Source organism: Vicia villosa, linkage group LG3 (genome assembly GCF_029867415.1).
Source record: "Vicia villosa cultivar HV-30 ecotype Madison, WI linkage group LG3, Vvil1.0, whole genome shotgun sequence".
Classification (NCBI taxonomy): domain Eukaryota; kingdom Viridiplantae; phylum Streptophyta; class Magnoliopsida; order Fabales; family Fabaceae; genus Vicia; species Vicia villosa.
In genome coordinates this window covers 48418021-48490109 of record NC_081182.1, presented here as the reverse complement: position 1 = coordinate 48490109, position 72089 = coordinate 48418021, and the positions used below count along the sequence as shown (strand labels likewise).

General features: G+C 32.5%; 6 protein-coding genes across 9 annotated transcripts; 3 read left to right on the top strand and 3 right to left on the bottom strand.

Moving 5' to 3' along the window:
• Positions 1 to 17: 17 nt before the first annotated feature.
• Positions 18 to 3801, bottom strand: LOC131661334 (uncharacterized). Its single transcript, XM_058930844.1, has 5 exons — positions 3504 to 3801; positions 3318 to 3370; positions 1889 to 2053; positions 1592 to 1693; positions 18 to 466 (listed from the first exon to the last, which is right to left on the bottom strand). Exons 1-5 carry the CDS (start codon positions 3664 to 3666, stop codon positions 332 to 334), a joined length of 618 nt encoding a protein of 205 aa, XP_058786827.1. The 5' UTR covers positions 3667 to 3801; the 3' UTR covers positions 18 to 331.
• An 11370-nt stretch (positions 3802 to 15171) lies between these two features.
• On the top strand, positions 15172 to 31560 carry LOC131661332 (uncharacterized). Of its 3 annotated transcripts, none has more exons than XM_058930840.1 (19): positions 15172 to 15501; positions 15625 to 15706; positions 17455 to 17530; positions 18712 to 18794; positions 18900 to 18976; positions 20361 to 20417; positions 20510 to 20622; positions 23666 to 23745; positions 23852 to 23938; positions 24510 to 24590; positions 25717 to 25884; positions 25970 to 26086; positions 26709 to 26781; positions 26868 to 26989; positions 28472 to 28552; positions 28677 to 28814; positions 29680 to 29769; positions 30607 to 30660; positions 30856 to 31560. In XM_058930840.1, the coding sequence occupies exons 1-19, from the start codon at positions 15440 to 15442 to the stop codon at positions 31078 to 31080; spliced, it is 1866 nt and encodes a 621-aa protein (XP_058786823.1). In that variant the 5' UTR covers positions 15172 to 15439; the 3' UTR covers positions 31081 to 31560. The 3 variants fall into 3 exon arrangements, with proteins under 3 accessions (XP_058786823.1, XP_058786824.1, XP_058786825.1); XM_058930841.1 differs by having other exon boundaries at positions 15173 to 15501; positions 26718 to 26781; XM_058930842.1 differs by lacking the exons at positions 15172 to 15501; positions 15625 to 15706 and having other exon boundaries at positions 17474 to 17530; positions 18895 to 18976.
• Positions 31561 to 39504: 7944 nt separating this feature from the next.
• On the bottom strand, positions 39505 to 42467 carry LOC131661331 (uncharacterized). The gene is made up of 4 exons (XM_058930838.1): positions 42248 to 42467; positions 41949 to 41992; positions 40169 to 41803; positions 39505 to 40057 (listed from the first exon to the last, which is right to left on the bottom strand). Coding segments are annotated over exons 2-4 (2043 nt in total). The 5' UTR covers positions 41950 to 41992; positions 42248 to 42467; the 3' UTR covers positions 39505 to 39650.
• Positions 42468 to 54896: 12429 nt separating this feature from the next.
• Positions 54897 to 58042, top strand: LOC131661327 (probable inactive receptor kinase At4g23740). 2 transcript variants are annotated; one of them, XM_058930835.1, is made up of 3 exons: positions 54897 to 55066; positions 55405 to 56734; positions 56828 to 58042. In XM_058930835.1, exons 2-3 carry the CDS (start codon positions 55510 to 55512, stop codon positions 57454 to 57456), a joined length of 1854 nt encoding a protein of 617 aa, XP_058786818.1. In that variant the 5' UTR covers positions 54897 to 55066; positions 55405 to 55509; the 3' UTR covers positions 57457 to 58042. The 2 variants fall into 2 exon arrangements, with proteins under 2 accessions (XP_058786818.1, XP_058786817.1); XM_058930834.1 differs by having other exon boundaries at positions 54897 to 55062; positions 56828 to 58041.
• A 6100-nt stretch (positions 58043 to 64142) lies between these two features.
• On the top strand, positions 64143 to 65704 carry LOC131661330 (probable inactive receptor kinase At4g23740). The gene is made up of 2 exons (XM_058930837.1): positions 64143 to 64584; positions 64935 to 65704. Exons 1-2 carry the CDS (start codon positions 64158 to 64160, stop codon positions 65540 to 65542), a joined length of 1035 nt encoding a protein of 344 aa, XP_058786820.1. The 5' UTR covers positions 64143 to 64157; the 3' UTR covers positions 65543 to 65704.
• A 532-nt stretch (positions 65705 to 66236) lies between these two features.
• Positions 66237 to 69390, bottom strand: LOC131661329 (uncharacterized). Its single transcript, XM_058930836.1, has 4 exons — positions 69131 to 69390; positions 68692 to 69010; positions 66706 to 66764; positions 66237 to 66559 (listed from the first exon to the last, which is right to left on the bottom strand). Exons 1-4 carry the CDS (start codon positions 69261 to 69263, stop codon positions 66528 to 66530), a joined length of 543 nt encoding a protein of 180 aa, XP_058786819.1. The 5' UTR covers positions 69264 to 69390; the 3' UTR covers positions 66237 to 66527.
• Between the last annotated feature and the right edge of the window lie 2699 nt (positions 69391 to 72089).

Sequence of the window (72089 nt, the reverse complement as noted above, 5' to 3'; positions counted from 1 at the left end):
AGCTTTCTGACAAAACGTAAATAAAAGGATAAATTACCATATACAATCCCAACCAAACATGCCCGAAGGACTTAAATCTTGGCCAAAAGCAAATACAATGAACTTTTTTTGACCAAAAAAGAACTGTCTTTCTTATGTAAAATAATATAGGCAATAATCACTTCTATTTGTTCCCTCTAAAAACACCGAAACCCTAAAACCAATATCCCACTGACAATAAGAGATTGCCAGTATGACTCTACCTATATTTGATCATTATTTATCATTATACAAAAGGATCACAAATTTCTTTATCCACAAATGATACCTACAACAGATTTGTGCCGAGGTTTCATGATGAGCCATTAAGGAAATGTGCCAATGCCTTGTCTGTATCATTGTCATGCATAACTAAGGCTTCTGCAACGCTGTTTGATGAAAATCCCATTTCACGCAGAAGGGTGTATCCGTTGACAAATTCTTGAACCTTCAAATGAATTATTACACTCAGTCAGAAAAACAAATTAATCAGTAAAGGAATCAACAAAACTGTGTGACACCGCTTTTGGGAAGTTAAGCAGTGGTCTTCATAACAAATTAGAGGTGATCAATATATCGGGGCACATCACCCAAACTACAGTGTATTCCAATTGCTGGTCTGGATATCCAGATCCAAATTGGGTTATCACTCTCGTCTTAGAATTAGTCTCTCTTGACACTAGCAATCAGATATTTGCAACTCATCCCATCAATCAGAAATATATTTAGAAAGTCTGTTAGGAGAGTTCCTCTCTACTGGGCTAAGGCCCAAATCCAGTATCCTATTAGTGTGTGCGCGCGCGTGTGCATGTCGGTGTCCTATATTTTGAAAATCAGCAGGGTATGTGTCTGTGTCTAGAGTCCGTGATTCCTATATGGAAATGTAGTTTGGTTTCAAAACATAAATCTAATAATGGTTAACAGCTGAGTAAGGTTAACTTTACAATTCATACTCCTAATAATAATGACAATGACAGTGAAAGAGTGGGAAATAAGAGCCAAGTAGGTTGGCAAGTAATTATATCTGAACTGGAAGCAGTTTCTCGACAAGAGGTAGAAAAGATTTAACACGATAAGCTCAATAAATTGTCTATTTGGATTGTGAAACTTAGTTGAAAAAATCTTCCATTTTGGCACGAAAACAAAATTATTGAAAATTGACTTTTGTCAACAAGGGGAGCCGGTAGACTCCATAGGTCACCAAAGTTACTCCTTGTTACCAACACAGAAGGAGGGATGGCCAGAAGCAGAAGACAATGAGCCATACACTGTTGTATGCATTGGTTAAATTACTATCAAACTGACCACTTTCTAACATGCTAGAAAAATTATCGTGACAACTAACAATAAGTTCACTGTAATAGTTTGGAGGAGAAACACCAGTATCAAGAGAAGAACCACTTGAATTTCATTGAATTATTCAATCTTTGCATGGTCACTGGTCACTGGTCAGTGCATGAAGAGATGTTGGGCATAAATTTATTATTTACGAAAATGAAAATCATTCTTCAAACAATGCTATTATCTGAACATCATGTCCATTATGAGTTACAGGGACAGAGAAAGAGCATACTTTGGTTGGATTATCACCATAATTTGTAACAGCAATTTGAACTGCCTCTCGGCTGAGTCCCATGGCTATATACTTGCTCACAACGGGGTCTGAAGAAGTAACCTGGAAATATAGTTTCATTTTACACCATGTGAGTTGGAAACAGTAAAATAATTTTATCTATAATCAGAAGGAAAAAATGAACTAAGCATTAAAAAGTGAATAGTAAGTCACAACCTCAGCATAATGAATCAGGAAAAAAAATCATAAACACAGATTACAATAAATTGGAACTTGCTCTAAATCAAGAAAAAACACCTTTGACGAGGATGTATCAGAAGCTTTAGTTGGAAGATTTTCTACCCCAAATTTGGTCCAATTTGGGTTATCCTTCTCAGCTTCGGCCAAAATTTTCCTCTCCAATCCAAAATCAAATTGGAAGTTGCTCCGTGGAATATCTCCCACATGTGGTAATAAATGAGGCTGAAAATTTGTAAAAAAAACAAACATAAGTCACATCATATTCAACTATAAAAACAGATAAAAAAAAACCAATTCACCTAGTAGCAAAAGCATCTTTGATTTCTTTAAGCCCAAAGTGTTCTCACATAAGAGGACATGCAAGACATGTAATATAGACGCCATTCATGTTGAGTCACTACGTAATGTCTTAACTTTTTGGGATAGTTGGTTCATGAAATATGCAAAGTATGAGCATTTTCACACACTTGGAGTGAGGAAGAACAACCTTAAAAGGGAATTAGATAGGTTTGAATGGAGAAACCCCACTGAATTGATGTGTAAAAATAAGAACATGCAGTAGGTCCTGCTATAACTACATCTTAAAAAAGCCTTATCATAAATCTATATTCTTAGATTTATGAAATACCTGAGATCAAAATAAATACAAAAGGGCAACCCACTTTCAACCAGAGTAGTAAATCTTGGATAGTGGCGCGGGCTGACCCCAAAAATGGGATAGCAGGAAGCGTATAGCTAGCGGGATGGGCGCTATTTGATTTTTTTTGGACAAATTACATGAATATGAATATGGGATAGCAGGAAGCGTATAGCTAGCGGGATGGGCGCTATTTGATTTTTTTTGGACAAATTACATGAATATGAATATTAATTATAAACATTTGAAGTGCAAAGGGAAGAACGAAATGTAACGAGAGGTGAGGAAGGAACTTGGGATTTTTCTTTGGAACTGCTCAAGTGCAAAAACGTCGTGAAGGAAGCTTAAGGTCGAGTAACTCAAAGTTGTTTGAAAAAATCCAAAATTACCCTTTAAACGTTTTAAATTTAAGGGGTAATTTCAGTTTTCAAAGGGGAAAAGGATAGCGGGACAAAAACCGCTCAGGACTAGAAACCGCTCAGCCCCCGCTACCGTTATAGTGTTCTGCACTGCTAAGGCTCTTTCCAATGCAAAAGGATTCCCCTCAGCTATAGCGGGATAGTGCTGCTATTGGCCGCTGTTGACTACTCTACTTTCAATAAGAGGTATACAATAGATGTCAATAGACAAATTTAAGATACTGTTGTGAGGTGTGACCTATGAAACACGGAAACCCCGAATACGATCCCGACATTGACACGACGACATCAGTAATAATTTGAAAAAATAAATAAATTAAACGCAATCACAAGTATATAGGAGTAAAATCATAGCTATCATCAAAATCAAATACTTGTACCAATTCACAATAATAATAAAAAAACAATTACCAAAGCTAGATAACCTTACCGGTTGTGTGATCCTAAATTCCGGCTTGATAGCAACCTTAATGCCCAATCCAACTGCAAATTCAATAAACAGAGTTAATTAGTTTTGATTCTATTTCATGTTTTCCACGAATTAGAAGAAAAACGGACAACGAATGAAAAAACCCTAATTCTAGTGATCAAGGGGAAACCGAAGAGAGAGAGTTACGAGAAGGTGAAGGAGTGGGATTGTGCTGATAAGGAAATGGACGAGGCGGGGGAGGGGCGGCGGTTTGAGGGTGAGGACCGATCTTGGGGTAGATGGAAGAGGGCGGAGCACGGTACATCGGAACTTGGGGGCCGGATCTGCTTCTGTTATATTCGTACTCCATCGAACCGAACCGAACCAACTTTGTGTTGTGTTGCTTGGGAAGGGAATATGAGAAGAATTGGAAGCCGCGGTTGCGCGTTAGTTTTTCGCTAAGTGAGTAAGCAATATCTGTCAAAGCTAACACATAAGCGATGAGGAAGATTATTAAGTAACACAAATGTAAATTTTGTTGTTTGGATTAAAAATTGAGTTTAATGGTAATCCACTTTGTAAAAAATTATTGCACTTTGATCAACTTAGGCTATGTTTGGATACATAAAAAATAATGGAGCGGGGATGGAACCGAGCGGAATGGAACAGAATGAAATAAAGATGTCATTTTATTGTTTGGATATGTCATGATGTAATAGAGTAATTTTATCATTCCGCCCAAATCGGAGGTACCAAAAATTATGGAAAGTGATGGAATGGGATGAAATTTATGTTGTCCGTTATTGCTTCATTCCATTAGTTTTTAATTAATCTAAACGATGAAACATAACTTTATTTAATTTCGTTTCGCTCCATTCCATCGTATCTCAAAGTCTCAAATCATATAAATGTTTCAAAATTTAGCGTCTGATAGTGTAATATTGTCAGTGCACCATCCTTTTTCTCTTAAAAATTTGAAGAAATTTTAAAATTACTAAAATTTATGAAATATCTTTATTTAAGTTTAAGGAATTTTAAATAATATTTAAAATATAAAATATTTTTTTATTTTAAATAACGTGGATATTTTTTTTAAAAAAAATTATAAATTAAGTTTCACATTATTAAAAAAAATTACTTCTATTTTTTCAAAACATTTAAATTTTAAGGGTAAATAAGAGGTCAAGCATGTCGGGTCTCTATGTTTAGTCTGTCATTTTTAGTGGGATGAATCTTTTGAACTCACACTCTCTACTTTGACATTTCTGCACCGTTTTTTGACAAATTTTGTCGGGACGAGTCTAACCAAAAAGGGCATGCATGTTTGTCATCATTAAATTTTTAAGGTCACAAATTAGTTTGAATCCATTTATTTAGCTAAGCAAATTGAGTTAAAGTGTCCATCTTGCATAACCTACTTTCATTGTTCGACTTTATTTTTTCACACTTGTTATCCCTAATAAATTTATCTCTATTTTTAAATATTAAATTTGATCAAAACTCTTAAATTTTATATAAATGGTACAAAAAGATTAACAATAAAAAATTTAAATACTCAATGTTAATAAAATAATGTAGGAAGGAATGTGGAACCTTACAATATTATATCATCTCTGGCACATTCTTCTACTACCTCAATTTTAAGGGTGACAAAACGGGTCCAACCAATTAGACATATCTATTTAGCTTACACTTTAGTGCGGGCGGATCAAGAGTTTGGACTCGCACCTTCTATTGTGACTGCTCTGCCCCGCCCCGTTTTTTTTTCCCGAACATTTGCAGATGTGGCTTTACATAATTTTTTGCATTTTTAGACTTATAAGATGCAATGTCCCAGAGCCCGTCCCCGCCTTCACTTTTTATGGAGCATTCGTTGGTTTTAGGCCCGCACCCTTAACTATGTCCACCTTATCCTGCACCATTTTTTGCGGGCTTTTGCGGGGCGGGCCTAAATAGTACGAACTTGTCTATTTGCTACCCCTAATTGACTTGTATTACTAGCAACATCTATGACCAATATTTGAATTTGATAACCATTAGTTGAGTTTATTAATGATATCAGACCAAATATATGTCTTGCACTCTATTCTGTTTTAAAACCAGAAATATAGAAATTTGCGGAATTTTGTCCTCGGCTATCAACGACCCTTCTTCATGCTTATGTCATTTGAAACGCCAAACATTTATTCAGATGCGTAATTATGATCATTCTTGGGAACTGAAACACTTGAGTGTTACGTGCGAGAAACACGATTTATGATGACACCTTTCTTTCTATATTGTCAGTACATAAGTATATGAGGAACTAGAGTCACTTCCTTTTTAGTTCATTATTTCTTTTTTATTATTGAGTGGTTACCTCTTTTCATCTCCGAAACTTTGTCTACTAGAACTTGAACTTTATTAACGTGTCATGGCTAAAAAATTGCAGAATAATGTGATAGGGAACTTGGTGAACCCATCATCTTCGTGGGAAAGTTACATATATTCTTTAATTGTTTCTGTTTTATCAAAGAATGGAGTATGAATAAAGCTTTATCTAGTGAGGATGACAGAATATGCAACGACTATGATAATTGTATCATCCCTCTGTACGAGTATCTCTTCTAAACCTTGGGTGTTCGTCTATCATTCACCGTTTTTGAGATAGGTGTTTTCAACTACCTAATGGTGGCTCCATCCAAACTTCATTGAGTAAGTTGGGTATATATAAAGGTGTTGTGAAAATGATGCATTAATGAATAAAGGATAAATTGTTTCTTTGTGATCAAGAAACACACAAGGATATAAAAGATGATAAACAAGAAAGAACAACAATGATTGGTTATAACTGCTATTCTTTCCTTTCTTTTTAAAAAAAGATTATAAGTTATAAGAATAACAAATAACCCTCTCACCCCAAATTAGGATTTGCTGTCTACAATGATGAGAGACTAGTATGCTATTTATAATAAAACCTAACATACTAAACTAATGGGCTTTTTCACAAATACCCATTACAAGCCAACTTAGGGTACAAGTTAACTTAAACAATTGGACATAACAAACAGGCTCAATTCAAAATACTAACAACCCTAGCATTTCAACACCCACATACTAGAGCATACTTCGACTACAGTATGTAGGTCTTTGACACAATCTCTGTCGAACCAGAAGCTACCCTTCAACATACTAGAGTTCGATCCAATTCTCACAAAAGGCTTATTAGTACTGGATTAAATATTTGAAAAGGGAAAACCCTATGTCGTCTTGTTCTTTTATCTCTTTCGCTGCAACGGGGGTACTTTGGTCTGGCCAAGAGAATGAAAGTTGGTTATTCTGGTGCCAACGATACGAATTTTTGAAGACTTTCCTGATTTTTCGCCATGGTAAAAGGAGAACCACGTCTAGTTGTTGAAGAGCGTTATTATTTATGTTTGGTTTGCGCCTTCGCAAATAGGAGGAGTAATGTTCATTCAACTAGTGGTTGACGATGCCCCACCAGCAGCTGCCAAAGCGGTTTCACCCGTGGTAGCACAACGAGTGGTTCTTAATCCAGCCTTTCTAAGAATCGATAACGTTTAAAGTATTGAATAATGAAGATCTAAAGAATCGGTTTCTCTTTATCAACATTGAACTCAATTTTGTAGATTGCAACCGTATTTCCTTTAATCTATTGAATCCTCTGAATCGAACTCAAGGAGATTCTCATGTTTGAGGAGTGTACTTGGAAATATAGAATCATATGATACCCGAGAATCAAGTGTTGATTCCCACATACGGCGCAAGTGTTTTGTACCAAAACCATAAATATGTGAAGTCATGGAAGCTACAGTGGAGGAGAGCTTCTGATGCAACGAAATAGAGGGTGTACCTACAAGGTTAACACTCCAACGCTCAAGTCAGTATGTGAGTGATGAGATAGTATTTAAATTGTGTTTGAAACTTGTTACTTGAAATGACATAATTTGCATAGATATATGAGTTGAATAACTAACTTGTTAACTAACTGGCATAGAATACGGAGGACCATTTGATGCGTTGGAGGGATGTATCTCCCGCTTCTAGATTACTAGAGATTTAGTGCTCAGAAGAATGTTCCAGAAGCTTTTGTATGTATTTGAGCTAGATCTAGAATGTTACGCTTGAAGGTGACCAAATTTAGAAAAGGAACATACCGGGTGTAATGCCCCAAACTGCTTTCGAGATTATCGACAGACCCCACAAACCAACACAGATCTTTTTTAGCATGATTTGTCCTTACTCACATACTTTCCGAGAAACCAACACGCTTAACTGTGAAGTTCTTATGGAATGAGTGACCTTCTAGGAAGTTTCTTGGAAAGCGTGTGAGTGAGGACAAATCATGCTGAAAAGACCTGTGTTAGTTTGTGGGGTCAGTCGGTAATCCCGAAAGTAGTCCAAGGCGTTATAAATGGTATCAGAGCCAGACCTCTCCCAGTATGATGTGGTTTAAGAATGAACCATGCGGAAGCTGGTGGGCATGTAACACCCGAGGCCAAAGAAGGCGAGAGGTGGTTGCACCGAATGTAACACTTGAGGCCGAAGTGGGCAAGGGTGGTTGTCACATCAAAATGAGAGGGATCTTGAGGTTGTGCAGGGAAGGGACAACATGGTTGAAGGAATGCATATAAGTATTTATTGGTATTACCTATACAAACAAGATGCATCTTCTTTTCGGTAGTCTGTTTCATAAGAACTCCACAGTTAAGCGTGCTTGACTTTGATCAATTTTTGGATAGGTGACCTTCTGGAAAGTCTCCCGGAAACCTTGTGAGTGAGGACAAATCTTGCTGAAAAGACCTGTGTTGGTTTGTGGGGTCAGTTGATAATCCTGAAAGTAATTTGGGATGTTACACATGGACCAGATCAGTTCGGAGAGTTCTTTCCTTACGATGATCGGATCTCTGAAGATGGATTGACTCGCAGAGGATATGACTGGCCAAAAACAACAACGGAGACTAACAATCATACTCTTGAGAAAAAATTGACACTCAATAGTCGATATCATATTACCCAAAAGATTAAGTTGTCAAACTTATCCATCTAAGATCCCAAACCTTAACTTGTTATACCAATAAACCATATTCTCTTTATACCAGTACGTTGATGCGTAGTCGGGTAAATCTAAAAAAAACACATGGAAAAGAATATTGAATTTCTAGGGTCCTCCCAAAAATAAGTAAGAAGATCATCATTCACCTTCCTCAATAAACCATCAACATGCTAGTTGAAGCTTGCATGAAAATTATTCCCAAGAAAAAAACCCACTTCCACCATGCATAAGACGATCTAAACCCTTAAAGTCCCCCTCAACAAAAGATAAAACCACTAGAGACCCATATATAGCAAAAAGAGTTTATGGCCAAAGCCTATCGTTATGTAGAAATCTCCTACTCCATTTACTTAGGAGCTTTAGGTTGACCAAACACAAATCTCTAACACCCAAACCTCTCACTATTAGGCTTACAAAAGATTCTTCTCAAAGGAATCTTCTTTAAAGTCTCACCAAACTTTAACAATCATCTTTAGAATTTAAAGAAATAAAATTAGAATTGACTTATAGAATTAAGAATCAGGAGATTCTCTCCCAAGCTGATATAATTATTCCCCAAAAAATAAATTTAGAAATACTCGTAAAAAGATGTTTTCAAAGTAGATATTTTGTGGGGTTAACAGCAATTGGTAAACCAAGATACTTAAATGAAAGAACTTTGGTTTACAATGTATAAACTCTTCTCCCATTAACATAAATTTTGAAGCTACATTAACTTCAATCATACTATTTCTAACCAAATTTACCTAAAGGCCGAAAGCAAACTTAAAGGCCTCGGTAATAGATTTAGTAAGATAAAGACTTTCTGTCGAATTGCCGTCAACATATTGAAGATGATAAACTACTAGATCATAGTTTTCCACATTAAAGCTAGAAAAAAAATTGGTCTAATATTCTTTTTGTTCCTTTATATTGACCTCATGGTTTATACTATGAAAATGGATCACCTCCTGCTCTTTATGTCTAACCTTTCCTCCTGTGCTTATCTAATGGCTGAGAGTTCATCAAAAACAAATAATTAAAAGATGCAGTTTTTGAAAAGAGAGACAACATAGAGATGAATGGTTGTGATGAGGGCAGTAGGGACGGCAGGAGAGTACTGACAGATGAGGATCCATATCCTTATACTATCCCCTTAACATGAAAAAGTAGCATATTTGTCTCTCAATTTTTTAAAACATACCATGTTATTTATTTTTGTCTAATTAGGAAAAAAAAATTAATAGTTAAATTCGTCAATAATAAATAAAAAGGTCTAATGTGATTCGGTTTGAATGATTACGAAATAACTAAGATATTATTTTATAATTAAATGATCAAATAAACAAATTTAACCTATAGTATCAAAAACATATCAAACCAAAAAAAAAAAATCAAGAATAGCCCTTTGAAACTAAAAAAATATAATTTATATTTGCATCGATAATATATATAAATCAAATGTAAATTATTAGAGCAAACGATCACTATAGTTTTTCCACATGTGAGACATGCTGTTATAATAGTTAAGGTTGTAAACACATATCAAGAATTCAGATGAATTAAATCTAAATTATTAGAGTAAACAACAATTTAGTTAACAATTTTATGGACAATTAACAATTTAGAAATACAATCAAAAACTAAATCAATTTACTTAAAAGTATATTTGAGTATGAAAATAACTAATAAGAAAAATACTGCTTAACAAATTTGCAAATTGGATATATTCTAAAATTGTAATGACAAGACATCACATGTAAAAAAGAAAATCAACATCCAAACAAATATTTTAAAAACGGAATCGGGTGAGATTGCTGAGTTGTTAGTCAAATTATATGATTAAATTGAATTAAATCGATACCTATAATAAAATTATATAATTATTAAATCGGTCAAATCAGATAATTTGATCACTAAAAAAAAATGAAACCTATACAAATTTAAAAATTTAAAATATTATAATTTCACAAATTCATTTTTTAAATTCAAATTCTAAACATAACCATCACATCCAACAAGTATACAAAATACAAATTAAAATAAATTTTAAACACAAACTAAATAACTAAATAACCGCATTATTCATTAATTTAATTTTATGGAGAGAGAGTTGTTTTGAATAAATTGTAAACTATTTATATTTTAATTTTCTTAAAAAAATATTATCAAAACAATGTCATTTTTTAAGAGAAAAAACAAACATTTAACCTCTCAATTTTTTCAAAATCCTCGACTCATCGATTTTTAATAATTTTGGAAGGTTTGGCCGATTCTTGTTGGTTCAATAGCTTATTAGATACAACAATCAGACCATATTGATAATCCCTATGATTTCGAATTCGATCAACTGATCCGATCTGATTTTTAAGACATTTATACAAACTATTGGACACATGTCCTACTACAATACACAATAAAATTAATTAATAATTTTTATAACCCTAAAAATTGGTCTAGCCGTGGAGACTTCAATCTTTGTGTTGGATCGGTCCATACATAACTTTCAACTTTAAATTCAGTCTAAATAATTTTTGGTATCCTACCCATTTCATATCCGCACCTAAATTTATTTATGTAAATTAAAATAGTTTATTGTCACAAAATTATCGGAACTTAAAAAACATTAGAAATTATAAAATAAAATAATATTAAAATCTTTTAACTTTTACATACTATCAAATAATAAAATATAAATAAAATATTAATATATCTATAATATAAGAAGGGAAATGGTTCTGGAAAACACCACTATGTCCCTGCTTCTATATCTGCCATGTGTCTAAAATAGGGGTATTTGTTGTCCAAAATTTACTTTTTCCAACCGATGATGTCACTTTGTTCCATTACAACTACATAATTACTAAATTTTGCCTTTGGTTGTCAGGAATAAACAAAACGCTGATGTCACGTAGCTCTTTTTGTTTCCAAATCAACCAAAGCAAACCTATTTTGATGCTTTTTCACATTTACTTCATCATATCACTTTTAATTTTCAAAACCCTTTCTCTTTCTTCATCCACAAACTTTTTTCTTCTTTCTCTCTCTTCCTCCGTTCTTCTTCTTTGTACCACCTTCTTCTTCTTCTTCTTACAAATTTGAAAGAAAATATCTTCTGACACACACTCTCTCTCTCTCTCTCTCTCTCTCTCTCTCTCTCTCTCTCTCTCTCTCTCTCTCTCTCTCTCTCTCTCTCTCTCTCTCTCTCTCTCTCTCGTCCTTTCCTTCACTTTCTCTCTTCTTCGTCCTTCTCCCTCTTCTTCTTCCTTCTTCCTACATATGCAATTTGTATTCTTCTCCATGCTACCGGTGCCTTTTCGTACGATGTTTTATTGATTGAGGTTTATTTAAAACGAGATCTTAATATTTTTTGTTATGTTTTATTGATTGGGGTTTTCTTATATGTTTTGTTGATTTAGGGTTTATATGTTTTAAAGTTTGGAGTTTTCTTACATGTTTTGTTGATTTAGGTTTTATATGTTTTATTGATTGGGGTTTTCTTATATGTTTTTTTGATTTAGGGTTTATATATTTTATTGATTGGGGTTTTCTTATATGTTTTGTTATGGTTATGGGTGATGTAGCCGATGAAATCCGTGTGTATGAACTTCCCACCATCAAAGATACAACACATATGTTGATGTTGAGGTTATTGGGATTTTTTTCCTATTTTTCTGAATACTTTTTTGAACTTTATTTTCTTTAGCTCATGGAAGCCTTGGTGACTGGTTTTGTGGTTTTGAATCAGGTAATGGTTGCTTCTGTGTTTGCTTTAGCGGATGAAACCCTTGGTATTTTATCTCTAATCCTTTATTTCTTCTGCTCTTTTGTTTTCTTTATTTTTTTCTTCCACATTTAATTCTATAGATATGTTTGAAAATATATTTATTTGTGAAATGAACAAAGGATTCTATTTTGTGTCTTTCTTTTTTTTTTTTGGATTTATGTTTAGGTGATCTCATTGATGAGTTTTGAAAATAAACAAAGTTTATGTTGGATTCAGGCGAGTAACTGAGTTTATTATTTTTTAATTCAAGATTAATGTTGTATAATAAAACATGTGTTCTTTTGTTCTTTACTATTTTGTTCATATGAATCCAATGAATAGGCTTGAGGCTGTTGCAGTTAAAAGCCCTGGTGAGATAGCTAAAAATGTTCTAATTGTATTACCTTTGACTGGTGCTTTGGTGATGGTTTTGTATAAAGGAAATACCATACAAAGCTTTAAGAGTGCTCCATTTTATATTGGAAGCAAAATGGCTCCTAATAACTGGATTAAAAAATCAACTTTAAGAGCATGTATTTGTATTTGTATCATAGGCTATTAAGAGCATGTAACCACAAATGAAAATTTCAAGCTTTTTTATCCATGTGCTTTCACTATTGATAATTAATTTCATAAGTGATTATGTTTCTTTTAATTCATCATTTGAAAGATATAAATTTTGAATGTACATTTGAAAGGACCCTCTAAGTTACATATTAAGCTAAATGTTAAGAACGGAATTGAAATATTTTATGAAGTAACACCGATATAACCGGTTAGATTCAAATAAAAAAGCATGCATAGATATTTCTCTCAATGTACATTTATATCATTACTATCCTATTGTTAGTTTATAAGTAAGTATAAACAAAATACCTTATATGAAATTGCTTGCTTCGACAAACTGCTGAGTCGTACCCGCCTGTAGCACATATAAAACAATGTCTCCAATTTCTTATATGCATTTCATAGTGATTGATTAATAAATTTGTGTGCAGCTCCTAAATTACATCACATAAATTAGCTTGCTTCCTACACATACTGTTGCACCACCTCCATCCGTACGAGGAGTGAAGCTATTGTCTCCATCAACAACCTTTTTCTGGATACCCGTGTAATAGTATCTTTTTTATGCATAGCACTGCGCTAGCTTTATTACTATCAAGAGTAATGTTGGTGTAGCTAGCTATAAAATATGCTGCTAAAGTATAGATGTTGTCAATCAACATTAAATGAATCTCAAAGAATTAGTTCCATCTCAAATTTGTTTACATTTTGTTCAAGTTTCTTTGTAATTTGTTATCCTACTCTTTGTAACATTAAATATTAAATGAACGTCAAACTTATTATTATTATTATTATTATTATTATTATTATTATTAAATCATATATCCAAACAACATATTTAAACTATTTTCTTTGACTTTTTTACTTTGAATAAATTGGAAATTATTATTATTATTATTATTATTATTATTATTATTATTATTATTAAATCATATATCCAAACAACATATTTAAACTATTTTCTTTGACTTTTTTACTTTGAATAAATTGGAAGGTATGGGAAATTGATCGGGACACTGTGTAGTACAATGTTTTAAGCAGGGAATGCTACAGATCACAACCTTATTGTTGGTGTATGCGTAATTTAATTCAATACACAGTTCAAGAATAAGAATATTTTAGATTTTGTTGTTGATTGATATTTTTTGAATTCATATTTTATTATTTATTGTTAATACATAGTATTAAAGCAAAGACACAAACATACGATTTTTTTTGGTATTATAAATTATAAATATTTTTATTGAATGATTTAAGATATGAAAGAATTTACCCGTTTACCCGTGCGGACCACAGTGTTGGGCCGATACACTTGGTTTATGTGGTCATTTCGACACGTTGTATAGAAAGGAAATGTTGTCATTTTCTGATTCAAATTCCATTATGTTTTTCTCTCTCCAACTTATTAATTTTTGGTAGAACAACATAAATAATTCTTTCAAGCATTATGATCTAAACACACATTGTAAACACACATTGTAAAGCATTATGATCAATATAATTATTGTCAATACAATTAAGAAATCAATGTAATACAATTTTTTTACTAAAAATAAGACACGTTCATTTTTCTTCCAGCCTGCCACTTCTATATGTTGTTCCCATTTGTCTGTTGTTGGGTTTCCTGTGTAAGGGAAAATTAAAAGGTCAAATTAGCAAAGTTATAATTTCATTTTTGTAACTGCTAATTTGGAGGCATCAATCCACATAATGCATTGGGTAAGAAAGAAACACTTATTACTCACATGTTACTATCATCATGCATCATGGCTTTTTCTTTCTGTTTGGGTTATACCAATTCATCAAATAACATACATGCGTATCATTTTAATACGTATTAGATTACTACTAACTATTGTTTGGGTTCTATTTTGATGAATTTTTTAATAGATTAAATTAATTATTTAAATTTAGTTATGAAATTATTCTCTAATGATTATTTCTATTTTTTACTTTTTTCAATTAATCAAAATATTTATTTGTTTCATTTATTAAATTTTATAAATCTTTTCAATTAATCAAAATATTTATTTGTTTCATTTATTATTGATCTAAATATTATTATATACGAAAATTTAATATTGATCCATATATTTTTGTAAACAATACATAAACATTAATAATATTTGTATACGGGAAAGAATCTATTATTGATCTAAATATTTTTATATACGAAAAATGGTATTTATGATTCAAAAATTTTATACGGAAATAAAATCTATCATTGCTTTAAATATTTTTATATACGAAAATTATTTACTATTGATCCATATATTTTGTAAATGATACCTAAACATAAATAATATTTGTATACGGGAAAAATATATTATTGATTTAAATATTTTTTCTTTTTTAATTTTTTATTTAAAATAAATATATTATGTTAGCAAATGCGCATACCAGACCAGAACCCGTGCGTACGCACGGGTTAGTTACTAGTTAACTAAATAATTAATTAACTCTAGGGTATATTGTTGCTAGTTATATCCAGATTCTTTTACTGCAAAATTTTGTGACCGTTATGATAAAAGCGACGATTTTTTTAGTTACAAATGGTGGGAGCGTTAACCGCAAGGTTTAATTAATAACTGACGCACACACGCTAACATGGAGTTTTAATTTTCCTACTTTCGCTACACCGCCGCACGTCTATATATATATAATCCAAAATCTGATTAAACCCTAAAACCCCTTTCTACTCAATCATCTTCTTCCTCACTCCATTACAATTTCGACCCGATTTAGCTGATTCAGCCGGTAACGCAGTGAAGCAAGATGGTGTACTGTGATCACTGTGTCAGAAACGTTCATGGACAGCGAATCGACGATAGTGTCTTGTGAGTAAACTTTAATACTTTTTATATTTTTATTTTGTCCCTGGTTTGAATTTTTTATTTTCTTTTGTATATTATTGTTGAATTGGATTATTGATAAGTTAATTGTTATTTGAATGTTGTTAGATGTTGTGAGGACTGTGGGAAGGTGTTGGAAGATTACTATTTTTCTCAGGAGGCAACTTTTGTGAAAACTGCTGGTGGAAAGGTAATGATAAATCAGGGCTTTTACACTATCAATAAGATCATTCGAAGTGTTTAAATTTTATCATAATCACTTATAAAATCATACATATGAATGATTGTGATGTTTTTGAAGCTATTAGTTGTTTACACTGCTCACACACGAAAATTAAATTCTTATAATTGGATTGTTAAATATAAGTTTTAGGACTTGTTTGGATTTAAGGTAAGCAATGTAGTGATATAGGTTACAATTGATTGGACAATTGTTATTTAGATTGGATGGAATTAATTGAATGAACTTCATTCCATTCCTTACCATACCTATATTTAATATTTTTTAGTTTACATTTAGGGCCTTGTTTTGATTTTTGGTAAGCCATGGAATGATGAGGGTACCATTATTTTGGAGATTATAAGTTCAACGAATTTAGGGCCTGTTTGGATGAGCTTATTTGAGCTTATCTACTGCCATCAGTTTTGTGACACTGTTTGGGAAACTTAATCAAAACAGCTTATGACATTTTTCATAAATATTTTTGAACTTATTTTTATAAATTCTTCAAGATAACTAATGAAAAGAACTAAAAATATATATAAAAACAATTTAAATTTATTTTATTTTTTGTTATAAAAATAGCTTATGCAAGCTTATTCATAAGCTGCAAATAAGCTGTTTATCCAAACAGGACCTTATATAGAGTTCAATGACTTCATTCCACTTTGTACCTTAATGTTCCACCAATTTCCTTTACCAATTTTTTTTTCTTCGCGGGGGATTTTAAGGGATGTGATAGTATGTGAAGTAAGATTGTTCAAGTGGCGGGTCTTGCCCAAAATGTTAGGAGGAGTGGCAGGTGAATTAGACTGAGAAAAGGAGGAACAACATGATCCAATTTTTTGTTGTTGTTATTATCTATTTGAGGTTAGGACAGTGGGACAAAAGACCCTCCGTCAAACGGCGGAGGAACTGGCAAAGTAATAAAATAGAAAAGGAAATTGACTCATCCACTGACTTTCTTTCCTCAAATATATTAAAAAGAAAAGGTGAACACTCCAGCACCTAAAGTTTTGTTGGGTATGTATTCAACATCCAATTAATTAATGACATATTTTTTATATTTAAAGATTTTATAATAAATTTAAATTTTAAAGTAATTTAGTTTACTGGTACTAGAACCCAGCAAAACTCTTAGGTGCCAAAATATATGTATGTATTTGAGGGGTGCCACAATAATTTCATGTTCCAACGAAGATCCTCCTATAGGTTGTTGTCTTTAATGGCGAGGCTTAAGCTTGCTTCAGATCACGGGCTTAAAGCAAAAAAGTTGTATAATTCTTGGGCATTTCTGTTTGCTACGAAAGGGAATGGAAACTTTTCTATTTCATTGTTGATGGTGTGGAGGTCTTTATTCCATTTCATTCCATTATAGAAGTTATTTTTCTATGAAGTGTATTAATACTATTAGCAATTAATTAATGGTTGAAATCCATTTATTGGCAAGGGGCATGGGTACAAAATATCCAATAAAAAATGAACGTTTTGGAAATAGAAGTGTTGTTGCAAATTCTGTTCTCTCTAGAGATTTTTTTTAAAATATTTTAAAAGACAGTTTTGAATGATTAAATTGGAATGCTAGGGTTTTCTAGAGATAAATATGAGTTTAGTGTCTATAATGGTCAATTTTGTTTTCCCATGCCTATTTTTACAGACTATTGCTTTAGTTGATATCATTGCATCCCTTAATTTACTTATTTGTTTGTTTTGTATAGAGCCAATTATCAGGCAATTTTGTAAATGGGGTTCGTGTTGGAATTTCCGAATCACGTGCAAGGACTTTAGATAAAGGTATTACTTGTTATGCATCATTGGTAATTTACAACATGAGTGCAGTTAAATGTATTTGTCATAATACTTTTTACTGCATAATATAACATGTTGTTTTCATTCGACCTATGATTCCTTGTACATAACTATTGAATGGGTTATTGTGTTAGTCTTCATATTTTGAATTCTGTTATTTATGTACCTATTTGTTTATGATTCCCTGTACATAGCTATTGAATGAGTTATTGTGTTAGTCTTCATATTTTGAATTCTGTTATATATGTACCTATTTGTTTTATTCAGTTTGTTATAATAATGAATTGCGATGTTTGAAGTTTATACCGAGATACGGAAAGTAAAATATATTTTAAACATACGAATTACTGCAAATGTCATTGTTAGTATGAGCTGCTGATGAGAATTATGTGAAAACATATGTGAAGGTATAAAAATGAACTGTGAACAATTGTGTTACTAGTGCTTATACAAAATAAGAAATGATACTATAATATTTGTCTTTTGTTAGAAGATCTACGGATTCCATAATAATGAGAGAAGATCGTAATAATGAGAGAAGATTAGAAGGAGGGTAGTCCAACAACTAGAGGTAGAGAAAAACCTATAAAAACTATTAGCGAAACTATTAAGAAAGATCGCGAGATTAATGAGTTGGATAATAAAAACATGGTTTGATAAAACATTAAGGTGAAGTTTGATCCATGTAGATGACCCCACTGTGATAAGGCTTGGTTGTTGTTGCTGTGTCTTTTCTTAGAAGACGAGACAGAAAGACTGAACAGTCATAGAAACTAATTCTTAGAAGGTTTGGTTGTTCCTATTGTGTCTTTTCTTAGAGGACGAGAGACAGAAAAATTGAACATAATCATAGAAACTGATTCTGTTTTTATTAGGATTTTCAATTTATCATTACAATTTTTTTTTTTTTTTTGTTTCGAGAAGGTCTTACTTATAAATGCTGTCACAACCAGATCAGAGTGACTTGAGGTGATATAAATTACTTAACCTAGCAGGCTGTGATGTAAGCATTTCACAAGCATAGGGGACACAAATACAGCATTCATATTACATTTAGTTATACTATACTACGGCAATACCTTTACATTTAATAATGTAATATAAATACCTCTACATTTAATAATGTAATATTGTTTATAATGTGTCAATTTTCTCTGGAATTGCAGCTAGAGATTTTATGAAAAATCTAAGTGTCGGCCTTGGAGTGGAAGATAATAGTATAGTTGAGGAAGCTTTGGCCTTTTATACAGTATGTTATTTTTTGAACTTCATTGCTGTTAGAGTTGGCTTCTTTTAGTATACATTCATGCAAAGACCTTTATTTATTTATTGAATTCCCGTATGCCTAGTGAAGATAGCACTAGAGAAAAATTTTACAAAGGGACGTAGATCAGAACAAGTACAAGCTTCTTGCCTCTATCTTGCATACCGGTAAGATTTCTTTACTTTGCAGGTTGCACTAAGAAGTACTTCTAAAGTTTTACATTCATTTTTCATTTGGTAGTTAAATAAAAGTTTTTAAGTATGCACTAATGCGGATGGAATAGCAAATCTCTTGGCTTAGTAACATATCGATAACAAACTCTGTTAGCATCTTAAAATTTTAGCTTTAGGCCTAACTCGACCCCACAAAATCAGCCTGATGGGATAAGACTACCCATACCTTATAAAGGTTATCTAAAATATATTTCTAGTCATTGTGGGATTCTCAACCAAGGTAGTTAAATTCATATAAAATAGTACAAACAAAATAAAGAAAACCTTAGATCAGACTTCAAATACTTACACAAATTTAAATTCATAAATATAAGTAAATTATAAACATAAATAAGTTAATAAATAAAGTCATTTAAAGATGCTGTCAAAAGGTAGAAGCATAGAAAAGCCCGCACATAAGGTACAGAAGTATTGCTTGTATTTTTATATTTAGACTATGTAAAAAAATATGAATAGAGGAACATCTTTTAATTAACCCCTAAAACCGTATTTTTAAACATAAGTTAACAAATAAAGTCATTCAAAGATGGGCACATGTTTTATTTAACCCCTAAAATCTTATTTTTAAACATAAGTAAGTTATAAACATAGGTCAATAAATAAAGTCATTCAAAGATGCAGTCGAGAGGTCGACACAGAAAAAAGCCTGCGCATAAGGTACTGAAGTGTTGCTTATACTTTAATATAGAAGCTATGTATCAAAATATGGATAGAGGCAATGTTTTAATTAACCCCTAAAACCCTATTTTTAAAAATGAACCCGTGATCAAAACAGCTGTTTTTAACTCGTAAATAGAGAAAAAGTCGTCTTTCTCATTTGGCGTGAATGAAGCAGGTTGTTTCTGTTACCCTAGTGTGCCCCACTGTCGTCGTAGTGCCCAGACATGAATCATAGAAACTCAAACAGAAATTGCAAATTATACGATTCTGTGATTAACTTGTACGATTCCACCTGATTTCACCAAAATCTGATTGTTCCTACACTCTTCATCGTTGAGGGAAAGCATAAATGTTGAATTGTGTGTTTTTTGAATAAAGACACGTTTTTATTTACAATGGACTGCTTTGGGATGACGATTACAAACTGAAAAACATTGTTAGTTAGCAAATTTTTGCCAAGGATATTTATTAGTGAAATGATTAGTTAGTGAGTAGTAAATGATGGTCGGTAGTGTTTTGTGAATGTGGCTCTTAACTTCAAATGCAGCATTTGCTTAATGGGACTTTTTTTATTCAATGATGATATCATCAAATGACTAATCTTACCATCTCTAAATTATTGACATTCATTTTAATGCTAAAATTATATTTCTTGCAGGGATAAAAATAAGCCATACCTTCTTATTGATTTTTCAAATTCTTTAACGACAAATGTGTGAGTATGCATTAATACTATTTTTATCTTGGCTGATTTCAACTTTTGTGTTTTTAATGTTTTATTTGTTCTCTTCAATGTCTGTCATGCAGTTATGTGCTCGGCGCAGTTTTTTTGCAGCTTTGTAAAGTGTTAAGGCTTGAAAATCATCCGATTGTTCAAAAGCTTGTTGACCCCAGTCTTTTTATTTACAAATTTACAAATAGTAAGTACCTTTTTTAAGTTTTATTCGTTTAGTCATACCATTAAAATATGATTTGCATAATGTTGTCAATAGTGTGTATATAATTAGAGAGTAATTTTCTGAATATTATTTCAGAAGTGATTAGAATACAATCTCTAAACTGTTTAAGTAGACTATACTATACTTAATGAGCCAAATTAACAGACTGATTACAATCTATACAAATTGTTAGAATTAGTCTCATGTAAATTATAAATTGTTTTACCATCCCAAATTAGTTGCTAACGGGATTTGGAATTAGCAATTGCATTAATGTGTATTTATTATAGATACAATATAAATACATCCCTGTGCAGTCTAATTAGAGATAAAAATTAAGAAAATGGACTGGAATTAGCAATTGCATTAATGTGTATTTATTATAGATACAATATAAATACATCCCTGTGCAGTCTAATTAGAGATAAAAATTAAGAAAATTAAATGGTATAAGTAATGGTTCAATCCTTGCGACCTTTTCCCCCTCAATGCGCGAGTACAACGATGCCTTTCTCTCCATAACTCAAGCACCACACCGCACAAACTTCTCTGTGTGCGGGCCCATGCAATCTAGTGCCAATGCCTTTACATTTGGTTTGCGATCCATAAGCCAAAGTAACACTAGCAAGTGATACTCCTATGAATCTCAATATGAAGGTACTACTAGGTTGGGGAACCAAGCCTTAATGATACTCCTATGCTATTGATATACCTGACAAATTCAACATGCTTGATTAACGACCAAGTGATACTCCTATGGTGGGTGTCAATATCTTGCAATATTATCGATGGCGGTCCATGGCGGAGAGCCAAAATCCCGCCATACCAGCCACTTTGCGGCATCATTATTGCGGAAAAACCCGCAATAGCCGCCGGCATTTACCATTGTGGAAAGCCCAAAAACCTCCACGTATATCCGCCGTAGCGGCCATGACGGGGAAATTTGATAACACTGATGTCTTGTTGAAAAACTTAATTACCTTACAGTGACTTGACCTGATGTTATATCTACCGTAGCGTAGTAAGTCAATTTCTGAACGCTATTCCACATTCACCTCCTCCTCTAGGTCTCCATGCAAAAACACATTTTTGACCTCAAGCTGGCATTGTTCCCACTTGATTTGGCCAACAAGAGGTAGTAGCATTCAAATAGTATTCATTTTTTTCCACAGAAGCAAATGTCTCCTTCGTATGTCTGAGTCTGAGTGTATCCTCTTCACCATTAGTCCAGCCCTGTGTAAATCAAGAGTGCCATCTAAGTTATAATTGATTGTCATAGATTTACCCGCATCCAACGACTTTCTTGTCTTCTGCCTCTCAAAATCTTCCAAGTCTCATCTCTCTCAAGTGCTTTCATTTTCTCATCCATAGCTTGAAACCAATTTTTTAAATCTTTCAATGCTTCTTGAACAAATGATAAAAATATGATGCTGAAGGAAAATATGTTTTTAAAATTCTGTATATCCTATTGAATTCATACAGAATATAATAGGATATAAATGGCCTAGGGAGTACAAGTAATTAAGAAAACTAATTAACTCAAATTAACTTATATTTACAAGGAAATATAATATGGTTGTGTAAATAAGAATAAATGTATTCATATAATACAACTATAAAAGTTGTATTGCTGTCTCTTATTAAAAGCTGCAAAAATTTCCCTTAGTGGGTGCAGGTCAGACCCCCCCCCCCCCCCCCCCCCCCCCCCTAAGTTGGGTCATAGATGTCTTATTTACAACCAACACCCCCAACTTGAATCTTAAGTTTCAAATTTGCACATGATTATTTTTAATGAAAAGTAGACCTGACTTTTTATCTATTTTTGAGCAATTTTATCATGAAATTAAATCTCAATTGGGTGTGTGATAGGACCCCAATTACCTTTGGGCCAAATGATGAGATGTTACAGAGTGTATGCGAGGAAGAAAAAGAGGGGAGAGAAAGATACAGTTAAGGGTAATGCATAGCTGGTAGTTTGTTATGGATAGTGGGTTATAAGAAGTGAGCGAGGGAATAAGGGGGACATTCTAGAAGCTTTTTGTTAGAGAAAGGGAAGAGAATTATTCTCTAAAGGGTCATAAAGGTCAGTTGTAGAGAGTCATCTCTCACCTGAATATTCATATCAGTATATTCCCAATTTATTCACTGTTATTTTACTGTTATATCTACCAATGTCAAATTTCTACCTAATAAGAGGGAACCTCTATCAGATTCGGGAGTTATAGAAGATTAGTTGTGAAATTGAACTATCTCACAGTCATTTGTCTAGACATTTCCTTTGCAGTTAGTGTGGTAAGTCAGTTCTTAAATTCTCCTTGTCAAGAAAGAACACTTAGATGCTGTAACCTAGATTCTGAAATGCGTCAAAGGTGGTCTAATTTATGAAGATAGATGACATGATCAAATAGTTGGAGAAAATTTGGTGTCTTGGAAAAGTAAAAAACGAAATATAGTTTGCAAGATCCAACGCTGAGGCAGAATCCAGGACTATGACATTAGTAACATGTGAGTTCATTTGGTTGAAATAGTTACTTAACAAGCTACAATTTGAAAAGGCAATACCAATGACACTAGATAATCAAGCCGCATTACATATGACCTAAAATCCAGTTTTTCATTAGATGACCAAGCATATTGAGATAAACTGTCATTTTGTCGGAGAGAATATTGAGTCAGGTGACAATGTCCCAGGTTTTGTCAATTCCAATGATCAATTGGTGGATGTTTTCACAAAATCACCCCGAGGTCCTAGAATATGTGTATAGCAAATTTGATGCATTTGATTGATATGCTTCTGCTTGGGGGGAAATGTTGATATATAAGTATAGGAATATTCTGTAAATATATTCTAGCATATTCTCTAGTAATTGAAGCTGCTGATTGTATATTGATTTACTCCCGAGTCTATATGATAGAACTCTGGTGTAGTTGAGACACAAGGTTCCATCATATATATATCTTTCATTTTCTCTCATTCAAAATTTTCTCTCGAGTAAAAAACATAATTAGATTGATTTTCATGTAGATTTGTTAAAGCAAAGGAATGTGCCTGTCTCTGAAACTGCACTGAATATTATTGCCAGCATGAAACGTGACTGGATGCAGGTAACTTGATGTTGATCTAGCATTTTTCTTAGCTCTTATTGCTTTTGGGAAAGGATGATTGTTCGTTCTTTGTGTCATGATGATATTGCTAATGTTCGAAAAACAGACAGGGAGGAAGCCTAGCGGATTATGCGGTGCAGCATTATACATGTCTGCTCTTGCACATGGGTTTACATGCTCTAAGTCAGATATTGTAAGTTAAGGTTTCAGTTTCTGCCTTGTTCTTAATTTTATTACTACTCTTTGCTGATAGGGTCCCGTCAATGCAGACCCGTCAATGCTTGGGTTGTTGCACATCATTTAAGTTTCTTTTCTCCTTTGCTCTCATTTTCTACAAAGGCTTTATTTGAAAGTCATACAGTAAGGAAGTGAGGGAAAATGATAAAAAATGCAATAATTATGTTGTGAGAATTACATGATAAACGATAAATCTGATTTCACGTGATGAGGTATTTATATAGAGATCACATGGATCTGTAATTGCAAAGTGATTAATATAGAGATCACATGGATTGTAATTGGAAGGTGATTATGGATTTCACTAGGGTTCGATCCCTGGTGATGACGTCCAACCTATCAATCTCGGTTTCTGCCAGTTGGGCTAGGATTTACGGACACCATCTTAGTTTTTACTATTACGCTATTTCAGTTTTTGCTAGCAGACGTAGCAGAATAGTGAAAAAAAATAGAATTTTAGATTTTAAAAAAAAATACTCTACTTGTCTTGTATAATGCTTGAATGGATTTGCTAATTTGCAATGCAGCTAAGAATCGTCCATGTATGTGAAGCAACATTGACCAAGCGGCTGGTAGAGTTTGAGAATACAGAGTCCTCCAGTCTGACAGTATGTTTCTTATACCTGGTTTTTTTTTTTTAAATGCTAGTTTTATGATGGTATCGTGCCAGACAAATTATTAGCTTGAAATAAGTTCTACGAATTGATGTATGTTCTGTATATTGCTCTGTTGTACCTTATGTCCTGTTGTTGTGACTTATAAATATAATTGTTATTCAACATTTTATGCATCCTTTTTTCTTTCTCTGCTTCTAAAATGGTGCATGTAAATTTTACTCAACCCTTTTAAAAAAAATCAAAGTCAATAATGAATAAAGTGATTTGTTAGTTATTTAATAATGTTACAATGCTTTTCTTTTTCATAAGTAATGTGTTACACAGATGAGGTCATGGTTATCTGAGTAATCTGAATGAGCATAAGCATATCTTGTTTTTGTTCAGATGTTCCAAATCCATTCATGAAAGGGCATTAAGCTCTTAATATTTTTGTGCTACAGTTTTTTGGATTCAGTCTCTTCCAGTTTAACCAGAGGTCCTGGGTTTGGACCAGGCCCTGAGCTTGAACCCGACCCTGGGCATGCAACAATGTTAATCTCTTGAGGGAGAATTTTGCTGCCACCCTATTGTGGTTCTCTTCTGCTCGATAATCTCTGCAGTTGCACGCAGAGGATACTCGGTCTATACCAAAACACTATGATGAACTCTCATTGGATAAAAGACTATTTACCATTACACTCAATGTTTTATTCCTTTAAATAGCTTTCGAAAATATGTTGTACCTCACAATTGATGCTCTTGCCACAAACCTTAAATATCTGAAGTTTGAATGTTTGTAAACTTTGATGCATCTTCAGATTTTTAGTGCTCCAAGATTTGATTAATGAACATTTTAAGTTTACCGAGTGCGTGTTAGCTGCTAAGTGTAAAGCCCGTTGTACATATCTATCTTAAACCTTAAATCCTAAATGCTGCTAATTGTAAAGCTCATTGTACATATCTATCTTAGACCTCAAGTTCACCTTTTTTGAGCTGAAAATAGAAGACATTTATGTTCAATTCAGTTTTGATGTGTTGTAATTCAGTTTATGGCCTCTTTCTTTTTCTTTTTCTTTTTCACTTCTATTCGTTTTAAATGTTTTAAAAGATAAATTTCATCAAAATGTTATGGTTACAGATTGATGAGTTGAATGCAATGGCAAAAGAGCATGAAAAAACTCCAATTAAAATACCAAATGGTGAACTGAACAAATGTAATTCAGAGGATCAAGAACTACTGTGTGAACACAAGGGTAGTGGAATGCCCTATTTTGCACTTGGATTATGTGAAGCATGTTACAGGGATGTGAGTAATCTCTTCCGCATGCATTACTTATGTCTTTTTCTTAACTACTCACTCTTACCATTTATTGTTCTACTGATTATTACAGTTTGATACACTCTCTGGTGGACTTGATGGTGGTTTAGATCCTCCTGCATTCCAGCGTGCTGAGAGGGATAGAATGATAAAGTCACATTCTGAGGAAAATGCTAATAAATTGGATGATGTAAGTACAACTAGTGTTTATGGCAGTATGAATTTTCTTTTGTCTGCATCACAAAGGCACAAACTTCAGATATGCTCATACCTTTTCAAGTACTAATAAGATTTGTAGGTACTATAGTCTTAGATGAATGTTCCCTTGATAAAGTGAGTACCAAGTGCTATGAAGGCGTGAGTGTTTGACACGTGTCGGTGTCCGACACGCCTTGAAGGCGTGAGTGTTAGACACGTGTCTGTGTCCGACACCCAACACACATGGTTACATTCAATCATTTGTAGTTTCTTAAATTATTATCATTTTCTGTGTGTTAGTGTTGGTGTCATATCTTTGTTTCCGTATCTATGTCAGTGCTTTATAGGTCATATTACTGTAAGTGGACTTTAACATTGACTTGTTACTACCATGAACATATGTAAACCCGTTGTCTACTTATCTTCTGCTAGAATAAAATTTTAGCATGTTAGTTACATGAACATGTTAAGGTATCAAACCACATATGTGAGCAAATGAGCATCAAACCACATATGTGAGCAAATGAGCATCTAACACCAATCCCATCATCAAAGAACCATCAACTAACACAATTTAAATATCGGGTTTTTTGTTTGTTTGTACTATTGATTAATTGGCAAAGGATTCAAATGGTGCATACGAGAGCCAAATAGAGTTTCATGCTGCCTCTGAGCCTAAAAGTATTGGTGGGTGCTTTTATTTCTCTCAATGAAGGCTAGTATAATTTCTCAGCTTACAATTTTTAAATCTAGTTTGCTTGAAATTCTTTCAGGGGGTGATGAAGGATATATGGCCACTAAGGACGTTGAGCATGATAAGTCACAAATAGAAGGTGACATGAATGCAAAAACTCAAGATGAATCAGAAAGTCTCTCTGATATTGATGACCAGGAGGTGATTAACAAGTTCCATGCTTCCTGCATTGCCTTTCCTAAGCCATGTTGATATTGTTCATCATTGACTATTTTAAGATTTCTGTTAGCATTGATTTTCTATGTTTGTTCATTATAATTGATAGAAAAATCTACGTGAAATATGAATATTCTCAAACGGTCTAAATGGAACAAAGTAATGTAAGTCTATGTCGGAAGATAGATTATGCCTTGGGGGGTGTCTAAATATATATTTGTTAAGTGTGTGCGGGGTTAGCTTATTTTTGGGGGTAAAAAGGTCTTTTCCTGCCTTTTGGTATATATTCTTTGAAAGCTTTTCAGAAAAATCAATTTTTTTGTACACATTTAAGCTAAACCAAAATTTCCAAATTCCTTAGTCCCAAATCTCATCCTAATCCCAATTTTCTCTGTTTTTGGCTATCTGAACATATGAACATAGTGTTAATCTAAATACCCTTGCATTAAATTTGATTTCTTTTAGAAAACAAAAGATTGAGATTTTCTAATTGTTTTTTTTGTTCAATGTTATTGAAAAAATATTATGAGAGGTTTTTTGTTAGGTGGTGCTACTACTATGGCTATGAGATATGGCCACTTCATTAATGGGAATCTAAACCTCGAGTCCATCATACAAAATGACAGGGAGGTATAGGAAGATGTTAGCCATAGGATCGAATCCATGCGAATAAACGATCAAAAGAGAGTTAGATATGAATGCTCTATTTGTAGAGATGATTCATGAAAGAAAATTATGTTGTAGTTTGATCCATGCAGTAGTTGTAAAATGTTTTGATGACTTTCATGTTATTTATTGCGATACCTTCCACTCTTTTGGGAAAACCATTGGATACTAGATATTTAAATCTGCATTTTGATGTCGCTGCTGTCTTTCTAAATCCTCAATTTTTATGGTATTCAAAATTTTGCTTGATAGCAAAATTTTATTACTTGCTAGTCGATCGAGTTAGGGATCTAGAAGCAAATCCTGCTTTTATAACTGACTTTTAACAGCAATATTCCCATTTCTTGTTCTTGCATTCGTGCTCGTCTTCCCTAATATTTTTCATTATTTTTTATTCTCTAGAAGATTCGGGATGTTGAATCAATATTGAAATCTTATTCTTCTTGTAGCTTGATTTAAATCCCTAGTTGAACGAGTTAGGGGTCTAGAAACAAATCCTGATTTTACAGCCAACTTTTAACAGAAATAATCCCATTTATTGTTCTTGTATTTGTCTTCCTTAATATTTATTATTATTTTTTATTCTCTAGAAGATTCGGGATGTTGAGTCAATATTGAGATCTTATTCTTCTTGTAGCTTGATTTAAATCCCTAGGAAATTGTAATCTTCTATTTTTTATTAAGTTCTTGACAATTTTGCAATTTGTCAATTATTTTAAGTACTTGTGTCATTTTGTGACTTGCTATCTGTTAAGTTGTGTGACCTGCTATCGTGCTGACTATCCCTTGTATGCTGCATAGGTTGATGGCTACCTTCACAATGAGGAGGAAAAGCGTTACAAAAAAGAGATATGGGAATTTAATAATCGAGAGTATCTTGAGGTACTGAAGATTTTTTTTTCTACATGCTTGCATTGTGTCTTCCCCTGACTTGTTATTTCAGAGTCTGGCTTGTGTAGAAAGTTAATGTGGACTGGATCTCACTCTACCTTCCATTCTCTTACAGGAACAAGCTATCAAGGAAGCAGCTATAGCAGCTGAATTGAAAAAATTAGAGGAAGAATTAAAAAATTGTTCTCCTGAATCTCGTGCAGCAAGAGAGCTTGCTGCTGAAGCTGCTGAAGCTGTGGCAAAATCTAGAAAGGTAACTTTGGAATTAGTTTTCTGGTGTGTCTCCTGTGTGTGTAAAATGAAACTACTAGAGTCTTATTACTGAGCAATTTACAGTTACCTGTGCACTATTTGTTTATTGGTATTCTAGTCTGTTACATAAACAGTACTGGTAAGTTCCAAACATTTGGGGAGCTTTCTCTTAAAAGCTAGCTATCAAGGCAGAAGAAACACTACACTTAAATACTCCACCAGACATCTCATACTTCACTCGATGTGGGTCTTCGACACCCCATAATATCGAAGTCCCTATCATATCACTGCTCCTGATAGCTGATGTCCTGACAGCTACACTCTAGGACGTTTTACTCACTTTCTGGTCAGCCCCTCCGTAGATAGCCATTCCCGGTTACTGGCAACCAAATCTTATACTAAATAACCGGACAACCTGCCCAATAGAGTAAATACTGAATTATACAATTAACAGAGGGGAATACTCTAAAGTTACAATACAACAGCGACTTACAAGTCACAGTAAATGGAGATGTAACCTCCTTGTAGAAACGATACAACTAGTTTAGATAGAAGAACTAATATTCTCAATGATTGACAATTTTCCTTCTGAGATTTTTCTCATAACCAGCCCTTTCCCTATCTTTACCCATGTCCAACAAATATTCACCCTGTTAGGCTGGATTGTAATAATATCTTCTCTAGGACTGTCACAAATATACTGAATCGATGATGATCACATAATGATTGAGCATCTGAAAATGTGTCTCAATAGGTAAAGCGGTGCGTTTTCTAGTATATTATTTTTTCTTCTATGCTGCATAAACTGTGACCTGGCATAGAAGTCATAAAACTTTTAAAAATATTATTACTCTGCTTATTTGTAGGAAATGAGGCAGAAACGAGCTCTAGAGGCAAAAAGTTTGGGTCCTGCTAAATCTGCTGTAGAGGCAACGAGCCGAATGTTGAAAACAAAGGTATTTATTAGGAACACAGACAAATTGAAACAATTTGTTTATGTTTATTAAACTCAATAATCATTATGATGCCCACTCTTTTGTTTTGATACATTTTATTTTCTAGTGAAGTGTCTTTATCTCCTTCTATGTAGTTTTACTAATAGTAATCTTTTTTAATGTGTCTTTAATAGTTTCTGAAACATATGATCTTTATTTGAATAGGTCTTTTTTAATGTCTCCTAATAGTTTCTGAAACCTATGATCATTATTTGAATAGGTCTTGTTTGGCTAGTTCAATTTTCATAAGATTAGGCTCATGAAATATTCAGTCATATTCCATCTATGTCCCTAGTCTAAATTATGAAATTCAATGATGATTATATGAACGAATTTTGGTGCTAAATGTGTTTGGGTGTTTAAAACTGTCTAGAAAACTTTGACTCCATTGTCTTTTAAGTAGGACTTCTGTACCTCTATCACTTAACTCATAACTCAAATATCAACATGATTAAAAAAAATAGCACTTGTTTTGGTGCACCTATACTCTATCCATGCTTGACGACACCCACACCCCCGAGTTTTTTATTTTAAAGAAATGGAAGTGCAACAGTGAGAGGTATAGCCATTTTTGAGTTTGCACAAATATAAAGAAGATAACTCTTGGAAGTTAGGGTTAAGTGTTGCTTTTATCTTTCTTTTGTGTTGCATATGTGATGACGCCACATTCATACTTGTTATCTGTGTTACATATTTCATTTTGTACAATAAATATGATTTGTTGATTGCGCTACTATAATCTTCTGAAAATGTTGGTTATATTATTAATGATACCTTTTTGGCATCTATCATTTGCAGAAGCTCAGCTCCAAAGTCAATTATGATTCTTTGAAGAAATTATTTGATGAACCTGTAATTCTCTCCTTTACCTGTTTTTGCTATCTCAATATTTATTTACTCGATAGTTCGGTATGTATAGTTGTAAGTTGTATAGCAACTTCTAGTTGTGTTTATAGTACCATTTTGCAGTTATGAAAGTTGTCTTTTGAAGAGAAGAATAAACCATTAATACTCACTTTCTTCTATGGTACAAATTGTTATGAACAGGCATCTCCACAGAATCAAAAGAAAGTACGATTTGAGTTACCCTCAAAGGATGATGATGATAATTTGGAATTGAAGTCAGACCACAAAACAAAGAATGATGATTATGAATTGGCCGACGAATACGTGGAGGATGATATGAATGGAGAATACAATGATACTTTGTATCCAGTAAATGATTATGATGAGACATACTATGGGGAAGATGGATATGATGGTTTTATGTAAAAGAGTACCTGAAGCTATTCCTACTTCATTTATCTATCTATCAACTTACAGGAACGTGATCAACATGGTTGGCAGCACCAGGGGAACCAAAGATTGTCGAAAATTTTGGTGTGTTGAGTTCATTGAATAGGCGAGAATCATTGTTCTGTATTTAGTTCATTCCAAAATTTAGTTCATTTCATTATTGAGGGCATATGAGTTACAATCACCTCTCTTCATTTATGTATTGTTATTTAAACAAAACCTATTACTTATGGCATTAAAATCCAACCCGATCGTACATGCCGACACCGCCCTGAATTTAATCGGAAAACCGGTTTAATTGGGATGGGGCGGAGAAAACCCAACTTTGAAAATGGGGAAGTGGGAAGGAGCAAGGGTGTCGATACCCACCCCGCCCCGTGGGCTTGACCTTCTCAAAATCAATAAGTTACTATTGTATTTATTACTCTTATTACATATTGAAGTTAGTGTTCTATTTACTAGTCTCATTATATATCGAACTTCAAAAATATAATTTGTAAGATTAATTTATGTTGAACATTTTTATTTAATTTAATTATCGATTTTTGATGCTACGAAGAAATTAAATATAAAGATTTGAAAACACATGACCAGATTTATTTTGATGAAAAAAATACGGTTTCTGGTATAAAGAGACGGGTGTGGGGCTGGTAATGTTGAAAACCGTATCCATCCAACTTTGTTGTCATGCCTAATTCATCATTCTCCTTCTCCACATTTGTTTGGCATTTAAGGTTTTGATACAACAATTGATAAATATAATTAAAATTTTGAATTTCATAAACAGTATTATGAATTTCATAATCTACCATTTATTCTAGTTCTTTTTACTATAATAGTTTATATTCATATATAAGAACTATTATCACTTTATGTTAAGAGTATAATGGGAAACAATATTTGATGTTCAATTGATATTATTTTTATAAAAAAAAATTTAGAAGGGGTTTGCTCTTTCCACTTTTTGTGCTGAAGAGTCACTATGTAAAAACTCAACATAGCTTTAGTGTTGAAGAGCCACTATGTAAAAATTCAACATTGACTTTCACTATTTTGGAATTATAATTATGTACGCACCCAATATACATCATAACATTTTTTTTCCTTAAATTAGTTTGGAGATATATTTCTGTAAAATTTATAGAAGTATATTTTTCTAATCACCTTTTATATGGTAAAATTTGTTTTTTATTTTTTTTTTAAACTATGATGTAATAGACCGTTTATACCATAAGTTTGTTATCATTTATTGAATTTTCTATGATTGCACATCTCTAAATCAAATTTTAAAAAATTTGTTTTGTTTATTGAGTTTTCTTCATGATTGCACATCTCTAAATCAAGTTTAAATCAATTCGTTTTTAAGCATGCATAAATCAAGTGTTATGTTTGAGATTTGATCATGATGATTTAACTTAATTTTCCTAGTTAAGGAAACAAGAACCATAGGTGATATAAATTCAAGTCACGTGGGAAGTTGAATCTCAAACTATTTTGAAAAACTTGAAAAACTGAGATTTCTTGTGTGTGATTAGAACCAAGAAAGCAGTGGTGAAAAGGAAAATTCTAGTATATGTGATTCGAGTCACAGTTTATACCTGATTCGAATATGCAACTATGTGACTCGAATCACAGTTTGTGCAAGACTCGAATCATAGACTTTCTGGCAACCATTGAATTGTATGATTTGAATCAAGCTTAATACATGATTCGAATCATGAATCTATATGACTCGAATCACAACTATAACCTGACTCGAATCACGGGAAAATGAGTCAGGTTTTTCATGAGATATTGTTTCACACTAGCTTATTTGACTCAAATCATAAAATGACCTTGACTCGAATTTGACTAAATTTTTCATCCATTTTTGTGCATAATCTTAAGCACATAAAAATATTTTATTATCATTTTACATTCACAACCTTACACAATTTTACAATATTTTGCATTGTGATTTTGTGAAATCAATGCCCTCTCACTTTTGAAAGTTCAAAAACCCTTGAAACGAAATTATTTAATCTTCAACCTCTAGTTTGATTTCAAATCTTGATAATGATAGATTTGTAATTGATTTAGGGAGGCGTCATCTTGAAATTAATCGTTTAAAATTTGGTTGAGATTTTCAGGTAGTTTGCAAGATTGAGGTTGTTGTCATTGATGTTGATGAATTCTAGTGAAAAGAAGGACGCTCTTCTCTCTAGATTACCATAGTAGTGATTGTGTGAAAGGCTACAAATAAGGTGGAGTTCTTCTCGAATCTTCAGACAGTTCATCGCTCAAGAAAATCAATGAGATCAAAGGGTGATTGTCACACACAGAGACTGTAAGCAGATTGGTGAAGCTAGAAGATACAAGAAACGTGAATCGAGTAAAGATTACGCAGTAGAGTTTGACATTATGTTGTATACAACTCAAGATCCGGATATGAGATTTATTTATCAGCATTATTGTGGATTAATGATTGTAAGAACTCTTGCAATATTTGTCAAAATAAAAAGGAATAAAGCATGTTCCAATGAGAAACCATTGAATAACGCCGAACCACTATATATCCTGGTGTTCTCTCTCTCTCTCTCTCTCTCTCTCTCTCTCTCTCTCTCTCTCTCTCTCTCTCTCTCTCTCTCTCTCTCTCTCTCTCTCTCTCTCTCTCTCTCTCTCTCTCTCACACACACACACACACACACACACACACGCACACACACACACACACGCACACACACACTCTCTCTCGCATTTAATTTTTGTAGGATATTGCTTGTTTAGAGTTTCAATTTTTAGCGCAGTTTATCGTTTATTCAATTGGTAGCGATTCATTACGTAAAGTTAGGTTTTGTTAGAATTGGTGACTAATTGAGCTTTAGTGGTGATTAAATTATGGAAAACTAGTGTTGTTGGAATCCGATCATAATTGAAATATTGTATAGGACACATGTTGTGCAATATACAATCACTCAATTATTCATTATTGAATAATCTGTGAGTTTTATGAATTGTGTATTTGTCGACATGATCAAAATTCCAATAAAAGTATAATCTTCATATTCCTACGACATTTATTGTCTATGACAACACTTTTTTAGGCAACATATGTAAATTGTTGCCTAAAAAAAGACCAGACAACAATTTTTTTTGTGTTATCAAGATAATTCTCGCAATACCTCGCAATTGTTTCCTAAATTATTTCGGGGACGATTATCAAGGGTTGCTATAATTTATCTTTGACAATATCTATATCTAATAAATGTCCCAAGTTACATTATTCTTAACAAAAAGACTACTATTTTAAATAATGCATAAAATTTTAAAATAAAAAATAAACTAAGTGGCAACTTTCCTTCCTTCCATTATAATTTTTATTTAATTTAATAATAAAAAATATTTTATAAAATTAAAATGTTAAAAAAAATACAAAAAAGTAAAAGATTCAAGTTGGCAGTCCAGGATTCACACATTTCACAAGCTTATCCTCTTAGCCTACAGTGAAAAAAAATTAGAAACAAAAGAAAATTCAATGTGTGTGAAGGGTACCACAAACAAAACCTAAAAAAAAGAGTGGTCATTGGTTAAAAACAATGATACCTCTTAATTGAGAAGTTTTTGTAGGCTAGAAGTTAGCCATTTTGTTTTTACCTCTTAATTAAGTAATTTTAATCAAGCTCTTTTCACGGTGAAAGAGTGGTCTTTGGTTAAAAACAAAATAATACCTTTTGTTGCTTTCAAATTTTAAACGTATTGATCTTTTCCTTAACGTCAATTTTAATTAACAAAATGAATAACTTAATTAATCTTTTCATGGTGAGAGGCAACTTCCTCTTTTTATTTGTTGCTTTCATTTAACTTTTCCCCAACGTCTCTTCTAATATCTAAAATAATACCATGTCTAATTATCTATATAATAAATAATAGATTGGCATAAAATATTTAAATATACATGGTATAATTAGTAATGTAGAGAAGAGAAAGTTATGGTTCCACTAAGCAGAAACTCAACTTTTGTTTACTTTGTGTTCACATCCCTGTCTATTTGTGTATATGTATTTGTTTGTTGTTTTGTTGTCTTTTTTTTATTAGTCTTAGAATATCATAAATTACTTATTTCCCTTTAGGTTTATAGTAATAGTTTTTTTTTTTTTTTAAGTAAACTAACATGATAAAGAAAGATTGTGTGAAGTTGTCTCCACATTGTCAACGTTATAAGGATGGCGTAAATTACTTTTTGGATATTATATTCACCAAAGAAATGGTTGAAGAATAAGAGATTTTGTGCCCTTGTACTATATATTGCAATGATAGTTAAGAAAAAAGAGATGTAGTGTATGACCATTTATGTAGCAAAGGATTTGTAAAGGGATACACATAATGAATTTACCATGGTGACTATAAAATTCTTATGGATTTTGATGAGGATAGTGATGATGAAACATCACTTGATGATATTGATGGCCCACTGTTTGAGATGTTTAGAGATGTCGCTGGAGCAAGTGGTGTACATGAAGGAATAAATGAAGATGCAAAGAAATTTTAGAAACTAGTTGATGATGAAAATCAAGAGTTGTATCTTGGTTGTGAAAAATTCTCATTGTCATTCACTATTTGAATATATTTGTTGAAATGTCTTCATGGATGGAGCAATGCATCGTTCACTGCCCTCTTAGAGTTATTGAAAGAGGCTATGCCAGAATTGAACATCCCAGTCTCTTTCAGTAAAACAAAATCTATGATAAAAGACTTAGGTTTATACTATAAAAAGATTCACGCATGTCTCAACGATTGTATGTTGTTTTGGAAATAGCACGGGGAAGATGACTTGTGTTATCTTTGCGGAGTATCAAGGTGGATTGAATATCATGTAGTTGATCATAGTCTTGATGAGTCTAAAAAAGCTAACAAGGTTCCTGCCAAAATTATAGGACATTTTCCTTTGATTCCAAGATTTCAAAGACCCTTTATGTCTTCAAAGATAGCTGACACATTGAGGTGACATGCAGAGGAGCATTCAAAGAATGGTGGGTTAAGGAACCCAACTGATGACCAAGCAGGAAAAGACTTTGATGCAAAACATTGAGATTTTTCTCTTGAAACTCGTAACACCAAACTTGGGTTGACGAGTGATGGGTTTAATCCATTTAAGACTACGAGTCTTTCACATAGTACATGGCCTGTCATATTAACAATATATAATTATCCGCCAAATTTTTGCTGGATGGCAGAAAATTATTTGATGTCCTTACTTATTTCTAGACCACGGTCACCCGCAAATGCAATTGATGTGTATATGCAGCCACAGTCACCCCTAAGAGTGACGAACTTAGGATTTAGCGTAAACACCATAATATGTAACATAATAGTAAATGAAAATAAATTGTCAAAACATGTATCATGAAATTTATATAGACGTTAAAGCAACTATCGAGCATGGTCGACCCGGGTGAAAAAAATAGGGGGGTACACAAGGAGTACGCGTTTGGAAAATCTCAAAAGGAGGCCAACGCCCCATTCTTCATTATCTGATCAACACGAACTTTCTATCACGAGATAAGCACAGTGGGATAAAAATGTTCCTTACCTGCAAAGCACTTTCAAAATATTCTTGCACAATAGAAAAACTTTCCTCTCCCAATTTCGCGTACTCCTTACTCAAGAAAGATTCCCCTGACCCATATGTCGAAGTTCGTCCAAAGTATCTTTCAAAGTCACATCAAGCTATTCTACCCTCATACGGTAATGGCCAAATGCCTAGTTCTCTTTGCAAAGAGCGGAGTCTTTCACTGACCATGACTCCTAAGCACAGGACAAAGCTTCGTTCTTCCTCGTCACTTCTTGCCCGAGTGACTTCACTTTGTCAACTAAGGTGTTAGGGTAGCCAAAACGTCCATGATATCTTCCATCTCTAAGAACGAGGAATGTGCCCTTTAAAGCTCGTCCAGATACCGGTCTCCTTTTATGGTAAGGGCTTCAACACGTCATTGAAGCGCCTCCCTTTTCTTACGAAGATGATCTGGCATTAAAAAATTTCCTCAAGCGCGTGATGAGTTAAGTTGTGTTTGGGCCTTGATGATATGGAAGAAGATCCCCGAGGTCGGAACTCTTTTCTTATACTCACACCAATATTGGAATACCTTATGGTACACACAACTCACCGGGTGTAGTTGCGACAGGGAAATTACCAGGTGATTCAAGATGCCTACCTTAAAGTCGTTGAAAGGAAGGCGAAAGTCTATTGAAAAGAATAAGCGTTCATGAAAGAGAACAAAAATTTGTCATATTTATTGCATATCCTCTTATTTTCATCTGGAGGGAATATCCCTTAATCCAACGAATACCCCACCTCAGTAAAAGCATGGTTCAGATCATCCTAGCTAGCAAAGACAGAGTCGGTATCCAAAGTCTCTTAATCTACCCAATCTACTGAAATATCTCCTTTTGCCTTCCTTCTCTTGGTTGGTGCTACCTCCATGGTGACAAACTCTGTTAGAAGGACTAACAAGATCAAATAAGAAACTTAAAGAAGATTTAAGCCTAGATCCAACACTCCTGTCAAAGTGCGCCCATGGCGAGGAAGTTAATTTAAGACAAAATAAAGATGTATAAAACCCTAGCTAAGTGAAGCGACAAAGAAGGAAACAAGAATTTCAATTATTACCTTAGAAAAAACTGAAGGTGAAGATTCCAGTGCTAAAGAGGTGATGCAAACAAACCTGAAACAAAGACCTTCATAGAAAGTTTTACAACGAGGGAGAAAGCTCAAGAAAAGTAGAATAAGAGGAAGAGTTTCTTGAATCCCACAAGTGGAGAAATAAGAAAAGTATGAAGTTAGAAGGTTCTTATGTCTATCCCCACTGTGGAAGGCCACACGATCTCCTACGTGGGATAATGAAATATATGCCACCAACTTTCCAAATTCCCTATAAATTGGTCAAAAATACTTGAGTATCCTAAGGCAAAAGAAAATATTATTGAAAAGTTAAGAACCTATGTCAGGACCTTCTTTAGAAACATCGTCTAATATAAGGAAGACATTCATACATATACTCCCAATGCCAACAATGAAGTCCCATCCAGACTCTCCACTCACCTCAACCGATAACCAATCTTGGAGCATAGACGGTAAAACCTCTATCCTATATATAGAGTAGAGACAAAGGTTGGGGAAATTGTTTTGGGTCATCTATAAGGCCCATAAGCGAGAATGAAGGGAGCAAACACAAGAAAAAATATTCCCTCATTTTCATCTAAGGTAGAAAACTCCACCCTTTAATGCATCACCCACCGTCCAAATTAATAAGACGATTGTTCACATAGTGCGTTGTGTCCCTCGCGGTGGTTTTAGCCACACCCATTATATAAAGAGAAAAACATGTCATTCTCGGGTATTCAAATCCACTCCATTTTCACATCACTTTTATTTCCTCACCAACTTAGGTGTTGAAGTGTAAACCTTACAGGTCTATCCTGCACCGCCGTATTTGAAAGTCGGTGCACCTTTTTACAATCCATCTCAGTGTTTCAGCAACGATTCTGGTTTTGAATAGGAACAATATAATAAATGTATCATATTCTGTGTGAATCTCGTGTTTGGTGACACATCATATTATAATAAGGTAACTCAAACACTTATCCTATTATGTCTCACTAATTATGTCTCTTTCGTGTTAACTAATTTGAATGGATTAAAAACCAACAGAATTGCATAAGAAAATAAAGCACTTATTTATCTAAAACATAAAAAACTAAAATTAAAAATGAAATAATTAAACAAAAAAAATTTACATTAAATAAAAATAATAATTAGTAGCTAGTTTATTAAAATTAAAATATTTAAAATAAAATTATAATTAAAATGTCAAAAAAAAATTAATTTAATAAATTGAAATTATATATATAATGATAATTTTGTCATTTACATTTAGAGTATATTATTTCTTTTATATAACATCTATTTTATATAATATAATTACTTTTGGTAGTATCAATGCCCTTTTGTAAAATTTATCTAATGTTCTTAAAAGATTATTTAAAATTAATTTTATAATAATTCTTTTTTATAATTTATAATTTAAATTTAATATTTATATTATCATATCAGTATTAAGTGTGTATCAATCAAATACATGGAATTACAAAATAATGAAATCATATTTTTTAACAGATGTCAACCAAACATTATTGTTCATTTATAATATATTATTATATTTCATCCTTATCAAACTTCTCATCTTATTATTCTGTCTCTCACATTTCATATTTCATGCACTAAACAAACCTTTAAATTTCAAATCAGTAAAAGCTACTCTTCATTTAATGTTCAATCTAGATTAGATTAGATTAGCATGCTAGCATCTATTTAGATGCATCTTTCTTAAGTTGTTAAAAGTCAATTGTAGTTCACAAAGCAAGTATAAAGTGTTAAATTTCTGTATTCCAACAATCATATACCATATTAATTGGTCAAGGTCGACTAATCCCATGCTCCCGCTATCTAGAACTACTAAACAACACTTGCTATGATACATGAGTACAAATGAAGGGATACAAATACAATATTACAATCCAAATATTGGGTCATTTGCACCAAATATAGAACTACCAAACTGTCTCGTGTTCAAATCATTGCCATCCAAGGCTGTACCAAAACGATCTAGCCACTGAGTTGGACTTGCAGTTTCATTTTCCTCCACCCACTCAGAACTCATGTCAATATCATCAAATTGAAGCATATCAACTTCTAAAGACTTTGCATTCATTTGCCTATTCAACTTGAGATTGTAGTTTATATAAACAAGGTCGTTCAGTGTTTCTCGATCAATCTTATTCTTTTTCTCCGAGTGAATTTGCCGGAAGGTACTCCACTGCCTCTGAAGTGAGAAAGTGCTACAAACTTGACTTAATATTCTAATGGCAACTCGTTGCAGCCCCGGAGCAGAATCACCATACTGTTCCCACCAAAGCCCTACATGTCATAAGCAACGAATTTGAAGAATAAATAACAATCAACCCAAATGAAACATGAGCAGTTCATAAGACTGACATTAAAACAACAATTTCATTTTGCGTTTCTTACATGGTGCTACTGTGTTTCTTGCTTCCTTTGCTAGGCTACAACCGAACATTCCGTGTGCCTTTGTAAACGTATAGATTTGATTGGTCATGTCGCGCCTCATATCTGGTACAGGAAGCAACTTCTCAAGAACATTATAGAAGTCTTCTTTTATAGACGAGAGAAATTTGATTTCAGGATTGTACTGGATACTGGGGTTTAAAAAAGCTGCAGCTGCATGTAGAGGGGAATGAAGTTGTTCCCTCCATTTTTTATCAACTATATCTAAGAATGTCTTGCATTTATTCTCATCCATTATGTAGTATGTTCTGATAGATTCTTTGGCCCTAGTCATTAGTTCATATATCGAACCTACCGTTGGTTTCCCTTCGGATACTTCTCTTAACACCTTCAGAAATGGCTCGGAGATGGCCACACATTCTTCCACCGTCCTCCAGAAATCACCATCTTCAGCAATCGCAATACAGGAAAGACTCTGAGGTTTGTTTACATAGGAAGTGTTCGACGCATATTCGGGGCTGTGAAACATATGCTTCAACCGTGTTCTTAGCTTCAACATTGACTGCAAAGACAGGAAGGTGGATACAGATTTTGTCGCCCCAGTCCTGATAAGTTCCTGACCTCCGTTATACTTCTTCATAAGATCAAGCAATGAAGCATTATTGTAAATCAACTTCGATATGGTTTGTGCTTGTAAAATGCATCTACTAATCCAATCAACCTTGGTGAAATCCTCCAATATTAGATTCAAACATTGCGAGGCACAAGGAGATACAAATATTGTCCCGTAGTTCTGCACTATATGATTACCAATCCCAGTGTAGTTAAAGCTGCTATCCATAATAATTTGCACAACATTCTCCGGACCAAACTCCTGAATCACAGAATCAAAAAGATCAGCGAGCCATTTCGTGTTCTTGAAATACGGAGACGCGTCCACTGATTTGTGGAAAAATATCCTGGACGGTGACGAGACTAAGAAATTAATAATGGCCTTTGATTTATAATCAGTCCATGTGTCTGCAATAATGGTACAACCCGTAGTAGCCCACTCTTTCTCAACATCTTTCGACTGTAAACCGACTTCCATTTTTATCCTCTCCAACCACGTTGTTTTCAGAACCTCAGCTGACGGGCCTATAATTCCAGGACCACATTTTGCAACGGCGTCAATCATCAACTGATAGGACGAAGATCGCGCAACACTGAAATCTATCTTATTCTCGAAAAAGAATAAAGCAATACTTCTTTCTGCATTCTCTTGATTATTTGTTGAGGAAGGCGTCATAGGATTGCTCGAAGGAAACATCTTCCCAATAGGAGATAATGTTGTGTCCAAAGATATAAGAGCTTTGGTTGCAGAAAGAGTACCGGGAGATTTAACTTCCGGCGCTTTTAGCTTCTTGACACTAGAGGTTTCTTTAACCTCTTCCTTTGACGCAATTATGTTTCTTACTCGGTCAGTAACGTCATCGCGGACCTTACTGCAAGGATTCACTCCTTTGCTTGGAAATCTAGATAAATGATGCTTCAATCTACTAATGCCACCATTTAAAACTCTCTGGCAAAATTTACATTTCACTTTGTTCCCATCTAGTTTCTCTGCATATTCCCAACATACATCTTTCTCTCGGACCACTAACAGAAAAAGAAGAAAAAAAAAACTACTGTCAGCACATTGTTCTTTAATTTGTTGAATTATTACCGTTACAAAATATTACATTTCAAAAATTAAGAATAAATACTGCAGTTTTCAAAACTGCATATAACAGATTCAACTTACTTAGGATTTAGAAATGTATTTTCCGTGGAATAGTATTAAACAACCTACATCAAAAATACAGAATCATCAAATTCATATAATGTTACATTTTTACTGGTTTCTGATAGCATCACGAACCAGATTAATTAAATTGAATCTTTTGACCAATCACAAAGGGAATTGAATTATTGAACTATAATATTAAAACAGTTGCAAGTAGATTAGAGGTATATAGAAAAATAATCGAAATATAAAAATAAAAACAAACGAAAAAGGGAGAGATCCATGAGATATAAGATAGCGAGAAATTTGGAGCTTACAGAGCGAGAGATTTGGTCTTTCCCGGAGAGATAAACGGAGATCGCAGATTTCGATGATTTTTCCAATTTATCGCGATATTTTCGACCTAGGGTTTTTGAGCTGTTTTGTGTGTTTCGTTCCTATCTTTCGTTTTTTCTTTCTCTTCTTATCTTCTCTTGTATTTTTCTCCTTTTTTATTTATTTTATTTTATCATTTTGTCGTTGATTTGCGTATTTGTATCTGTATTGGGTTACCTTTTGGCGATATATCGCGTCTTCACAATTTAAAGCGATTAGATATGGCCTCGTTAGATTTCGTGAGGGTTTTCTAAAGAGACTAGCTACAAAAAGTAAACCCGGGTTGGGCGAACAAAATTGATTACAGTAAAATTGAGTCATAGAAATGATTTTAATAGTATTGAATTTGATATAATTAATTTATATTTGGATATATTTATGTAATAGTGAATTGAACTATAAATTTTAGTATAAAAATTATCCAGAATTAATTCTGGAGATAGAAGTTACAAATTCTATTTTGAGTAGAATCAATTCTCGAGGCAGAATCAACTATACTTTTGATAAAACAAACACCTCAAAATCACCTAAAATCAATTATACACTTCTATAATTGATTTTGGGACTTCAAAAGTCAATTCAAACATACTATTAGTCTTTAATAATAAAATCTGAATTTAATAATAACCATTATATTTATGTTTTATGGTTAAGATTAAAATATATTTTTAAAATTTTATTAATAATTTCTCTTTCTTCTTAATGCCACGTGATTTAGTGAAAACAACAATTTAATATCAACATTTCTTTTTTAAATCTGATGGTTTTTATACATTTTCACATTAGCATATATATATATATATATATATATATATATATATATATATATATATATATATATATATATATATATATATAGAGAGAGAGAGAGAGGAGGGATCAAATTACACCCGAAGAGTTACACCACAAGTTACACTCGTTCAATAACTACATCTCGAATTAATATTTTTTAAATTCAACCGTTGGATTGAAACATAATATCATATAGATCATACCTATAAAGTTTGAGCTTAATCTATAATGATTTACTATGTCATTGAATTACATCAAAATTAACATTATATGAAAGCTCATTTTGACGTTAATCTTTGGATATCTTGATGATATAGTAAATCATTATAGATTAAGCTCAAACTTTATAGGTATGATCTATATGATATTATGTTTCAATCCAACGGTTGAATTTAAAAAATATTAATTCGAGATGTAGTTATTGAACGAGTGTAACTCGTGGTGTAACTCTTCGGGTGTAATTTGATCCCTCCTCATATATATATATATATATATATATATATATATATATATATATATATATATATATATATATATATATATATATATATATATATATATGGCATATCATATGAGATGGTCTTTTTTATATGAGAATGTGAGAATGAATCTGAACCATTGGATTTTAAAATAAATGATGTAGGAGAAAAAAAATTCACACATAATCTCTACCATTTATTTTAAAATCCAATGGTTCAAATTCATTCTTACATTCTCATATGATATTCTATATATATATTAGAACACCAAAATTAAGGTGTTAAGTTATTTGATTCAAATCATGCATATTGTGAAAATTGGATTTTGCCTCTATTAGATTTGATTCAAATTACAAGATCAACTTGATTCGAATCATAACTCTTCATGGAAGCTAGAATTTACCTCTTCTTAATTTGATTCAAATCATAATTTGAACTTGACTCGAATCACAACACGTGACTCGAATAATGATTTGCATTTTACTCGAATCATGGCTTCAAAAATCCAAATTCCCACCTTAGATTTAAATAGTTATTTCTTTGATCCAAACATACATATGTGTGACAATGAGTCATGAAAGAGACTCCAAGTGGGATTATTTTCATGATGAAAGTCTTGGTGAAACCTTAAGACAAAAATGAATGTCAATTTGTCTTTTCTTCTCTAGTGTGTCTATTATTAGCACCTTGTTTTATTTCTCTTGTTTCAAAAAAACCTCTTGAGTGTTAATCCATGTCCGATTGCATCTCCTTTTATTACATCTTGTGTATGTAATTTGTTGTTTGAGGGAAACCAAAGAAAGAGAATTGATCAATCTTGTAATGATTCATGGTTGATCAAGCTCTTGATAACCATCAAGATCCAAGACCCGTTTTATCCAGAAATTTGAGAGAACCTTTGAGTGTTCTTCTTTCACCTCATTTAAATTCCTTGTAGTTATCTTGTGAATTGTAGAGTGTTTGTGCGAGATTCCTTTGTCATTTTTCATCATTGAACAAATCTTTCACTTGGTCGAATACAAATTGCGAGTTGTTGTCACCCAATATTACCAATTGATTCACCGTCTGACACTACTCCTTTGCAAGAACCACCTGTTCTTCAAAGCTCCTCACTCGATCGAATCCAATTGCATAACCTTGTCAAAGACCCCCAAATCAACACCTTGATCTTGGAGTAAAACCCTCATATTTTTCTGATGAAACCCCCTATGATTCTCAACCCAACTTTAGGTTACAACCAATCTAAATTGAACGTTATCAACCAAGTTTAGATGGCACACAAAAAATGAATGAATATGTATACTTTATTTGTTTGTATGCATAAAGGTTGAAGATGATGAGCAATCTTAGTATATATTTATAGTTTCATCAATCTGAAAGATGCATGTATTATGTATATATAGGTATGAGAGTTAAAGGCAAAATAAAGACTTAGAAACTCAATAGAAAAATTGATTTTTGGAATTTGCTTCAGTATGTGTCGACACTTGATGGTAGTTATTGATGCATGTGTCGACTTGTAGTATGTCATGAGTCGTTGACTCATGCAACTACACTAGTCGACCTATATAAGATTTGGGTCGACACAAAGAAACACAATATTTTCCTAAAAACAATAGCACGTGAGTCGACACGAAACACATATGTGTCGACTCATAGAGTCATTTATGCAGCATGTGTCGACACATGAAGAGAGATGAGCCGACACTGGAAAATAAAAACTTTTTGCCTTAAAACATGTAGTACATGCGCTGACATGAAACACATATGTGTCGACACATGCACATGATTTTTGTGCAAAATGTGATTTTTCATGCATTGTGCCAAGCAACAACCATTCCAAACTTGTTCTAGGTGATTTCTAAGATTCCTAATGACTTATAATGCAAGGGTGCACACATATACTCAGAAACACCATTCAAGGTACATGAAAGCTAATTTTATCATAATTTCGACATCATGCAAAATATCTAAAAGACAAATGCATTAACAGTTTATATAAATATTGTTCATTTTACAATTTAGTACTCATTTCAAGGCAAATGCATTCACGGTTATATAATTATTGTTCACTTTACAATTCAGTATATATATATATATATATATATATATATATATATATATATATATATATATATATATATGGCATATCTAGTGGGAATGAGTAATTTATATGAGAATGTGAGAATAAATATGAACCATTAGATTTTAAAATAAATGGTGGAGATTAAGTGTCAATCTTTTTTTCTCTCTCCTCCATTATTAAAATAAATGATGGAGGAGAGAGAAAAAAATATTGACACTTAATATCCACAATTTATTTTAAAATCTAATAGTTCAGATTCATTATATATATATATATATATATATATATATATATATATATATATATATATATATATATATATATATATATATATATATATATATATATATATATATATATATATCAAGTATGAGAGTTTTTAAAATAAGAGATAGAAAAATTAGATGTCAACAATTAATTTAAACATATGACCTTGATGAAGTCACATGCACTTAATTTTATGAAAGTTTATTTTAGCAACATTTTACCTTAGAGTGCATTTAATTAATTTTCTTTTTGGTTAAAGCTTCCTAAAACAAATCTTTATATATATATATATATATATATATATATATATATATATATATATATATATATATATATATATATATATATATATATATATATATATATAAAAGTGCGGAGACACGGATATTTTCCTAATTAAATTAAGAAACTACATGTATAATTGACTAAAATATTCATTTTGGTGGTTACGGGATACTTGCATTACGATAAGATCAATGATGTATAATTAACACCATGAATATATATTAATTAGATATAATACTAATAATGGTGTAGTATTGCAATAATGGTAATATGTATTATTTGGTATATTAATATAATAATGTAGTATATATAATGGAGTACTTATTAAGTTTTATAATTATCTATTAACACCATCTATAATTAATTGAGTCAAATATATATATTTTTGGTTTATCACTGCCGGTTTAGTCCGGTTCGGGGTCAGTTCTACAATCAAGTGGTTTCAGCCTCCTCCCGATCGCAGTTGCGAGAGATCGAACCGTGATTTTCCTACCAAGTTCAGCGTCAATCACCACTGAACCAACTAACTATTAGTGAGTCAAATATATATTATCAACTAGTAATAGTAGATTTCTACTCACCCGCTTAAATACATATATATATTTATATGGACAGGATCAAATAATACTAATGTCAAATTTAATAACATGACATCTCTGAAAACTCTTTATCACATATCTATATTACAATATCCACCGTTGGATTGAAAACTAACATCATATAGATCACGTCCATAAATTTTAACATCAATAAGAAATTATTTGATTTGGCAACGGGATGCATAAAAACCAACGTCGTACAAAACTTTAACAAAACCGCACACACACAGTGAGAATGTGCATTTATGCATACATACATATATTGGGGTGTCACACACACACATGAGCCATGTGCAACTATTTTTCACTCTATTTCTCTTTCTCTATCATAATAAACACACAAATTTTTTGTAGAGCATGTGAGTAACACATGACTCACTTTAAGTTATGTTTTAATTTTAGCCACATGATTTAATCTAATGGTTATTTTTATTCTCACCATTCTCATATAAAAAATATATTCTCATATGATATGTCTTCTCTCATATAAAAAAGAATTAGAAGGATCAGATACACCTATATAGACCACATAAGTTGTTAGTGTTTGTCGAGAGATGACTTTTGAAGACATCACCTTTCATATGTCCATTGGTGAGACGACATTCGAATTCACCGTCCTCTCATATGTCCATTGGTAAGAGGAGCCTCACCTTGGATGATGTTTCTTATTTACTCCATATACCTACCAGAGGTCAACTACTATGTCATTTTATTATTTAGATATTTGAAGCATTAGTCGTTATGATTAAACACTTCTGGGTTGGTCCTACGGAGGCTCAATTTGAGATAAATCAGACACGAGGATTCTATGCACGATTTATATGGCTAGATTTGATATACATCGACCATTTTAATGGTTCTATTTCTCATTGCATTGGTGATGCATTTATAGACTATCACATAATTTGTTCCATCAAGATATATTTTTTGTACTTGGTTGACATAGAAACTTTTACGGATAAGAGTGCAACATACATTGATATTGTACACCTAAAGTACTTCATAGACATAGAGAGTATTCATTAGTACAAATGAGGAATTGTATGTCTAGATTACTCATTTACTTGTACACTTAACTAGACGAAGGAAGTAATATCAAGACTAAACACTTGACATGAAACTCATGTCTCCTTCAGATGATATTTGTGTAACTTAAACGTTTTATATAATTCCTAATATTTTTCGTTTAACAGACATGGATATTACAACATTTTCTTGTTACCGCTTTGTGGAAAACTGTCGATGAATACAACAAAGAGTTTTCTCGTGCCTGTTACATTTTTCAAAATACGGGGAATACTATTAATGATATGTATATGCGTTATCTGAACCGTATTTTGGAAGATTAAATATGTTTTACTCCATGCCCCGTTCACCTTCAAACACGACCCTTAAAGGATATTTACTAGTACTCAGAGTGGCTAGAATATGGGACTCAACCATAATATACCTTTATTTACTAAAATGGGTTGGTAAGTGCCAAAATTATTTGTTTCACATAAGAACTTATTAACTTAAATCACAAGAAATCACATGAAAACCTGATCCGCTGTCGCGCACGGATCAAAAACGAGTATTTTGTAAAACAATAGTTTAGCGGTAACGACAACTCGAATATCGTTCTCACAAGGATTCTTGTATTATATTAACTAACAGTAACAATTAATGGGGGGTTTGGTTTAAGGTTCGATTTAACAAAAAAAGCAAATAAGTGATTCTGAAAAGTGATTATAAATTAAGTTGTTCTACTGTTCGGGTTCCCCACTTATCATTGGTAATTATAAATCTAACCCCCAAGCGAATTATATCCCCTATTCGATTACAGCAACAATAAACAAGCGAAATTGGTACTATACGGTTTATATTTCTATTATCCGAATAAAGCAAACGGATTCAGCACTCATGAATTAAGCAAACATGATTTGACATATGCAAGTTAACGATAAAGCAACGCTAAATCGCGAAACAGATCAAGGAACATAAACCAACCGAATTAAATCAATAATATTATATATGATTCGAATTAAGCATGCAACACATATAGAAGATTATTGAAAGGGAAAAGAATTGGGATTAAAATTATAAAACCTCAAAGATTCGGTGGAACATGAACAATAGATCAACCCTTGGACTTAGTTCTTCATGATCAACGTCTCAAGCTCTCAAAACAATAAAATCGTGAATAGTCTAATGTCATGAACAGTACGGCCAGACCTAGGTACTAGAGAGAATCAAAAGGTTTACAACCCAACTGGGTCAAAAACATAACCCAGGCCCAAAACTAACGACCCAAAACTAAAATAAAACTAATGCTGCAACTTCAAACGAAATTCTGGGAATAATTGACTCTGAATCTGACTTTGACTCCAACACAAAAGTTGTATCTCTTTCTCTTAGCTTTCCGGCGATTATTAGAACGCCTCAATCGGATTCTCGGAACTCCAGTTATGACCGTTTTAGTGCAGACTGCTAATGTTGAAAATAAAGTGCGAAAATGAAATTAAACCAAAAATAAACTAAATTAGAAAAACATTATAAAATATAAAAATAAGCAAAGCAAACCAAAGAAATGCCTAAGTACAAACATAAAGGAACGTGCATCAAAATGCACTGATCAAAACCCCCTTAATCCGTCATTAAAAGGAGATAAAAACATATGTATGGAAATCTTAACTATGTTATTCATGAGTATAGTGAAAATATCCAAGGAAAATATAGAATATAATAAGTTGAGTAGCAGAGAACTTGCTAGACGAAGCACAAACTTTTCTAGAAAATACATGAAAGAAACATGGCATCCTTTTTGATACATTCACACCATGCGAAGATATTGGCTTACTGGGCGAGAATAGGCGGTTCTAGATGACTTCTAGGTCAATTTACTTCATGGAGAAGTAAGGTAGCTCGTGTGGATCTATGTGCTTGCAGGTATGGAGCTAAGGATCCTAATATCGTTGACTATCCTGATGTTTTGATAATGACATCGTTAATGCATGTTGAAGTCGGTGGTGGTATCTTTATAACTCTTTAATGATGGTGATTAACTTGAATATATCTTAAGCCTCATCAATTAGAAGGTTCAAAGTTTTAGAGAAGTTCTTATATGATCAGTATATCTGGAAAAGGAACTTGAAAGGTTTAGAGTTATGAAAGGGAGAAAGTTTGAAAGCTCGTCTACTTGTGTCTTTATGAGTAGCCGAAGTCTTATGAAAGTAGGAGAGTGACTCCTAATATACAGTGACAACTTTCTCACACACACACACACTCACTCACACACACACGCGCGCGCACACATACACACTTCTAAAATGTTTTTAAGGCTTCTCTTTATTTAATAAAATCACCTAAACATATTTTTAGGCCTAGCTAATTAATTAAGGGAATATCTGATTAATTGGAAGAAATTTTTAAACTGAATAATTGATTATACCTAACAATCTAATTGATTATTTTCATTAAGCTAAGTCTAAAATCCTCTAGGACAGTCTCTTAATAATTAGCAATTGATAAATATCAAAACTTCCATTTGTGGCTTGAACAATAGATTATTGTGGGTCAATAATCAATTAGCCTAATTGATTATTCCTATTAATTCGGCTCTTAGATTGTTTTCTTTTTTTGCCTCATTTTATCATATATAAAGGAGGCTTCTCCTCATTTGAAATCACACCATAATTTTGAGTTTTCCTATTTCTTAGTATTTTATTACAATCCTCTTCTCTCTTTTGTATATTCTCTCCATCAAAGTTGCCTTAATGCTTTTTGGATGAAAACTACTTGTGAGGAAAGTATTGTGCTGGTGTCGTGCTATTATTTATTTCAAGAGTGTGATTTTCTTTATGGTTTGTGTTTGGTTGTTGAGATAAACCAATGAAAATCTCTTTTTGCTTCTAGAACTTAGTCGGTAAAAGTTATATTTGATTATTTAGATTAGTCAGTAAAATCTTTACTTGGTTCGTGAGTTTAGCCCTTGAAAAAAGCTCTTGTTTGATTGGGGGAATAAGGTAGTGTAACATTTCTAGATTCTCTTGTAAAAAAAGTTTTGTGGACATAATTTGTAAAAGCTCAAGATTATCATTAAGACTTCCAAGAAGATCTCTTAGGGACAATAGTAAACCAACGTCCGTCTGAACCTGTATAAATCTCGGTGCCATCTATCTAACCCTATCTCTTTGTCATTTAATTTATTATTTCAAATTATTTCCTCTGTTTTTCTATATATTTTCTTAATAATAAAACTCATTATTGTTTTAAATAAGAAAACTTTTAAGTTAACGGCAAATTCTAAATACTACAATTCACCTCTTCTCTTGTGCTTGAAGTCACTTGTCCAACAAATGACATCGGAGTCTTTGTTAAATACTAATCATCTAAGGAGGAAATGAATTCAAGCTATTCACTAAACAAACCTCCATCATTTAATAGAGAAAGGTATAATTTGTGGAAAGAGAAGATGAAGTTCTTCACCGAAGGGATGAATCGTGGTATTTGGAAAGCTATGAAGGAATGTCTATTTATTCCTACACACAAAGTTTATGGTGTTATAGTGAATAAACCTAAAAAGGATTGGACCAAAGATGATAAAGAAAATTTACAATGTTGTATAAAGGTAAAAACTGTCAACACTACCGCTCTCGATCTTGATGAGTTTTTGCGAAATTCTCATTGCAAGACTGCAAAAAAATATGGGACATCCTCTAAATTATCCATGAAGTAAATATAGAGGTAAAGAGGAAAAGGTTGGGCACATTAGCTCGCGAGTATGAAATTTTAAGAATGAAACTTGAAGAGAACATAAATCAAATGCAAACATGGTTTACCCATATCGCGAGTCATATGAGAACTAAAAAAATACATTTTCAAATGAGGAATTAGTTCTAAAATTCTTAGATGTTTAAATTGTAGTTGGCAATCTAAAGTCAATGTGATTTTGAAATCTAGAATTTTAGAAACCATGGTCACACACTCTATTTGGAAAACTATATGAACATGAGAGAGAGCTGAAAAGGCTTGCTATGGATGAGGAGAGAGAGTGAGAGAAGAAGAGCAAAATTCTAGCTCTTAAAGTTGAAGATTCTGATTTCGATGGTGGCATATCACTCATGGTGACATATCACTAAATGTTGGAAGAAATAGAAAGTTTTAGGGAGAGACAAAATGATCTAGTCCAAAACTCTCTCCCTTCTAAAAAAAAGGGATGAACTTGCCAAGTGTGATAAATGTGATATTTCGAAAAATAAAATTTGTGATATTAAAAAAATACTTGGCAAGTTTACTAAAGAAATAGACAATTTGAATCTTTTGTTAGAAAATCTAAGTGTCAAAGTTGGACCAAACCTGTATAAATCTAAGTGTCATATCTCTAACCATATCTTTCACTTTTTGTCATTTACTTTATTATTTCAAATGATTTATGTTACTTTTCTTTCTATATTTTTAATACTAACATTCATTGTTGTATTAAGTAATAACATTTTTTAAATTAATCACGAATTTTGAATACCACAGTCACTCTCCCCTATCTCTTGTACTTGAAGTCACTTGTCCAACAGCACGCTTGTCGAGATGACAAACTCGCTGGATGAAACTGGACAATTTCAAGATCCCTTAGCTGAGTAACTTTAGAGTGAAGAAATGCTTTTCTCATTGGGCAAAAATAGAGGCTTGCTTGGCGAAATAAGGTAGCCACAACCCACTTGGATGAGCTGGACATAACTTATGGATTAAAAAGCACGCTTGTCGAGATGACAAACTCGCTGGATGAAACTGGACAATTTCAAGATCACTTAGCTGAGTAACTTTAGAGTGAAGAAATGATTTTCTCATTGGGCAAAAATAGAGGCTTGCTTGGCAAAATAAGGTAGCCACAACCCACTTGGATGAGCTGGACATAACTTATGGATAAAAAAGCAAGCTTGTTGGACGAAAAATGCCTACTCATACCTCTATATATAGAGGTCACAACCATTCACAATTCATGAATTCCATAATTTAAGATTTATATATCATAAATTAGAGAAAATTGAGATAACTGAGAAAGAAATTTCAAGAAAATATTGAAGATTGAAGATGGAGGCTCTATCCGATTAAAGAAATTGCCTTTGATGTTATTTCATCCCTCTTTCTTTATGATCATCATTGTAAAGTTTCTATTGTGAGAATTGAATTGAACTCTATTAAGGTCGAAGGATAGCTTCTGGTTCGACAGAGAATATGCATGAGGACGAAGCTTGTTTGCATGCTGCTGTTGAAGACCTAGATACTGTGGTTGAAGTGTGTTCTAGTATTTGAGTGTCGAAATGCTAGGGTTGTTAGTATTTTGAATTGGGCATGTTTGTAATGTCCAATTGTTTATGTTACCTTATAATGGGTATTTTTGAAAAGCCCATTAATTTAGTATGTTAGGTTTATCATAAATAGTATACTAGTCTCTCATCATTGCATATGGCAAATCCTAATTTAGGGTGAGAGGGTTATTTGTTATTCTTGTAACACTTGTAATCTTGATTCAAAGAGAAAGTAAAGAATATCAGTTATAACCAATTCATTGTGTTTCCTATTATACTATGTTCTTGGCATCGTTTTTACAACATCTATGAATAAAAGTAGCGAAATTTTCTTTTGTTGGGGTTACGTGTAATTGTCCAAATACTCATATATTTATCTTGATCATGGCGTTATAAATATTCTAGTCATTCATTAATATTGTTGATTATATTGGTTCTTAATATTTGTTATACCTTAACTATTTATAACTTGTTATAATAGTTTTGCATTGATACTAAAAAATAATTTTCATAACTAGAACAAATATTTTCATCTGTTAAATACTAAAACTCTAGAGTCAGATTTAGGTTTAACAGTCATACATATTATCGAAACTTAAAGTTGTCATATTAATTAACCGACTAAAAGACCTCTATTAATTAGCTATACGATTGATTTCACATCGTTATTTAGACATAAACAACATATGCAAATCAATATGTAATAATATTATCTGTTAACTAAGAATATATATATATATATATATATATATTCTTACTCATCAGATAATATTATTACATATATTTCTAGAGAATACACGAGGATAGACCGATAGGATACTTATTTTTATTGTACTGACGCAATACTTGTGTTTGCGTGTCTCCTAAATTGACTTATAGGGATGTTGAAATATTGTTTGATACTCTCTCCATCCCAAATTATATAGCGCTTTGGAAAAAAAATTGTTCCAATTTATAAGTCACTTTATAATTCCAATGCCACATTAATACAATTTTCCCCAATATATTCTCAATTACTTATTACTATTCTTTTTCATACTCTTTTAATTTGGCTTTCCAATATAATTATTGAAAGACATTTTTATAAAGTTACGTATCATTTCACTTTCTGATAAAGTAATAATTACATTTCTTAATTCGTGTGAAAAACACAAAACATCTTATAATTTTAGACGGAGGTAGTAGTACTTGGTTCAAGAGATTGTACAAAATTGGTTAGCTGATGGGTAATGAATTACTGCATTTGATTACATTCAATAGGGGAGAGGATTCTTTCTAGTTTTCTCTTCTCAATTTTACCTCCAATGAAATCTAAGGCACTTGTTGAAGAGAGATGAAGAGATAAAAATATTAAAATAAAAAAAGTTTAACAACACAGTTTTAATGGTGCAGGCAGTGGCACTATTCTCTCTCTCTCTCTTTGGTATAAATATACACAGGAGACAATCCCTTCCCATTCAATAATTTTACAAAGTATCACATCCTTCCAAGTTGTCCAAGGAGACTTCCAAAGACCAGCTCTTCATGAGATCATGAAGAAGGCACATTCTAGAGGAGTGATATTGGAAGGGACACATTGCAGGCATAAAATTTCTTAATTCCTTTAAACCAAATTACTTAATGTAGAGGAGTATTTTGCAAGTAACATGTACAAGTGGTATAGTTTGCAAAACAATAATGTTAATGTATATTAAGGGTCCATACATTTCACATCATATGCACCCTCCTACTTGTACGGCATAAAATAATATTATTATATATACTAGTAGTTAGCAATTGGGGTTGAAAATGATGATTATATATCGAATGAGTTTGTCTTACTCCATTTGCATGTGATGCCGCTCTTCCCGCTACCATATCCAGCTCATCCTCCATCATTACCATTTCAGATTCCCAACTTCTAACTAACCGCTTCTCAAACAACAGCATGGTCCCTCTCCTCCAATTCATCAGTTTCTTGAAGTAAGTATGTTACTTTTCTCTCTTTATATCAAACTCTATCAATTCCTTTGTTTCTGTGTACCTTTAAGCATTAGTATATCACTAGTGTTCAAAGACTTGGTCAGCAAATTATTATTGGCTGGTGTTAAACAGATGATAATAATAACTTAATTAGGTTAATTATTCTCCATTCAAACATTAGCTGTTTATTTTGACTTTACTGTATATAGTCTTGGTGAAATGTATACTGTATATACAATTGTACATTCAAACAAGCCTCATACACAAGTTGCTTTTTTTATTTTGACTATACAACTTTTGTTTAATTATCTAATCCTATGTTAATGTTACCTACCTCTTCAGTTTTGTTAATTTCATGTGAAAGTGACTGATACCTTGAGAAGAAAGAATAGAGAGAGAGGTTATTACTTTACATCAAGTGTTGTTATTCTCTCTTCAAGTCAAAATATGGACAAGAAGTTATCTCTCTTGTTCATGTTTTCACTAGTGTTTGTTAGTGTTGGAGCTGAACCAGTGGAAGATAAACAAGCTTTACTTGATTTTCTTCATAATATGAGTCATTCTCCACATGTCAATTGGGATGAGAATTCTTCTGTATGCCAAACCTGGAGAGGAGTTACCTGCAACGCCGACCGAACTCGAGTTATCGCGATTCGGTTACCTGGAGCTGGATTAAGAGGTCCAATTCCGCCGAACACGCTCAGTCGCCTCGCGGCGATTGAGACAGTGAGTCTTAGATCAAATGGTATCACTGGTTTTTTCCCTGATGGATTCTCTGAGCTGAAAAACTTGACTAGTCTTTATCTTCAGTCTAACAAATTTTCTGGACCATTGCCTTTGGATTTTTCTGTTTGGAATAATCTTACTGTTGTCAATTTGTCCAACAACTTTTTCAATGGTAGCATCCCTTTTTCAGTTTCAAATCTGACTCATCTCAGTTCATTAGTCCTTGCAAACAACTCTCTTTCGGGTGAGATTCCTGATATCGATATTCATAGTCTTCGAGAGCTAAATTTAGCAAACAATGACCTTAGTGGTGATGTACCAAAATCACTTCTTAGATTTCCAAGTTGGGCTTTTTCTGGTAACAATCTTACATCGGTTACTAATAGTTCGCATCCTCCGGCTTTGCCTATGCATCCACCTTATACTCTTCCACATAAGAAAACCAAAGGACTAAGTGAAACTGCAATATTGGGAATCATCATCGGTGTTTGCGCACTTGGATTTGCAGTGATTGCAGTTGTTATGATTCTGTGCTGCTATGACTTTGCTGCTGCAGGTGTGAAAGAATCTGTGAAGTCTAAGAAAAAAGAAGTCTCTACGAAAGCAGAAACTTCTGCGAGCCGAGATAAAAACAAGATAGTATTTTTCGAGGATTGCAATCTCGCGTTTGATCTAGAGGATCTTTTGAGAGCTTCTGCTGAGATTCTAGGAAAGGGAACTTTTGGTACAACATATAAAGCTGCTTTAGAGGATGCAAGCACTGTGGTGGTGAAGAGGTTGAAAGAGGTTACTGTTGGGAAAAAGGAGTTTGAACAACACATGGAAGTTGTAGGGAAACTTAAGCATGAAAATGTGGATGCAATAAGAGCTTATTACTATTCAAAGGATGAGAAGTTAGTTGTATTTGATTATTATCAACAAGGAAGTGTTTCTTCCATCTTACATGGTATGTTGTTGAATCTTTTCTCTTATATTATCTTGATTTACTTGATTAATTTTCCGACTTTTGAAAGTGGCTAATGTAATCTAAACCATGAAGGTAACCGAGCGGAAGGAAGAGCTTCTCTAGACTGGGATAGCCGATTAAGAATCGCGATTGGAACTGCGAGAGGAATTGCTCACATCCATGTTCAACAAGGAGGGAAACTAGTTCATGGAAACATAAAAGCTTCAAACATCTTCGTCAATTCACAAGGATACGGTTGTGTATCTGACATAGGTTTAGCAACATTGATGAGTTCAGTACCTTCACCAGGGACAAGAGCATCAGGATACCGTGCGCCAGAAGTAACAGACACGCGTAAAGCAATGCATTCGTCTGATGTATACAGTTTTGGTGTCCTGCTACTCGAGCTTCTAACTGGAAAATCGCCTATATATTCGGCTGAAGGCGAACAAATTGTTCACTTGGTTAGATGGGTGAACTCGGTTGTGAGAGAGGAATGGACCGCAGAGGTTTTCGATGTGGAGCTGTTAAGGTATTCGAATATAGAAGAAGAAATGGTGGAGATGCTACAGATAGGGATGGCTTGTGCTGCAAGAATGCCAGATCAGAGACCAAAAATGTCTGAAGTGGTGAGAATGATGGAAGGATTTCGTCCAGAAAATCGACCATCGTCTACCGAATCTAGATCAGAAGTTTCAACTCCAACTGTTTATGCAACTTAAATACATTCTAATTGTTACTTATGTTTCATGGTGTGAGATTCTTTTGTTTTGGCCAGTAGCTTTTAAGGTGTAATCAGTGGTTTCATTTCAATTAGTATTAACTTGTGGAGTTCTGTAGTTGTTAAGCAAGTAAATTAAATTAAATTGCTGCTAGGTAATTAAGCTATTAGATTTAGCTGATTGTGAATCAAATTGGGTCCCTTTGCCTGTTACTATTTGACTGTGTTGTGGGATTCTTGAGTTTGGGATCTACAATGTATATGGAACCCAAGTTCTGATAAAATTCTCAAATAAAGTGTTTTCTGAGTCTTTTACAACTTTTAATTATTTGACTATCTTCTATCAGATTTAATACGATCTTAAACCACTTAAATCTATTTATTTATCTTTTCTACCGTAGATGCTAACACAACATTCTTTTTGTTAGGTCATGAGAGAGTGTGCGGGAATAATCACATTGAAGTCTGAACAATCACATAAAATAAATTGGACACCACATTTTAACCCAAAATCTTAAGTCGTTAAATTTATGAGTCATCTTATTTATAAAATGTTCAACATATACTTTTCCATCTAATATAGGGCTCACACTCACACTTGATATACCAACACTCTCTAATATTTGTCATTTCTAATTTTATCTCGTCTAATCTTACTATTTATCCAACACAAAATTCTCATTTATGCTACATACATCACTACTCTTACAACTTTATATACCAACGCGTACCAAATAGATCCTTAGAGTTTTTAATGAGACGCAATTGTGGATTATGGACCCTATAATTTTTCCTCTTACGAGGTAAATTCATATATATATATATATATATATATATATATATATATATATATATATATATATATATATATATATATATATATATATATATATATATATATATATATATATATATAAATCATCTTTATCTCCTTATTATATGTATACAGATTATGGACTAAATGCGTATCAAATAGATCTTTAGGCTATGTTTAAGAGTTTGGAGGGGAGGGGAGGGGAAGGGAAGGTTTCCGAAAACGAATTTTTAAAAAAATATAGAAAAATATTTGACATTTAAAAAAAAAAAGATTTTGTTTAGAATGATAAAAGAGTCATTATCACTATAAAATTTATAATTTTCAAATTAGTATAACAACCTAAAAGATATTTGGAAAATTTATATAAGCCCTCCAAAATCCTTCAAAACTGTCATTCAATACAATTTTTGAGTTCCCCTATTTTAAGAGATTTTTGGTGTTACGAATAAAATCAAACCCTCCAAACTCCTCGTACCCAAAATCTTTTTATTCTTTTCACTCAATCTTCCTATTTTTTAAAACCATCCCCTCCCTTCCCCTCCAAACTCTCATATCCTTAGAATTTTTAATGAGACGCAAAAGTTAAAGACTTTTTATAGTAACATTTTTCATATTTAATTTGAAAAAATCGGAAGAAAGAAGTTTGTGATTCACATCAATTTATTCCTTATCTATAATTAATTTTGTCTCAATAAGAATTTTAAAAATTGATTCTACCATTAATTAAAAAAGGGTCTTACTAATCAATCCCCTCAGGGCACTCTTTAAGCATACTAAATAAAGAAAATATTCTTTATAAAAGTTAACATTTCAATTTCCAATACACTTTTAATGCATTGAATACACGCATTTTAATAAAAATTTACTACTTTAATCACTTAAAGAGTGCCTCAAGGGCACTTGTTAGCATTTCCCATTAAAAAAATATATATTAAACAAAATTGATTACATTAATCTAATAAATGATATTACATATTAAAATATATGAAGAATAACATTTAATTCAAGATTTAATAATGTTACTAAAATTTTATTGGACGCTTTGAAAATATTTTTATATGATAAATATTATTTAAGTTTTTTTTAAAGTTTTTTATTAAAAAATGGAAAATCTTTTTATATGATAAATATTATTTAAATTAATTTTATTTGAAGTTTTTTATTAAAAGATTGCAAACTGTTCCTGATTGAATAAAATTGTACTTAATACATACTTACACCTTTTGCTATCTATTTGATAGCTTTGCATTATATAAAATTACGAGGAGGAATTAACTTGCCACCTCCTTTTTTATCTGTCATTCTTCAATTTTTTTAATCAAATTTTATCCTTGATAATAAATGTGAAAATAAAAAATTTCTGAAGTAAATTTTTGGTAGGGTTAATACCTATTTTCCCCCCTGCCATATAGGCGACATTTGAAAAACCCCTCTGCAAAAAAAAAAGTTGCAAGAATTCCCCTAACATTTGAAGATTCTCGGTTTGTCTTGGGTGGGAGTTGAACTCAAGACATTAGTTTCCCAACACAATGGCTGAAACCACTAGGCCACATGATACCATTTGTAATATTCGTGCTTGGAATAACTTTTATAATATGTGATACCATTTGATTACTTGTATTAAATTTTATTACTTGATTTCAATTATCTTTTTACTATTACTTTATTTTTTAATTATTTATATTTTATTTAATTTACAACGCATGTTTTTATTTAATATTTAAATATATTTTATTTAATTTAATACGTTTTAATCATTTATATACATATTTAAACGAATACAATTTAAAACTATAATTAAAAAAAATATTGTTGTAAATATTAAAATCAAATAATAAATATTAAAAAAAACATTTTTGTAAACTAAATCATTATAAACTAAAAATATTTTTATTTGGTTCAGTTAGTATAAACTAAAATAATTATATTTAACTATAATTATATTTATTTGGTAAAATAAATATTAATTACTATTTTATAATGATCAATTAAGATTTTGTATCTAAAAAAATATTAATTACTATTTTATAATTTAACTAATATTAATTAATAACGTTAACTATTAACTAATAATTATTAATTTAAATATTAACTATTAACTAATATATTACTTTATAAGTACATAATTTTTAAATAGTAATTTAAATATTAGTATTTAAAAATATAAACGATATTTAATATAATTATTTTAGTTTATACTAGCTGAACAAAATAAAAATATTTTTATGTTTTATATAATTATTAATAATTTAACATCAATATACTGTAAAAATTTAATGTTAAGAATATTAAAATTATTTTAGAATTAAATAAATTATTTATATAGATACTATTTATATAAAATAATGTAATTTAAAAAATATTGTAGCTATTTAAATAAATTAAAAATAAACTAAATAAATTATATTAATATATATTAATTAATTTAAAACTATTTTAATTAATGTAGTTAAATTAAAACTAGTAAAACCTATTTAAATTAAAACAAGTTAATTTAGTTTATAATGATTTAATTTATAATGATTTAGTAATAATTAATATAATTAATGATTTAGTTTATAAATTAATTAATATAATTAAATATAATTATTTTAGTTTATACTAACTGAACTAAATAAAAATATTTTTAGTTTATAATGACTAACTAGTTCAGTATCTAATAAGTATTACCAAAGGCACCAATAAATCAACCAAAAACGTGCAGCCTAGTGGTTATACTGATTTTGTGTAAGCAATGGGTCTTGGGTTCAAGTCCTATTGAGACCATCTTTTTAAGCTTTTATATTTACCATTTTAACAACCTATATTAACAAAAAATAAAAACAAAATAAAATACATGTGTCATTAAAATAAATAAATAAAATAAAAAGCCACCTGGGCATCCACGTCATTAGAAAAAATTAAAAAAATTAAAAAAATACATGCCACGTAAGCATTTTGGATGACTGGATCTGACGAAGGTTTAAAATGAGAGAATCTTCAAATGTTAGGGAAATTATTGCAACTTTTTTTTTTGCAGGGGGTTTTTCAAATGTCGCCTATATGGCAGGGGGAAAATAGGTATTAACCCTTTTTGGTATGCATCACAAAATTTCCGATACTAAATACCGGAAATTCGGTTAATTTAGAATTTTCGGTACACCATACTTAAAATTTAGTTTATTTGAAATTTTCGGTATATTGGAATTTTTAAATTTCCGATATACCAGAAATTTTAAATAAACTAAATTTCCGGTATGTTTCAATTTTTTGTTTTTTAAACGGTTGAGATTTTGCCGACACTTTTGGAGGGTCCTGATTGCACCGATACATTTGTGTGGTCTAGAATGCACCACCATTTATATAAATAGAGGTGTTAGGGTTATGTGATAACACATCATTTCAACAAAAATGCCTCTTCCTTAGTATTTGATTAAAGTATCTGTGTATTTCAATGGCCGCAACCCTGCTGTTCAAACCAAGATTCTAGAGGAAGCTACATTCTTTGCCACCTTGAAAGAAACGTTGAATAATTTGTTGCCTGATTCCAATAACAGAAGGGTGACAAAGATCGAGTTTCGGGAGGACTGGATTGATACAAATGGAAGGGTGAAATACAACTTAATCGAGTTGAAGAATGATGAAGATGTGAAGGCCATGTGGAAATCATTTCGCCGTAGGATAACAAAAGGTCCGATCGAATTGGATACGCATATCCAAAGATACGTTGACGACATAATGAAGTGTCTGATTCGTCCAAAGTTTTCCGGTAGTGCCTAGGTTTTCATGTTTCGGAGTACTGTTTATGCTTGTTTGTTATTTGTCATTTGATGCACATGTGGTGGTGTTCGTATCATGCACCACCCGCTCCTCAGCAATTCCCTCATCAGCCACAATCACCCGCTCCTCAACTCTAACCACCCCCTCATCAGCAACATGTACCTGCTCCTCAACTCTAGGCACCCCTCATCAACAACCCCCTCCCCAACAATAGCCATCGACTCCTGAACAACAACCTCTACAACCTCATCCTGCTGCACCTGCCCGTCCGCAGCAGTGGAAGCTCTACCACCCCCGGCACCGAGGTGCACGGAACCTCCTACCTGTTCCTCAACTCTAAGCACCCCCTCATCAGCAACCCCTCCCCAACAATAGCCACCGACTCCTAAACAACAATCTCTGCAACCTCATCCCACTGCACCTGCCCGTCCACAGTAGTGGAAGCTCTACCACCTCGGCGCCGAGGTCCACGGAACCCCTACCCGCCTGCGCCTGCTCAGCCCTCCGTTTCCGGTTAGAACCGGTCGGAGCAACTCGTACAGCACGTAAGACTAACGTACCAGCCTCATCAACCCGAGCACGAGCCTCGGCTCTATCGATGGCCTGACCCGCAACAGTATCATCCCTGCCTCTAGTCCTCACTAAATAAAATTAAAAAGTATAAGAAATATAGCATTTAACAAAAAAAATAGAAATATCGGAAATTTCAAAATTTTCGGTGCTGGAGAAAATACCGAAAATTTCAAAATTTACGGTATTTTTAAAATTTTATAAAGATATCTGAAATTTGAAATTTTCGGTACAAAATACCGTAAATTTTAAAATTGTCGGTACAAGATACTTCACAATTTCCGGTAAAAAATACCGGAAACCTATTTGTTTCTGCGGAATTTCCGGTACACTGCTCAAATTTCTGATATCGTCCTAAAATTTGAAAAATAATTTTGGTTGGACATTTTGATCTTTTTAATTATTTTGGAGGACGTCAGAGATAATTTGAGGGTGACAAGACAAAATCTCAATTATGAATTTATTTAACGCGTGTTTTGGTTTGTAAAGAAAAATAGGGTAAGCATTCCCTCTAAAATAAAATAAAATTATATTCCATGGCAAATGAAAACTCTACTATATATATCAAATAACTCTAGTATATAAATTTAATTTTTATTTGTCATTTAAAAAATAGTTATGATAAAGTCAAATATTTGTAATTTTTATATGTTTTTAAAATAAATTCTAATTAAGTTTTTTTAAATAGAAAAAGTCATTTTAAATTTATTTTTATAAATTAAAAAATACTTAATTTTAACATTCAATAAATACATATTATTAAAAATTAAAATAAAGTCAAAATTATATAATTTTTTCAAAATATATATTTAAATTAGAGCTTAAAGATAGTGTACTGTTTTGTGTAAAATATTTTATACGGATAATGCATCACAGCCCTTAAAGAGAAATACTTTATATATAATTTAAAGAAAAAGTTAAACTTCTACAAAAATTAACGGTTATGATTTCACTGACATTGTAAAACTATTTTACAACTTTTAGTGTATTTCCATTAAATCTATGAATCGGTTTGAACTAGAGTTGAATTCACGGTTGTTGTATTTTTCTATAATGTGATATTTTGAACAAATTATTGATACATATAAATTAATAACCTTTTAATAAAAAAATATTATATTATTGAACAAGAAAATAATATATATATTTAATCCTTGGTTTATACTAATTAAAAAGTAATTTACTAAAATATTGTATATACCTAAATTAACACTAATTAGTATTATCTACTAGTGCCATTAATATATATTAATTCAGTCAAACATATATTCTTAATAACTAATATAATTTTATATATTGTAGTTAAAAAAATAATATAACTATATATTGATTAGAATAATGGAGTAATATAATATTAAATAATGTATACAACTCATTAACACTAATAATATATAATAATTAATTGACATATTTTATACTGTTATACATGGAAGGATGTCAAAAAAATCTTTGAATAATTTTTTCTATAATTATAAAAAACCAAAGGATTCAGTGAAACTGCAATATTGAGAATCATTGGTGTTTATGCACTTGGGTTTGCAGTGATTTCATGCATCATGGTTCTGTGCTGCAAAGACTGTGGTGAAGGTGTAAGTGAACCTGTGAAATCCAAGAAAAAAGAAGCATCTATGAAAGCAAAAACTTCTACGAGTCGAGAAAAAGACGACAAAATCGTCTTTTTTGCCGATTGTAATCATCTTGCATTTGATCTTGAGGACCTTCTGAGAGCTTCTGCTGAGGTATTTGGAAAGGGTGTTTTTGGTACAACATATAGAGCTGCTTTAGATGATGCAACCACTGTGGTGGTCAAGAGATTGAAAGATGTTGCTGTAGGGAAAAAGGAGTTTGAACAACAGATGGAAGTTGTAGGTAAAATTAAGCATGAAAATGTGGATCCAATAAGAGCTTATTATTATTCAAAGAATGAGAAACTGGTTCTTTCTGATTATTATCAACAAGGCAGTGTTTCTTCCATGTTGCATGGTATGTTGTTGAATTTTTTCTCTTTAGTCCATTTTTATTTTATTTTTTTGCAAATTCTTCACTACTAGGTATGTGGTGCAAATTTAGTGTATATATATTGAATATTTTTCCGGTTCCATATTGGATTTCGTCCGATTGATAGGAGGGTCTTGTTATCATCTCAACCGCCCGCTCGATTATTGTTATCGGGTTTGGTCATGATAAACGAGTGATAAAAGGACCCTCGTGTCAATGGTAAGGGTCCGAATCTGATTCAATTAGTAGAAACTTCTTATCTTGATTTATTTTATCGATATTGCTACATATGAAAGTGGATAATGTAAGCATGGTTTTGCATTTAAATCATGAAGGCAAAAGAGGTGAAGGAAGCAGTTCTTCTCTAGACTGGGCTAGCCGATTAAGGATCGCGATCGGTACAGCAAGAGGCATTGCTCACATCCATGCTCAGCCAGGAAATCTAGTTCATGGAAACATAAAAGCCTCAAACATTTTCCTCAACTCACAAGGATATGGTTGTGTAGCTGACATAGGTTTAGCAACATTGATGAGATCAGTACCTTTAGCAGACAGTAGAGTAACAGGATACCGCGCGCCAGAAGTAACCGACACGCGTAAAGCAACGCAGTCGTCTGATGTATACAGTTTTGGTGTCGTGTTACTTGAGCTTCTAACTGGGAAGTCACCTTTATATGCTTCAGATGGTGAACAAGTTGTTGACTTGGTTAGATGGGTGAAATCTGTTGTGAAAGAGGAATGGACTGCAGAGGTTTTCGATGTGGAGCTTTGGAAGTATTCAAATGTAGAAGAAGAAATGGTGGGGATGCTGCATATTGGGATAACTTGTGCAGTAAAAAAGCCACATCAGAGACCACAGATGTCTGAAGTTGTGAAAATGATGGAAGGGATTTGTCCTGAGAAAAGATCAGAAGTTTCTACTCCAACTGTTTGTGCAACTTAAATACTTTTCTATTTCTTACTTATGTTTCAGTGAGATTATTTCAAATTGATTTGTGGAGTTTTTGTATTGGAATCCACAATCACTATGGAACCCAAGTTTTAAGAACATTTTTGAGTCAAAGTGTTTGTCTTGAGCTGCTGCAGACATACACTAATAAGTTTAAAATAATTGTTTTTTCACCCTTACGATTCTTCATTTCTGAAATAAATAACTCAATTAAAAACAACTAGCCTGGTAGGTAAAGAAGTTTAATCGATAAATTGACGACTTATATTGAATCTTGAAAAAATGCAGTAGAATTGTTACTGGTACGCCAAGGGGGAAAGAACACTGGAATTTTTATTGAATCTTGTACCGTTTATGCAATCATGTGCATGGAATGGAAACGAATTGTACACACCATTGGAACAGAGTTTTACTAACTTTATTTGTATGACTAAATTAGAGACATTTTACTCTATACTTTCACAATTTTCCATCTACTTGACGACTTTGTAGTTAGAGGTAAACTGGTGAGTTTATTTATCCTGTGCGTTTAGTTTGTAAAGAGTAACAGGGTCGGCATTCCCTCTACTTAGTGATATAATTCCATCAAGTACCATCAATCCAAACAAACGTACAAGCCCTCAAATTTATATTCAACGAGAAAACAAAGAGGCTATAACATCAACATACTAGGTCATGTAAAACGATCTACTAAAACGACAACCCAAACAGGCTACACATGAAGGTAAAAATCACAGAACTTACATATTATTCCTAAAACTTGATTAAATTCTATCATACACACAGCTTAAGCTGGTTTTAAGCTGAAAACTTACATCCCATATACATTTCTTTTCTTTTGAAACTTCTGATACTATTAACCTTGGGAAAGGGAAAGCTATGCCCAGAAGAACCTTTCCCACACAATCAATAAAAAATATGTCATGTACGTATCTCCTACCAAGTTTACAGATATCATGGCGAAAATGCAAAATGAAATTCACTTCCTCAAAATTCTTGTTTTGACACCCCCTGAAATTTATTAAAACAGAAATAAAAGAAGCTTCAGAAAGTGTCGCAGAAAATACCATACACCACATAAAGGACAAAGCATGGAACGGAAAAGTAGATGATAATTCTCCGTCCACACTGACTAGACAAAAACTTTTGGGACATACCTTCAACTTCCTCAAATTCAATCTCCTTAACCAAGTCAGATTGTGCATTATACTCAAACCTACAAAGGAATTGCAAAACATGTCTTTAGTGATAGATTGAAACTCAAGAAAGTTTCATGTTAACTGTTTGTAACAATCTCAACAGAATTTACAAAAGTACATTTTGACAAAAACACCAATCAAACTAAGCGCAGCCCACTTCAAATGTAGGTTCAGGAAACATTAAAGTATGAACTCCATTATCATAATTCTAGTCATCTAATAGAATTCATGGCGTTAAGGGACGAGAGAATACAGCGGTGTTGGAGACATTTGCAATGCAGGAATATGCTACTATGTATCCAGGTGTCATTTTTACATATGGACCTACTTTTTGAATTTTATGACATCGGAGGTGGGATAGTGATTAGTGACATGCATTCTAAACACGGATATTTGGGGATAAAAATGGATTATGTTTCCAAATGGAATTCAATACGAGTTTGAGAATGTAATGCTGGAGGATAAATAAGTCAGAGATCTTTTAACAATTACTTGGAATTCCCGTTAGCAACCCACCCTCCGTAATTCTCACACATAACCAATAACTTTGAACTGATAAGAGAATCGTACAAGACAAAACCTTACAAGGCAGCGTATACGATGGACCATGAATAAACAATCCATCATTGCATATGGTGTTTTAAGCATTGGATATAATATATTTTTATTGGATATTGATATGACTTGTCAGTGGAAACCTATAACCGCATTACCTTTGGAAAATTGCTGATATGGTTCTAACCCGTTACTCATTCCATGAACATTGGGTGAGTGGTGCTTTTGACAAGACACGATGGTGTCTTAAGCATACATATTATGGAAGAAAACGCAATGTAGTGATTTTTGAATGGTCATATTAGCGACCTAAAGCGCACATAGAGGAAGGAAAAAGAAAAACAAGTCGTTCTGATATACAACACCCAAATGCATAATTTTAAAAGAAGGGAGGAGATGTGTGAGTTTATTGTTAGTTCCAACATCCCCGTCGATCAAAAAACCATCACCGAAAACCACAACAAGCTTCGCAAAAACCAACGCTTGCAATTTGCAAATTAGGCTAACTGGCTAAGTTGCTTCATCAGATCAGGCCCCACTCCACACATCAACTAGCGGCTTTGTCACCTTTCCCAAATGAAAGAACCAACTTCACAATGGTTCCTATTTAACATTTGCGAATTTCAAATCCATACTCCGGTCCCTTCCTAACCCTAAAGCTTGAAATCCCCTAAACCTTGAAAACTCTTAGAGCATTTATATATTTTTTGGTTCATTTTTCTCATAGGAAGGCAAAACTGGAGAGGAGTGGGAGAAGGGATCAGAAGCTTTTGAAGCGGTAAGATGAAATATAGCAGATAAGACGGTGGGAGATTTAGGCATGACTTGTGGGAATCGAAAGGATCTTTGTAAAGTAGAAAGGAAGATAACACTAAGGAAACAGGGTGAATGGAGAGATTATTTTGCCATTTTCTCCCTATTGCTACTGAGTATACCCAGTTGTGATAATAGTACACAGGTACACTATACTCAAAATATTCTGTACAAGCGCCCATTTTACAATCTTAAGATAGACAAAGATAAATAACCAGAAATTGTAAAATAACACGGCATATGACCTCCGAATTATATTTTACTTTCATACCGCAAACTCGAATTAGTAGCACATACCAAAAGAATGCAACTCAACAAAGCAAACATGTATAACACAAGTTAACTTTCAAATGAAGGACTTCTAGAAAATTCAAGTGTTTGCTATTCCTAGAGTATATATTTGTACAAAAATAAAACAACTTCTAAAAAGTTATGCAAATATCCTTAACCAACTATAGCAAAAGTTTCAATGCAACACAACCATGTTTGTATATTCAAGACAAAGATACTCAAGTACGTAAGCAACAAAGGATTAAACAACCATAATGCAGCAGAAATAGTTGTAATCGGAGGTACCTATTGGAAGAAACCACCTCAAGTTCATAATCAGAAGCTTTCCTAGTAGCTTCATTAAAAGCAGTAACAATTTCAATCTTCCTCGCACTCGCAACTAGTAAATCATACTCTGTCGGAATTATAACAGCCAAAAAATTATCATTTAGTTTACTTATACAGATCTTATCAACAGCTGCAAGTGCTATCCTCCGCTTAAGAGAATCAATCTCCGGGTCAACAATGTAAATGGCAAAATCAGTAATCAAAAGAATGCGGCTTTTCATCTTCCCTGAGCTAGTAAACTTCAAAACTTTATCTGCAAATAGAACTTCCTGGTCCCCTGTAATAAAGCATAAAAATTTATTTTAACAATAAACCTAAAATACATAATTATTCTTTCAGAATCATTAATCGATGGTGAAATGAACAAATTAGGAATGAGGGTGAAATTAGGGTTAACCTTGTTTGTGCAAAATCTTGGTGAGAGAAGGGTGAGAAGAGAAGTTGATGTAGTCTCTCTTGGTGAGTATTTCTTGATCGGCGGGTTGAACCGGAGAAGATTGTTCGCCGTCGATCTGGTCTGACGTCTGCATCGTGCTCAACCGTTGGAAAACTCGACAGGGGAAGGAAGGGAAGGGTTACGAGTTATGAGGTGAGTTGAGATGAGCCAACTCGGTGAGGTTTGCGTGCAGGTGGAGCAGTGGACCCCTCCAGCTGGCTCTCGTTGATTTCATTTGCATTATTATGATGGTCCAGCTGGACCATGTCCATCATTTTTCTTTTTTTAATCATCAAATTGGACATACATTGATTTTTTTTTTTAATAATAGTATTGAAAAAAAATACACAAATAATCACGTTTCAATTAAAATTACGCAAATAATCATGTTTTAGAAAATGCTATAAAGGAGGCGTCAAATGAAATGGCATCACCTCTTAAATTTATAAGGGAATGCGTCAAATGAGATGGCTCCTCAGTGCATGACTTTTTGACTTAGCCATGTAAGATGGCGTCTCCTTTATAATTTTGAGAGGAGACGCCAATTGATTTTGCTCCTACATGCATTCATGTTTTCTATAATTTTGTGAGGAGGAGCCATAAATTCAGACAATTTATGTGGCGTACGTGTTGTTGGTTTATCTGGTGTTTGTGTTCTTGTCTTAATCTTTATGACATTTAATGTCTTGTTTGTGTTTGGTATGTTGTAACAAATGTTCGTAATGAAAAATATTACATTGAGATAATAAAAAATGTAGATATTGTGAATACAGTTTTTATATTGTCGAACTAGTAGCACGAGTGGGACAATTTTTTTTTTGTGTCCGACCTGACTGCATAAACCACACTTTCTTTATAGCTTGTCAAGGGAGTCCATTTCAGTTGTGATACGCTTGCTTTTAGGAAGACCCTTTTTAATCCTTCGCATTTGATCGTTGTGCCAAACTATTTCTCCTTCGTATGCAGGCCAATAATCCGGTTTTGCTACCACTGGAAAGTCATTGTTGTATACGTTGATAAAATAAATATGTATAGTTGGGGTTCCTCCGTTTTAGCCTATCTATGCAAATCATTATGTAAAAATGCAACAAACGACACATGTACTTTTTGTGGATGCGCTTTCTTGCTCCAAGCATAGGGTTGGTGGAAAATGAAGTCTCTTAACCCCGTCAACCACAATCCATTCATGTTACCCTACGCTTAAGACTATATCATAAATAATTCATTATTTCTCTCTTCGCTAAATAGATGTACATAATTTGTTGTTTTTTTCATTCCTTTAGGTTGTGTACCGGGTATAGATTACAACAAGAATCCAAGAAGTAACGTGGCTCTATACCGTAATCTTTTGGATCACCTTGGCCGGATGATGTACGCATTAACTCGAAACTTTTCTTCTTTTAACTTAGGCCTATTTTAAGTTATCATTATTCTAATTTAATTTTATCCACAGTTTATCCGGATACCATATTTGGGTTTGGACCATGAACCCAACATCGATGATGCATTAGTTTGGATTGCAACTACTGCAATCATACGGTTCAACGTCGTGTAGATGCACCAAAGCGGCCATGTCAAAATACAGTTCGGAATGCATCAAGAAATACCGTGCGCTCTAACTTGTTTAGAACCTTGGCATCTCAAAAGGGTCGACGGCCAATGGGATATTAATTGGAAAGAATTCGCTCCAGAATGGTGTAAGATGTGATAAGCAAACATATAAATTTTTATAAAACTAAATACTGACTAAATATATATTTTTAAATAATACAAGATCTAAACATATTAAAAAGCAACATTAGTATATAAATAATACTAATATAACTAAATAACTAGTAACAAACTCGTGCATACGCACGGGTTCTGTACGGTAACGCGAATTTGGATACATCATTTATTTTAAATAAAAATGTTAAAAAAGAAAAAAAAATAGATAAATAATTGATTATTTCATATATAAAAATATTTAGATCAATAATAGATTTTTTTCCGAATACCATTTTTGGATTAAAAATATTTAATCATAAATACCATTTATCGTATATAAAAATATTTAAATCAATAATAGATTTTTTCCCGTCTACAGACTTTATTCTTGTTTAGGCATCATTTATAAAAATATTTGGAACAATAATAAATTTCGTATATAAAAATATTTAGATCAATAATAATTTTTTTTCCGTATACCATTTTTAAATAAAAAATATTTTGGTCATAAATACCATTTTTCGTAAATAATAGATTTTTTTCCGTATACAAATACTAAATATTATTTTTGTTTAGATATCATTTACAAAAATATTTGGATCAATATTAAATTTTCATATAATAAAATATTTAGATCAATAATATATTTTTTCCCGTATACGATTTTTTGATAAAAAATATTTGATCATAAATACAATTTTTCGTATATGAAAATATTTAGGTCAATAATAGATTTTTTCCCGTATACAGACTTAATTTTTGTTTAGGTATCATTTACAAAAATAAGCATATATTGGACTTTTCCACAACCATTAATTTTCTTATATTATAAATTGATAAAAAAAAAATTGGAAGAAAGAAGTGAGAAAGAGAAAAAAAAAGAGAATAGAGAGAGAGATTTTGTAAGTTTGATAAAATATAAGAGTTGTATTATTTTAATAATAAAATTAAGAACTTTATGGTACAAAGACCAAAAAACCACAATTTTAATGTGGTGGCAAAAAATCAAATAAGGGTATTTTGGACTTTTCCACAACCATTAATTTTCTTATATTATAGATTAGTAGGATAATGTCATTAGTTGATAATTAAGTGTACCACCAAGACAATTTGTGAAACACACTTAGAGATGTATATAATAATATTTTTTTAAAACAAACTTTCTCCTTTAAATGGGACAAAACCCAAATTGGATCCATGTGATTTTTATACC

Excerpts from the sequence above, each read along its gene's own strand:
- LOC131661330 (XM_058930837.1), top strand. The coding sequence starts at position 64,158 with ATGGTTCTGTGCTGCAAAGACTGTGGTGAAGGTGTAAGTGAACCTGTG. Across the intron at positions 64,585-64,934 it reads TGTTTCTTCCATGTTGCATG|GCAAAAGAGGTGAAGGAAGC; the intron begins GTATGTTGTTGA and ends TAAATCATGAAG.
- LOC131661327 (XM_058930835.1), top strand. The coding sequence starts at position 55,510 with ATGGACAAGAAGTTATCTCTCTTGTTCATGTTTTCACTAGTGTTTGTT. Across the intron at positions 56,735-56,827 it reads TGTTTCTTCCATCTTACATG|GTAACCGAGCGGAAGGAAGA; the intron begins GTATGTTGTTGA and ends TAAACCATGAAG.
- LOC131661334 (XM_058930844.1), bottom strand. The coding sequence starts at position 3,666 with ATGGAGTACGAATATAACAGAAGCAGATCCGGCCCCCAAGTTCCGATG. Across the intron at positions 2,054-3,317 it reads AATTTAGGATCACACAACCG|CCTCATTTATTACCACATGT; the intron begins GTAAGGTTATCT and ends ACAAATTTTCAG. Across the intron at positions 467-1,591 it reads ATGGTGATAATCCAACCAAA|GTTCAAGAATTTGTCAACGG; the intron begins GTATGCTCTTTC and ends ATTCATTTGAAG.
- LOC131661329 (XM_058930836.1), bottom strand. The coding sequence starts at position 69,263 with ATGCAGACGTCAGACCAGATCGACGGCGAACAATCTTCTCCGGTTCAA. Across the intron at positions 66,765-68,691 it reads GAGGTGGTTTCTTCCAATAG|GTTTGAGTATAATGCACAAT; the intron begins GTACCTCCGATT and ends ATTCCTTTGTAG. Across the intron at positions 66,560-66,705 it reads TGAATTTGAGGAAGTTGAAG|GGGGTGTCAAAACAAGAATT; the intron begins GTATGTCCCAAA and ends AATAAATTTCAG.
- LOC131661331 (XM_058930838.1), bottom strand. Across the intron at positions 40,058-40,168 it reads AAGAAACACAGTAGCACCAT|GGCTTTGGTGGGAACAGTAT; the intron begins GTAAGAAACGCA and ends TATGACATGTAG.
- LOC131661332 (XM_058930840.1), top strand. The coding sequence starts at position 15,440 with ATGGTGTACTGTGATCACTGTGTCAGAAACGTTCATGGACAGCGAATC. Across the intron at positions 17,531-18,711 it reads TGCAAGGACTTTAGATAAAG|CTAGAGATTTTATGAAAAAT; the intron begins GTATTACTTGTT and ends CTGGAATTGCAG. Across the intron at positions 20,418-20,509 it reads AATTCTTTAACGACAAATGT|TTATGTGCTCGGCGCAGTTT; the intron begins GTGAGTATGCAT and ends TCTGTCATGCAG.